The 71,039-nt window shown below is 47.4% G+C and overlaps 4 protein-coding genes and 2 pseudogenes across 4 annotated transcripts; 1 reads left to right on the plus strand and 5 right to left on the minus strand.

Moving 5' to 3' along the window:
• Positions 1-12,620: 12,620 nt before the first annotated feature.
• On the minus strand, positions 12,621-14,269 carry LOC100191670 (uncharacterized). Its single transcript, NM_001137099.2, has one exon. The coding sequence runs from the start codon at positions 14,171-14,173 to the stop codon at positions 13,067-13,069; it is 1,107 nt and encodes a 368-aa protein (NP_001130571.2). The 5' UTR covers positions 14,174-14,269; the 3' UTR covers positions 12,621-13,066.
• On the minus strand, positions 16,414-22,968 carry LOC103650870 (lysine-specific demethylase pseudogene; annotated as a pseudogene).
• LOC100382465 (uncharacterized) lies at positions 24,097-25,408 on the minus strand. The gene has a single exon (NM_001175205.1). The coding sequence runs from the start codon at positions 25,219-25,221 to the stop codon at positions 24,904-24,906; it is 318 nt and encodes a 105-aa protein (NP_001168676.1). The 5' UTR covers positions 25,222-25,408; the 3' UTR covers positions 24,097-24,903.
• Positions 25,409-27,871: 2,463 nt separating this feature from the next.
• On the minus strand, positions 27,872-28,870 carry LOC100281281 (BCL-2 binding anthanogene-1). Its single transcript, NM_001159457.2, has 2 exons — positions 28,540-28,870; positions 27,872-28,376 (listed from the first exon to the last, which is right to left on the minus strand). Exons 1-2 carry the CDS (start codon positions 28,802-28,804, stop codon positions 28,147-28,149), a joined length of 495 nt encoding a protein of 164 aa, NP_001152929.1. The 5' UTR covers positions 28,805-28,870; the 3' UTR covers positions 27,872-28,146.
• Positions 28,871-31,015: 2,145 nt separating this feature from the next.
• Positions 31,016-45,759, plus strand: LOC100501933 (tetratricopeptide repeat (TPR)-containing protein). The gene is made up of 12 exons (NM_001196571.1): positions 31,016-31,281; positions 32,315-32,388; positions 32,470-32,534; positions 32,719-32,811; positions 32,885-32,986; positions 33,124-33,288; positions 33,387-33,475; positions 33,547-33,668; positions 34,106-34,287; positions 35,967-36,251; positions 36,375-36,522; positions 44,987-45,759. Exons 1-12 carry the CDS (start codon positions 31,115-31,117, stop codon positions 45,325-45,327), a joined length of 1,833 nt encoding a protein of 610 aa, NP_001183500.1. The 5' UTR covers positions 31,016-31,114; the 3' UTR covers positions 45,328-45,759.
• Positions 45,760-46,423: 664 nt separating this feature from the next.
• LOC103652343 (tryptophan--tRNA ligase, chloroplastic/mitochondrial-like) lies at positions 46,424-47,441 on the minus strand (annotated as a pseudogene).
• Positions 47,442-71,039: the final 23,598 nt, after the last annotated feature.

Raw genomic sequence — 71,039 nt, forward strand, 5'->3', positions numbered from 1 at the left:
GATGGATCCCCTTCACGCATTCGATCGCACAAGAGTGGCGAGAAGAAGAAGAAAATGAAGAAAGTTGTCTACTACGAGACCGACTCTTCCTCGCCCTCTACATTCGGATCCGACGTCGCGTCCGTCACTTCTAAGCGCCAAGAGCGCAAGAAGTATAGTAAGATCCCCCTACGCTATCCTCGCATTACTAAACATACTCCATTACTTTCCGTCCCATTAGGCAAACCACCGACATTTGACGGTGAAGATTATTCTAGGTGGAGTGATATGATGAGGTATCACCTAACCTCACTCCACAAAAGTATATGGGATGTTGTTGAGTTTGGTGTACAGGTACCATCCGTAGGGGATGAAGATTATGATGAGGACGAGGTGGCCCAAATCGTGCACTTCAACTCCCAAGCCACCACTATACTCCTCACCTCTCTAAGTTGAGAGGAGTATAACAAGGTGCAAGGAGTGAAGAGTGCCAAGGAGATTTGGGACGTACTCAAGACCACGCACGAAGGAGACGAGGTGACCAAGATCACCAAGCGGGAGACGATTGAGGGGGAGCTTGGTCGCTTCCGGCTTCGCCAAGGAGAGGAGCCACAAGAGATGTACAACCGGCTCAAGACCTTGGTGAACCAAGTGTGCAACCTCGGGAGCAAAAAAATGGATGACCATGAAATGGTCAAGGTTATTCTTAGATCACTCGTTTTTATTAACCCTACACAAGTACAATTAATACATGGTGATCCTAGATACACACTAATGTCTCCCGAGGAAGTAATAGGAAAATTCGTGAGCTTTGAGTTGATGATCAAAGGCTCAAAGAAAATCATCGAGCAAGATGGTCCCTCCACGTCCGAAGCACAACCAGTCGCATTCAAGGCGACGGAGGAGAAGAAGGAAGAGTCTACATCAAGTAGACTCCCCATTGATGCCTCCAAGCTCGACAATGAGGAGATGGCGCTCATCATCAAGAGCTTCCGCCAAATCCTCAAGCAAAGGAGGGGGAAGGACTACAAATCCCGCTCCAAGAAAGTGTGCTACAAGTGTGGTAAGTCCGGTCATTTTATTGCAAACTGTCCATTATCAAGTGATAGTGACAGGGGCGACGACAAGAAGGGAAAGAGGAGAGAAAAGAAGAGGTACCACAAGAAGAGGGGCGGCGATGCCCATGTGTGCCGCGAATGGGACTCCGACGAGAGCTCCACCGACTCCTCCTCCGACGAGGACGCTGCCAACATCGCCGTCACCAAAGGACTCCTCTTCCCCAACGTCGGCCACAAGTGCCTAATGGCAAAGGATGGCAAAAGGAAGAAGGTAAAATCAAAATCCTCCACTAAATATGCATCCTCTAGTGATGAAGATCATTCTAGTGATGAGGAAGATAATTTGCGTACTCTTTTTGCCAATCTTAACATGGAACAAAAAGAAAAATTAAATGAACTAATTAGTGCTATTCATGAGAAGGATGAACTCTTGGACACCCAAGAGGACTTCCTAATTAAGGAAAACAAGAAACATGTTAAGGTAAAAAATGCTTATGCTCTAGAAATAAAAAAATGTGAAAAACTATCTAGTGAGCTAAGCACTTGCCATGATGTTATTGTCAACATTAGAAATGAGAATGCTAGACTAATTGCTAAGGTTGATTCAAATGTTTGTGATGATTCAATTCCCAATCTTAGAGATGATAATGCTAGTCTGCTTGCTAAGATTGAAAAATTGAATGATTCACTTGCTAGCCTTAGAAACGAGAATGAAAAATTAATTGCTAAGGCTAAGGACTTAGATGTTTGCAATGTTACCATTTCAAATCTTAGAAGTGAAAATGAAATTTTACATGCTAAGGTTGTTGAACTAAAATCTTGCAAACCCTCTACATCTATCGTTGAGCATGTTTCCATTTGCACTAGATGTAGAGACATTAATGTTGATGCTATTCATGATCACCTAGCTTTAATTAAGAAACAAAATGATCACATAACTCAACTTAATGCCAAAATTAATGAGCATGACTTAGAAAATGAAAATTTTAAATTTGCTAGAAGCATGCTCTATAGTGGGAGACGCCCTGTAATCAAGGATGGCATTGGCTTCCAAAAGGGAGACAATGTCAAACTTAATGCCCCTCCTAAAAAATTGTCTAACTTTGTTAAGGGCAAGGCTCCCATGCCTCAGGATAACGAGGGTTACATTTTGTACCCTGCCGGTTATCCCGAGCATAAAATTAGGAGAATTCACTCTAGGAAGTCTCACTCTGGCCCTAATCATGCTTTTATGTATAAGGGTGAGACATCTAGCTCTAGGCAATCAACCCGTGCAAAATTGCCTAAGAAGAAAACTCATATTGCATCAAATGATTCTAACATTTCATTTAAGACTTTTGATGCATCTTATGTTTTAACTAACAAATCCGGCATGGTAGTTGCCAAGTATGTTGGGGGCAAACACAAGGGATCAAAGACTTGTGTTTGGGTACCCAAAGTTCTTGTATCTAATGTCAAAGGACCCAAAACCGTTTGGGTACCTAAAATCAAGAACTAAATTTGTTTTGAAGGTTTATGCATCCGGAGGCTCAAGTTGGATTATCGATAGTGGGTGCACAAACCACATGACATGGGAGAAGAAGATGTTCTCCTCCTATGAGAAAAACTAAGATCCTCAACGAGCTATCACATTCGGGGATGGAAATCAAGGTTTGGTCAAAGGATTGGGTAAAATTGCTATATCTCCTGACCATTCCATTTCCAATGTTTTTCTTGTAGATTCTTTAGATTATAACTTGCTTTCAGTTTCGCAATTATGTAAAATGGGTTACAACTATCTTTTTACGGATATAGGTGTTACTGTCTTTAGAAAAAGTGATGATTCAGTAGCATTTAAGGGAGTGTTAGAGGGTCAGCTATACTTAGTAGATTTTGATAGAGCTGAACTCGACACTTGCTTAATTGCTAAGACTAACATGGGCTGGCTCTGGCATCGCCGACTAGCACATGTTGGAATGAAGAATCTTCACAAGCTTCTAAAGAGAGAACACATTTTGGGACTAACAAATGTTCATTTTGAGAAAGACAGGATTTGTAGCGCATGTCAGGCAGGGAAGCAAGTAGGTGCTCATCATCCACACAAGAACATTATGACGACTGACAGGCCACTCGAGCTCCTACACATGGACCTATTCGGCCCGATAGCTTACATAAGCATCGGCGGGAGTAAGTGAAAGGGAAATAGGGTCAAACCTTTCCCTAATTGATTTTGGTGGTTGAATTGCCTAACACAAATAATTGGACTAACTAGTTTGTTCAAGATTATACATTCTACAGGTGCCAAAGGTTCAACACAAACCAATCAAAAGAACAAGTTAGGTCTCAAAAGAAAGGAGCAAAAAGCAAACCGAAGGTTGCCCTGGTCTGACGCACCGGACAGTCTGGTGTGCCACCGGACAGTGTCCGGTGCACCAGGGTGAATCAGCTCGAACTCTTCACCTTCGGGTTTCCCAGGCGCACCTCCGCTATAATTCACCGGACTGTCCGATGTGCCACCGGACAGTGTCCGGTGCACCACCGGACCGTCCTGTGCACCAGCGGAGCAACGACGATCTACGCGCAACAGTCGACTCTGATGGATGAACAGTACCGTGGCAGAAGTCAGAGCAGTGGTCAGAGGGGCACCGGACTGTCCGGTGTGTCACCGGACTGTCCGGTGCCACATGAGGACAGAGCCTCCAACGGTCGACCAGCTCCAAGACCTAACGGCAGGATGACGTGGCGGCGCACCGGACACTGTCCGGTGGCGCACCGGACTGTCCGGTGCGCCCATCGCCAGCAGCCTTCTCCAACGGCTACATTTGGTTGGTGGCTATAAATACCACCCCAACCGGCCACTTCAAGGTGTGGGAGCCCAAGCAACATTCCAAGTCATCTAGTTGACATACTCAAGCCCTCCCAACCACATATATTCATTGATCCATCCTATACACAAGATTTAGACCACTACAACCAACACAAGTGCCACAAAAGAGAAAGCAAGCAAGAGAGAGCTACTCATTTGAGTTTAGCACTAGTGCCTTGTGAGATTCCTTGAGAGATAGTGTGTGCTACATCTTTGTGTTCATTTGCGCGTGGAGTTTTGACTCCCATTGAACTTCCTCCAAAGTTTTGGAGGCTTGTAAAAGCTAAGCAAGAGACACCAAAGAGTGTGGTGATCCTTGTGGGGTCTTAAGTGATCCTTGAGAAGAAGAAGAGCTCGCCGATCTTGAGTGATCGGTGGAGAGAGGGAAAGGGTTGAAAAAGACCCGTCCTTAGTGGACTCCTCAACGGGGACTAGGCCTTCGAGGGCCGAACCTCGATAAAACAAATCACCCGTGTCTCGTGTGCTTATTGCTTGTGATTTGTTTGTTCTTTCCCTTTCTAAGTTTTTCTTGCACTACTCTTTACTAATTCTATTTGGTGTTGCTTTAAGTTAAATTCTCATTTAGTGAAGCAACACATTGCAAGAAAGAACTTGTGTTATTGCTCTTCTTATCTAAGTCCTATTGCTTTATTCTCATAGACTTATTAGTAGTATTGATCTATCAATTCCGCATTATTTGAAAGCAATACTCTTTACAAGCAAGGACTTAGTTTTGTATACTCCTAATTCTATATCTTGTTCTAACCACTAATCAAGGGATCTAGTTGGGGATAAAGTTTTAATTTTCAGGTTTCGCCTATCCACCCCCCCTCTAGGCGACTTTCAGTAGGTACTGTCTAGTCATTGTGGATGACTATTCTCGCTTCACTTGGGTGTTCTTTTTGCAGGAAAAATCTCATACACAAGAGACCTTAAAGGGATTCTTGAGACGGGCTCAAAATGAGTTCGGGTTAAGGATCAAAAAGATAAGAAGCGATAACAGGACGAAGTTCAAGAACTCACAAATCGAAGGCTTCCTTGAGGAGGAGGGCATCAAGCATGAGTTCTCTTCTCCCTACACCCCACAACAAAATGGTGTAGTGGAGAGGAAGAATAGAACTCTATTGGACATGGCAAGGACCATGCTTGATGAGTACAAGACTTTGGATCGGTTTTGGGCGGAGGCGGTCAACACCGCGTGCTACGCCATCAACCGATTGTATCTACACGAATCCTCAAGAAGACATCGTATGAACTCCTAACCGGTAAAAAGCCCAATATTTCATATTTTAGAGTCTTTGGTAGCAAATGTTTTATTCTTGTTAAAAGAGGTAGAAAATCTAAATTTGATCCTAAGGCTGTAGAAGGTTTTTTACTAGGATATGATTCAAACACAAGGGCATATAGAGTCTTTAACAAGTCCTCTGGACTAGTTGAAGTTTATTGTGACATTGTGTTTGATGAGACTAACGGCTCTCAAGTAGAGCAAGTTGATCTTGATGAGCTAGATGATGAAGAGGCTTCGTGCGTCGCGCTAAGGAACATGTCCATTGGGGATGTGTGTCCTAAGGAATCCAAAGAGCCTCCAAATGCACAAGATCAACCATCTTCCTCCATGCAAGCATCTCCACCAACTCAAAATGAGGACGAGGCTCAAAATGATGAAGGAGAATATCAAGAAATTGAGCCACCTCAAGAGGAGAGCAATGATCAAGGGGGAGATGCCCATGATCAAGATGAGGAAGATGAACAAGTTCCAAGACCGCCACACCCAAGAGTCCACCAAGCAATCCAACGAGATCACCCCGTGAACACCATCCTCGGCGATATTCAAAAGGGGGTAACTACTCGATCTCGTGTTGCTCATTTTTGTGAACATTACTCTTTTGTTTCCTCTATTAAGCCACATAAGGTAGAGGAAGCACTACAAGATTCTGATTGGGTGGTGGCTATGCAAGAGGAGCTCAACAACTTCACTAGGAATGAGGTATGGCATTTAGTTCCACGTCCTAACCAAAATGTTGTAGGAACCAAGTGGGTCTTCCGCAACAAACAAGATGAGCATGGTGTGGTGACAAGGAACAAATCCCGACTTGTGGCCAAGGGATATTCACAAGTCGAAGGTTTGGATTTTGGTGAAACCTATGCACCCATAGCTAGGCTAGAATCAATTCGCACTTTACTTGCCTATGCTACTTACCATGGCTTTAAGCTTTACCAAATGGACATGAAAAGTGCCTTCCTCAATGGACCAATCAAGGAGGAGGTCTATGTTGAGCAACCTCCCGGCTTTGAAGATAGTGAGTACCCTAATCACGTTTATAAACTCTCTAAGGCGCTTTATGGGCTCAAGCAAGCCCCAAGAGCATGGTATGGATGCCTAAGAGATTTTCTTATCACTAATGGCTTCAAAGTCGGAAAGGCCGATCCTACTTTATTTACTAAAACTCTTGCAAATGATTTGTTTGTATGCCAAATTTATGTTGATGATATTATATTTGGGTCTACTAACGAATCTACATGTGAGGAATTTAGTAGGATCATGACACAAAAATTCGAGATGTCTTTGATGGGGGAGTTGAAGTACTTCTTGGGATTTCAAGTGAAGCAACTCCAAGAGGGCACCTTCATTAGCCAAACTAAGTATATTCAAGACATTCTAAACAAATTTGGGATGAAGGATGCCAAGCCCATCAAGACACCCATGGGAACCAATGGGCATCTCGACCTCGACACGGGAGGTAAATCCATCGATCAAAAGGTATACAGGTCGATGATAGGCTCTTTACTCTATTTATGTGCATCTCGACCGGATATTATGCTTTCCGTATGCATGTGTGCAAGATTCTAAGCCGACCCTAAGGAAGCTCACCTTACGGTCGTAAAACGAATCTTGAGATATTTAGTTTATACTCCTAAGTTTGGGCTTTGGTATCCTAGGGGATCCACATTCGATTTAATTGGTTATTCGGATGCCGATTGGGCAGGGTGTAAAATTAATAGAAAGAACACATCGGGGACTTGCCAGTTCTTGGGAAGGTCTCTGGTGTCTTGGGCTTCAAAGAAGCAAAATTACGTAGCTCTTTCTACCGCCGAAGCCGAGTATATTGCCGCAGGCCATTGTTGCGCGCAATTGCTTTGGATGAGGCAAACCCTTAGGGACTATGGTTACAAATTAACCAAAGTTCCTCTTTTATGTGATAATGAGAGTGCAATCCACATGGCGGATAATCCCGTTGAACATAGCCGCACTAAACACATAGCCATTCGGTATCATTTCTTAAGGGATCACCAACAAAAGGGGGATATCGAGATTGCATATATTAACACCAAAGAACAATTAGCCGATATCTTTACCAAGCCACTCGATGAACAAACATTTAACAAACTTAGGCATGAGCTAGATATTCTTGATTCTCGGAATTTCTTTTGATGTTTTGCACACATAGCTCGTTAGTATACCTTTGATCATATCTTTTTTATATGCTATGACTAATGTGTTTTCAAGTGTATTTCAAACCAAGTCATAGATTGAAAGGGAATTGGAGTCTTCGCCGAAGACAAAGGCTTCCACTCCACTCCATCAAATTACTCATCCTTCGTCGTCGCTCCGAGCAACTCTCCAACATTGGTATACTCTTCACTCATATGTTATTTACCATAGGGAGAGAAAGGGCTTATATTTCACTCAAATATCTGTTTTTGGCGATTCATGCCAAAGGGGGAGAAAGTATTATCCCAAAGCAAAAGGACCGCACCACCACCAATTTTCAAAAAATTGAGTTAAGAAAAGATTTTTCAATTGGTGATTCTGCAATCGGTATATTATTTTTAATAGAATTTCAAAATTGGTACAACCTCTTCAAAAACTAATATATAAAACCCTCTTTAACACTAAGAGGAGGATTTGATTAAGGGGGAGTTTTGTTTAGTCAAAGGAAAAGCATTTGAAACAGGGGGAGATAATTTCAAATCTTGAAAATGCCTCTCAGAATCTTATTCATTTACCTTTGACTATTTGCAAAAGGACTTTGAAAAGAATTTACAAAATAATTTGCAAAAACAAAACATGTGGTGCAAGCGTGGTCCAAAATGTTAAAAATAAAGAAATCAATCCATGCGCATCTTATGAGGATTTATTGGTTCAATTCTAAGTAACCTTTGCACTTACATTATGCAAACTAGTTCAATTATGCACTTCTATATTTGCTTTGGTTTGTGTTGGCATCAATCACCAAAAAGGGGGAGATTGAAAGGGAATTAGGCTTACACCTCTTTCCTAATTGATTTTGGTGGTTGAATTGCCCAACACAAATAATTGGACTAACTAGTTTGCTCTAGATTATGAGTTCTACAGGTGCCAAAGGTTCACAACAAATCAATAAAAAGACCGATAAAGGATTCAAATAAAGAGAGCAAAAGTCAGCCGAAGTGTGCCCTGGTCTGGCGCACCGGACAGTGTCCGGTGCACCAGGGACTCCAACTCCGAACTGCTCACCTTCGGGAATTCTGGAGGGCGCTCCGCTATAATTCACCGGACTATCAGGTGTAGCACCGGACAGTGTCCGGTGGCGCACCGGACTGTCCGGTGTGCCAGCGGAGCAACGGCTACTTCGCGCCAACGGTCATCTGCAGAACGCATTGAATGCGCTACAGTGTGCGCCAGAGTCAGAGCAGAGACAGGTGGCGCACCGGACAGTGAACAGTGCCTGTCCGGTGCACCACCGGACTGTCCGGTGCCCAGAAGACAGAAGCTCCAACGGTCAGAATCCAACGGCCAGGTGACGTGGCAGGCGCACCGGACAGTGTCCGGTGGCGCACCGGACTGTCTGGTGCGCCATGCGACAACAGCCTTCACCAAACGACTAGTTTGGTGGTTGGGGCTATAAATACCCCCAACCATCCACCATTCATTGCATCCAAGTTTTCCAACTTCCTACACCTTACAAGAGCTATAGCATTCAATACAAGACACATCAAAGAGATCAAATCCTCTCCCAAGTCCTTAGTTCATTCCAAATCAAATAGTGACTAGAGAGAGAGTGACTTGTGTCCATTTGAGCTCTTGCGCTTGGATTGCTTCTTTTTTCTCATTCTTTCTTGAGATCAACTCAATTGTAACCGAGGCAAGAGACACCAATTGTGTGGTGGTCCTTGCGGGGACTTTGTGTCACGTTTGATTGAGAAGAGAAGCTCACTCGGTCTAAGTGACCGTTTGAGAGAGGGAAAGGGTTGAAAGAGACCCGGTCTTTGTGACCACCTCAACGGGGAGTAGGTTTGCAAGAACCAAACCTCGGTAAAACAAATCCTTGTGTCTCACTCTTTATTTGCTTGCGATTTGTTTTTCACCCTCTCTCTCGGACTCGTTCATATTTCTAACGCTAACCCGGCTTGCAGTTGTGCTTAAGTTTATAAATTTCAGATTCGCCCTATTCACCCCCCTCTAGGCGACTTTCAATGCCTCCGGCTGAGAGCTAGGACTCGTTGGTTCGCTAAGCTCACTGGCCACCGGGGACGGTTCACAATGTTTCAACGTGCGAGATCATGCCCTCCAAGCAGGCCGATCGTAGTGACAACAATGAGCGGAACAAGAGCATCGTGAAGGGGCGGAGGCAATGTCACGCGTTGAAAAGGGTGGTGGCGGGCGGCGTTAGGAAGGGGGTATCGGGGCGGACTAACTTGGGTGGCATCGAGAAGAATGAGACCGGGTGGATAAATGTTGTAAGAGTTATTAGATCAACAACGCTTTGTACTGATTTCAAGTGTAATTTTTATACATGTACAAGCAATGACTAATACAGCATGTGGGCGTTGCGGGAACGAGCGTGTTGAGCAGGCGGCATGATCCTCTTAGTTAGATCATGGACAATGCGAGCCCGGACGACGCGACATAGTCATTGGGTTGTTGTAGTTGTTAATAGATGAAGACTGGTCTGAGGAGTAGAACGGGAGTCGAGAGGACTGAACCGAACTTATGAGTAGGCCTAGGACATGACTATTTTAGCCCACTCAAATATTGAAAGGGAAATGGGCTTAACCATTTTCTCTAAATGATTTTGGTGCTTGATGACCATCGCAACCTTATGGACTAATTAGTTTGCCTAGTCTTTGATTCACATGTGCATAAGTCCATTCTATTTATTTCTAAGTCAAAAATAGCTCAAAACAACCAAAAGTGGTAAAATTTGGAAAAGATGAACTATACCTAGTCCCATACTTTGGATAAGTTGTATACACCGCTAGGAACCTATTTGATACATCTAAGGAGGTTGGTTAGCTCATAATCGCAAAATCACAGTTTTGGAGCTAGTTTGAGCAAAAACAAGATTATGAATTAGAGAGAATAAAAGGTCAAAGAACTATGACTTAGACTAGCTGGATTATCATAATATATGTTTGTCTAAGTCATGCGAATATCCTCAAAGTCGATCAAAAAGTTTTGGACAAAGGAAGGAAAACTGGACTGCTGTTAAAGGCACCAGACCGGTCCGGTGGCACACCGAACCGTCCGAGCAGAGGACTCAGACTCGCCTGTTTCCACCTAGAGCACCGGTGACCATTCGAACCGGTTACACAGATAACTTATAAATCGACACAGTTGGAGCTAGGGCACCGAACCGATCCGATGTGGCACCGGACCGTTTGACAACCCCCAATGGCCGATTGATGGATTAGAACAGTCACCTCCAAATGACACTATTCAGGGTCCAATGGGCACTAGGTTGGCCTTGTTCACGGTCCAGTGCACCACGCACAAACAACTTTTTGTCCATTTACTACAATGACTTTTTCGTTGTTGGGAGACTATAAATATCTCTCAACTAGCACATTGAAGGCACTAGACTATGTCCAACCTACTACACATTAAGTGCATCATCTCCAAGCATCCAAAGCCAATCCTACACCGCATTTGATCGATTTATGTTTGAAAGACATAGCGGCATGATCAATTGAGAGTTGCGAGTTCTTATGTTCTTGATTCGAGGTTTTCATTCTCACTCCCTTCCTCATTCTCTTGATTTTAAAGCGAGACTAGCGACTTCGTTCTTCGTGTGGAGATCCTTGCGGGACTTGGCGATCATGAGATATTGAGAAACTCATTCGGTCTTCCTGGCCATGTGAGAGAGGGAAAAGGTTGAAAGAAACACATGCTTTGTGGACTCCTCAATGGGGACGTAAACTCTTCAGAGTTGAACCTCGGGAAACAAATCACCCTTGTCTTTATGTTGACCGCAATCTTTGCGATTTGGTTCTCCCTCTCCCCTCTCTCTAGTTCTCTTGCTTGCGATCGTTTTGAGTTGGCTTCCAATAATCACAATTGATTGAGCAACTCTAAGCAAGAAGAGTCACTCTTTCGCACTCTGATTTCATTTATACTCATTCTAATGCCGCAAGAAGAGTCACTCTAAGCAAGAAAATTTCAGGTTCCACCTATTCACCCCTTCTAGGCGACTTTCAAATAGTAAATAAACATATGAATAAAAGGTTATACAAATTTAAGGGGCGTCCTGGTCCACTTTGTCCCCTTCTCGATCCACCCTGCTCAAACGTATTGTCAAATTCTTCCTAACAGCCTAATCTAAATTCCGCCATAGGAAATGCTTTGCATACAACTATGGTGTCCGACTTTTGTACGACTATCAATAATTTTTATATGACTGGGCCTATATGACTGAAATATAAGTGATTGGATTGGCTGCTTTAGAGGAGTCGGACACTAGCCGGACATGTATGGTCGTACGTATAGCATTACTCTTCCGCTAATTAGACATTTTCACTTGTAATACTATTGATTTAACTGTCGGAATTGAAAGGAGATCCTCTGCGAAAACCACTGCTCACATGTAAGGGTGAAAACAAAAACGGTAATTTCCAGATATCGAGAATCATTTTTGAAATTTATCGAAATTTCAGTGCTAGACGAAGACGTACGGAAACGGTTACCGAAAATACAGAAATAGAATCGGTAAAAACATCAGAAACGGAAACAGTTTTGATCTCTTCCGACCGTTTCCGGAAATTACCATCGATAATAAATTCGGTATTTTCCAAAAATATTAAATCTGAACTAGTATTTATAAATTCATCTTAGCTTAGAAAATATAAAAGTAATTTTATTATTTTCCTAAAATCAAGATCTATCTAATGTTATATAATTTAGAATTGTAAACTTTTATAAATCTTATTTATGTTTTCATACCTATTATTACTCTTGATTCATATATTCATAATTTCTATGAGAACTTAAGAAGGACAAAGAGGACACTAATTATGTTGACTATACTAAGTAGGAATACAATTAGAATGTAAGTGTCATGTCATTATACACATCTTGATTCTGATTTATTTAAATACATAATAATGATTTTAACATTGTACTGCAATGTCTTATATTTATTGTGACCTCGTATCATATATGTTATTACTAATTTTATGTGAATGTATGACTTACGGAATTTTTAAAGTCAATTGAGGGTATAAGTTACGGTTTTACCGATCGTATTTTAGATTTTGACTATAACTGGTGTAATTTTCGTACCGAACTTTCGTTTATGTTGTTTTCTTACCAATGTTGTTTTCGTTTCCGAAGTTACCATTTTTATATTGTTTCCGAGGAAAATATGAAAATGAAAATAATTTTAGTGTTTATCTATCGTTACCAACCGTTTTCGCCCTACTCACACATAGCGTGATCGCTAGTGATGGCAGAACACATGCAGTCATGCACATCCAAACATGCAAATGCAATGCAACAACTGCTAGCTTACGCATAGCTCCATTCAATATACCATATCCCGGTGCATATGCGACACCGTATTACGTTACATTACAAGCACAACTTTGATATCACACTCCTAGGGGCTGTTTGGTTTGTAGCTAAATGTGCATCACTTTGTCTAAGGTTAGTCGTTCGAATTGAATAACTAACCTTAGGCACAAAAGTTAGGCAAAGTGTGGCAAGTTAGGCATCAAATCAAACAGGCCCTAGTCTTTGTTGCGCACACGCGCTGCTATATTTTATTCTAGCATGTGTATATCGTCTCTGATCGAGACTGGCACAATCAAACCTACAAACACAATCGAAAATAGTACAAGCAAACAGCAGCAGCAGGATGTCATCCTGTCAACGTACTCCTACTTACGTGCCAGTAGTACGAGTTCGACGCCGAGATGGATCAGCCTGTCACTGGGAAGAGGCGTCCCTGGTGATGAGCGCGCGGCGGGGCTTGCGCGACGGGTTGGGCGAGGTCTTGATGGGAAAGGACGCCTCCATGGCGATGCCGCAGAGGCCGCCGTTGCCGGTGCCGCGCTGCATCCGGATGTAGCCGCCCTCTCCCCAGGAAGGGCCCCACGAGTTCTTGACGATCCAGTAGGGCGTGCCGTCGTCGCTGACGCCGTAGCCGACCGCCGCCACGCCGTGGTCCAGGTCCGTGCCGCAGTCGCCCGTGAACACGCCCTCCGAGTAGAACTGCAGCGCCTGGCCCCCCGCGTCGATGGCCACGGACACCGGTTGGTGCGCCACCGCCTTGGCCAGCGCGTCCTCGCTGCCGGCCGGCACAGCCTGGTGGCCGTCGATCGCCACGACCCGCCCGCGCCGGGCCCGCGCGCCGTCGCAGGTGCCGTTGGAGGCGTGGTACGGGTACGCGGACTCGGTGGTGATGCCGCCGTGGGACTTGATGAACTCGAAGGCGTTCTCCATGAGCCCGCCCTGGCACCCGTTCTCGTCCGTGTCGCAGTCGATCAGCTCCTGCTCCGACAGCGACACCAGGCTCCCCGTCCGTATGGCGTTGATGCCCTCCACGGCCACCACTGTGGAGAAGGCCCAGCAGCTGCCGCAGCGGCCCTGGTTCTTGACGGCCGTCACCGCGCCCTTCTGCCGCCAGTCCACGGACCGCGGCAGGTCGGTGGCGTCGTCGTACATGAACCCCGGCACGGCCGGCGCCGCGGTGGGCTCCCGGCGGAGGTCGTTGATGCGGGAGTCGGCGAACCCGGAACGGAATTCCTCACGGCCCATGTCGCCGAAGCGGTTCAGGCGGAGGCGGTAGGGTCGGTCGCCGCGCTTGTTGTGCGCGTGGATGAAGCGCGCGTTCTCCTTGAAGGTCCCGAACCGGCGGCCCTTCTCGCCGTGGTGTCGGTGCACCCGGTGGTGCGTCTGCCACCGCTCGTACAGGTCCCACAGCGCCTCGTCCGATGCCAGGTCCCGCTCGTCGAACTCGATGGCGCGGCACAGCTCCACCGCCGACACGACCACCAGGGCCACAAGGAGAAGCGTCTTAGCGACCTGCGCCATCCTGCAAGTGCTTGCAACCTACCAGCACCGTCGTGTGCAGTGGCCGGCTGTGCTAGCGACCGGGGAGCTCGATCGCTCGGCTGCCGGAGTGTGAGCTGATGGGTTTGCGTCTTTGGGACGACGAGGAGCTAGCCGTATTTATAGCGCGGAGCGGGCGAGAGGCTCCTTGCCGCCTTTGCCTTTGCGGCGGCAACGATTTGGTTTGAATTTATGGCGGTAACAGAAAGCGGAAGGGAGATGGTGTCAGATTCAGCTCGGGAGTTGAGGTTGAGGCCGGCCGATAGCGGCTGCGTCGGCTGGGCTCTCTTGGGCTGCCCACCAGGACCGGAGCGTCGAAGATTCATCCGCGTCTCCTTCCAATTCCATGGATCGTTTGCGTCCGGTGCCTTCGTGGTGGGAGTGGGAGTGGCCGGTCCGGCCGTATTGGTATGTGTGCAGCAGTTTTATGAATGCTACTACTGCTCGGTAACCTGGGTGTGGTGGCCGTCGAGGATATCACTGACGACAGGCGGCGTTAATGGCGATGGTCGCTGAGGCCGAGGAGGTATGAGTCGGCAAGTTCGTCGAGAGATTTTTTTTGTACTCTTCATACAGAAACAGATATTTCAATAAAAAAAACTTCGACGGCTTCTTTGTTTAGTTATTTAAATATAGTCGTATATTATTCTAAAATATAGTCATGTTTAAATATAGAAAACGAGAACGACTCTAAAGCATGCACAGGATAGAGGACAAATGTGAGAGTGAAAAGATATAACTACTTTTATGTAAGAGCAACTCCAAAAGAATGTTAAAATTTTTACCCCAAAAACTGATTATTAAGAGTAGGCTAAAATGTTTTAAGAGTGAATTATGATGGGTACTCCAACAGTTCCTTTAAATATGATATGTGGCGCATTCTATACAGTCGTCGAGAGGCTGTGGGTTATCTGATACGTTGAAGAATGGATTGGGGAGGGATGAAACACACCAAAATATGAGAAGAGGTTGTGGATGCGGGACGCTAATTTTTTGGGGAAAGGATGAAGGAGCTGTTGGAGTAAGAAAAACCGCTATTCTAAACTAATATCAGTTTTGGGATTAGTTTACACGTTCTTTTGGAGTTGCTCTAACTCTACTTAAAGATGCTCTAAGAATATAGGGTTGCAAGTCAGTTTAGATAAGGATTCTGGACGTTGTGACTGCGGTACAGGAACAAGATCGCGTTCCCATGCTCTACAGATTCTTGGACATTTTCACGCCATCTTAGGAGAACTGAATACGAGTTACGCGTAGACTGTAGAGCGTAGATTAGCCAGGCCCACAGCAATACTCAGGACCCAACTCTCAGGAGTCTCGGTTGCTGCTGGCCAGAAGAAGAAAAACAGTAACCGCAAGTGGTGACGCTTGTTCTGAAATCTGAACTGCTGAGTGATGCAAAAACTCCAGCGCAGTGGTGCTGCCATGGAATGGAAGAAACCTTCAAGGCCAAGTCGTTCAGCTTGAACAGAAAAAAAAAACGAACTCGTCAGAAGTGCGTGTGCTGCTTCATCGCCTCCGCACCAGCTTTCATGGTTGGTCAGCAGATGTTCTCCTGTCCTGTGTCCTGTCTGCAGCAACCAGCATGACGCTGACGCACCAGGCGCGCAATATTAGTTGCAACCTCAACCTCGAGCCTTAGTAGCAGCAAAGCTGGGAAGCGGCAGCTAACAGCAGAAAGAGACCTACGACAGCAAATGAACCCTTGCTATGTTCACGTGGCAACAGACAATCTTAAAATTACTAGCCTACAAAAACTCTGGGATCAAACACAGCAAAGCAGAAGCACCAAAGGCAAAAGAGCTAGACAGAAAGGTGCTTGTACTCTAACTAAGACATCATCGAGCAAAAGATCAACGAACGACAGACAACTTATATATCCGCCTGTTCGCCAGGTACGGGCAAGGCAAACTATAAGGGAATTAGTTAATTTCTTAATGATAACCAAATTGCTGTCAGGGAACCAACCTAATCGTGGGCTCTATAGAATCCGTTTACTAATGGAATTGTGAGCACAGACCACCATGGGTTTTGGGTGCTAAACTGTTAAGGCCTTGTTCGTTTGTATCGGATTGCACCCGGAATCGTTCCACCTAATCAAAGTTTATATAAATTAGAGAAGCAATCCGGTTAGGAATTGTTCCGACCCACCGATCCGGCAGAAACGAACAAGGCCTAACGGAATGTACAAACTTTCTCCTATTCCTTCCAAGAACCAAGACTAGTGTAAGTTACTGCTGCTTTGCCTTACTTCTTTGCTTTCGCCTTTGGACGCATGTCCTGCGCTTGTGGCGGCTGAAATCAGAGACGAACCTGAACGTCTGTCCGCACCCAGGTTCAAGGCAAACGTAGGGCCTGTCGCCCGTGTGGACCCTCATGTGCTCTATCCTAGCCCATGGCCACTTGAACGCCATGCTGCAGCCCTTCCACGGGCATTTCGTGGACGGTCGTCGGCGTGAACCTTGCGATGCTGCAGCAGATACTTGTGCGAGAAGAACTTCCTGCAGCAGCCCTTCTCCGGGCAGATATCATTCTTATGCAGAGACAGTGCCTGTTTCGTGCCGAAACTCATGGAACAGCCCTCGATGTCGCTCGCATATTCTTCCTTGCGTTCTGGAGAACTTGGGGGAGCCCTTCCCCTGTATCTGGATTCCTCCGTCTGCTGCTTTTCTTCCGTTTTAGCCCCCTTCTTACGTAGAGACAGACGTTGTTTAGTGATAGAACATCCCTCAGCATCATATGCTTGCTCTTCTTCATCCTTCTGAGAAGCTGGACTAGGAGCCCTTCGCTTTTCTGCTCTAGTTTCCTTTGTTTTCTTCTTAGTGTCTGCTTTAGTCTTTTGCCTTGGTGATTTTGCTCTTGAACGGCCAGCAGGATTATCTTTGTCGCCTTCAGCCTTTGGCTTTGGAGGGTTAGCTGAGCCATTATCCTCTTCTTCCATCTTTGATTTCCTATTGGCAATCCTAGAGCTACTGCGGACTACCATCCCAGCTGGTGCGGGGAAGGAAGCTTCTGAAGGACCTTTTAGTGCTTCTGAAACCTTTTCAGTATGTTTGAGCTTCTTGGTTTTTGCTTTTTCCACGTGTTCTTTCTCCTTCTTGATTGTTTTTTCTAGAACTGATCTGCTCTTTATCTTCCGTGTGGAGGCCTCAGCAGTACCCTCTAGTGATTTGGAATTGTCCTCTTCAGTAAATTTTGGATTCTTGGCATTAGCTTTCTCCAATGATTCTTTCTCCCTCTTGCTCGTTTTTCCTTCAATTGCTCTGCTGCTACTCTTTCTTGTGGAGGCTGCCTCTCTACTTGAATCTTCAACAGGTTCAGCATTGGATTTCTGATCAGAAGGAAAAGTTTTATCGGTTTCTTCTGGTTCATGAATTTTGATTCTGTCAGCCAAATATGGATGAACCTGGTTTGACATCCATACTTTCCCACACCACCTGCCAGCCAAGAGTATTTTCTTCGTCCTGCCTTGCCTTCTGGAATAAGTCCTCAGCTTTACTGGTGAGTCACTGGGAGAGCCGTAGCCAAATGCCTCATAGATAACTCTATTGTATGGCACTTGCTTGTTGTATAAAGGAGACTTAGCAAGATTAGCACTATAGTAAAGATTAATGCCCAGTTTCACAGCCCAATCACTATTTGTTGGTATTGCTTCCTCATCCTGCACAACTTCCTGTATCGTCTCCCTATCCGCAATAGTGGCCTCTTTGAAAAAATATCCTTCCAATCATACTCAAATTCCATTTCTTCAGCCAACGATTTTGCTTCTAATTCCATTCGGGGATATTCTGTGCAAATGATAATAAATATGTCATTTAAGGTTTTGAGAACCTAGGAAGCAGCGGCAGTAATTTGGTATTATTATGATCTGGAGCAATGAACATCTGAACCTACTTATTCTCGCTTCACCAAAGCTAATGGAAGTATTATGTGCTCTCAAATCAGAAAGGATGCTAATGTAGGACAATATGTCCAATGGCCCATGCATTAATGTATTCAAAGTATAATAGTTTGGTCAATGATGAATTCATGCACTCTTGCAGATCATGAAGCAAATGCTCATAATGGTTGATAAAAAGGAACATATTGTGTTGCATTAAAAAGCTGTAACAATTGAACAAGCCTAGTGACTGACCTGGATGGCATAAAAGAAAAATATCGGCACCACCAATAGCTTGAAGTTGCTTCTCAACCTCAATAGCATGTTCAAGACAAAATACATGCATTCTTGATGAATCCTTATCAGGTTTCACAACTGATGTAGCTAAGTTGTTCACCATCGTTGTAGAGCCTCTTTTACTGTTCATACAGATTGTAGCACTGTTATGGCTAACATGATAGTTTGTGCTACAAGGGGTCTCCATTGAAGTCTTGTTTGAGCTTGATGGTTCACACTGAACTTTCTTATGCGTTTCTGAATATATATATTTTGGTTGAAAACCCTCAGAAAGCACCATCTTAAGTAGATCCTTATTTCTAGTGTGAACACCTTTTGGTCCATTCAAGGTGTTTGAGTTACCAATACACTTTGAGCCCTGGGAAAGTGGTCCTTGTTGGCATTCTTTGCTACTTAAGGACACTTTCGTTCCATCACAATCACCATTACTTGAAGTAATGGGTTGTGATTCAATTGCGTGATTTATTAACTCATTGGAGGCATTAGGGACCTGAATTTTTTGGTTCATAACATCTTCATTAGAATCTGATGGATCTCCATAAGCTGATGCCAAAAGATCAAGAGCAGAATGTGCATTGAGAGGCACAGCATCAGAAATTATGCTGTTGACATTCATTTCAGAACCAGATCCTGCACGTTGATTAAAATTACATACATATCAGAAAAAAAAAGGTACATGATTTATGTCATGAACCAAAAGATGCTAAGATTGAATTGCAAATTGAAATATGAAATAAACTATAAGGTTCAACTAGAACTAACAAGGAACACCTTCCACAGGCTCCTGCATCTCTTGCTGTATTCGAATGTCTATGATGCCAAATGCATGTAGACATACTAATATCACAGGGAGAAGAACTAAAGCAGCATGTGTCCATTGTCAATTGAAAGAGTATGACTTACGTAAAATTATGCCAGTTGTCCTCCCACATTGACCTTGTAATACATCTGTCATATGACGTTCTCCACAACTAGCAAGTCAATCGTTGATCAAACTAGAATCAGCAGTCATCAACCATTTTGCTGAACCCTCCCTTGGTTTGATCACTGCCACACATGAAAAACTCAAAATCCCACAAGTGACACAGGATAATAAACCCTGGTCTAAAAGCCCAGAAACACTGTTCATATCCTCCTTGTCACTTTCTGCATTTTGTGCGTATGATGAGGCAGACATGTTTGCACAGTCATGTATGCACGTTGCAGGTGGGACTGTCTTTCCTGAGCAGATTGAGAATGAAATTTTGTTGGATGACAACAATTCCCCGTTCTTGTGAGCCACATCCATTGGTAAGTGTCTTGAGCCTTTCAGAGCTTCTGTCTTACTGCATTGGTCATGCGCTATCCTGGAATCAGTTGTTGACTGAAACTTTGAGAGCAAAGTTGATAGTGGAGAGCCATCATTGTAATTGACTCGAAGGATAATGCAAGGAGACCCATCACTTAGAAAATAACAAAGCACTTTATTGTCTTCAATAACATTTTGCACAAATATCTTTTTGACAAATTGGTCCCCTTCACTTTTCTTCTTCTCCTTCAATCTACAGCTTCGTGGTTCCATAGCTCCATTTGATGGATCCCTAGAAATGTACAAGTTTAAACCAAATCAAATAAAAAGGGTCCAGATACACATGTAATGAGAGACTTCTTGCAGCATAGAAGGACCTAGAAGTGAATGCAGCTCAGAAAAACTTATGCAAATTATTGCCTCATTGCAGAAACTCAAATGGAGATATCAGACATAGACACCACTGAGAATAGAGCCTTATATAAGAACTAATCAGATGGAAGTTCATTATACCACGCCTATTACTGTTGTTGATAAAATGATGGAAGAACACATGAAAAGACAAGCACTGCAGCCAAATTGGGCAGCAAAACCAGTTTTTCTTTCCTTTTTGTTTCCCCGAACGGGATGCAGCAGGCCAGAAACTATCTCATAAGGAAAAAAATTGCACAATGAAGCATGCAAAATGTGATGAATACCTCAAGAACAATGACAGTGCAAGTTCATAGAGCAACTGATAGTGTGAAACCATGGGAGGGCGATTGATGGAAGCTCTCCGGACTGCTGCCTCTTTTGCAACTCTCAACCATTCAGGAGTAGCTATATTTGATGCTTCCCCACAATTGAAACCTGCCACATATCCAAAAAGTCCTCACAAGCTGACCGGAAGGACTAACACACAATACACAGCAAAGCAGTGACCAAATGACAACTTAAGGGTGTATTTGGTTTGACTTTTAGTTTTGGCTTTTTGTCCCTAAAAGCTAAAAGCCAAAACAAAGGGCTGGGAAGCAGCTTTTTCTAAAAGCTAACTTTCTCACAGTGTAAAACTGAAAGCACCTCTTGACCCGCTTTTAGCGGCTTTCGGATGCAACTGTGAAAATATATATGGAAGAACTTTTAGCTGCTTTTAATGGTTCTTCCAAACGATTTTAGAACTTTTAACAGCTCACAACCCACAACAGCTTTTTCACAGCCCACATCGGGTTTTTTCACAGCCACAGCCCAACCAAACAGACACAAGCTTACTTTTACGATAACATGTGATACAGTGATAGAGAAGGAAATCCTAATGTGCCATATGCACATGCACTGTTGCATTTTGACAAACATGTACCTTACATTTGCATACGAAACACCGGTCTGGCAGTCTATATGGTATGTATTTACGAAGACTCAATGCAGAGTAGCATGACCAAACCTACTAGGTAAATGGTGAAACTGAAGAACTTTACCAGAAAGGAAATAGTTCGATTTCTGAAGAATAAATAGTTTCCTTTTATTAGAAAATGTTAAACCCAAGCCTAAATGTCCTACACTTGTCCGTTTTAAAACTCAATCTATTCTGTTATACCTTGTATCTGTTACGCTTCTTTCCTTCCGTTACGCCTTGTATCCGTTCCGCAACATATCTACCAAATTTAAATGTTTAAGCAAAAAAGAAGAATTTCCCACCATACCATTCCTAATAAATCATATCTAGTTCCACAAATCTAGAGATAGAATTTGTGTGTGGGTGGGTGGGGGGGGGGAGGGGGGGCATTAATACATTATTCGGCCATTGTTCAGAAAAAACTAGAATGCAGCGATTTAATGAGGCAGGCATTGTTCTACATTGCTCTCATCTCAGCAACATAAAAGGGAAGATTTCCATGGAGGCTATCTTTTGAGACCACTCACCATGACTGAACCCGCTGTGATACGCTCCAGGGAAAGTAACCACAAACTCCCCTGCGTTCTGAACTAATCTGTTTGGAGATATAAGAACCAACCGCTCATCAACCACCGAAGGTACCAAAGGAAGTCATTCGGTAAAGGAAGGAAGGAGTAGAACTGCCTGCAGCAGGGAACCCCTGAATCCACGAGCACTTCAGGGGACATCACCGTCGTCTTATCACCCAGCAATGCAAAGGTTTCTGCACCCCAGATCGCAATCCCGAAATACAAAATCAAATGACAGTTACAGCAGCAGAGAACAGGGGTGGTAGGAAAATTATGCAATGCGGCTGCCTCACCTAAGGAGTTCACCTCCCCGCCATACCCATGGACGCGCACCACGTCCTCGAAAGCGAGCGCAGCGTCGCGCGGCACCCCGTACCACGTCTTGGGAGCGCCGTAATGCATGTAGTTGAGGCTATGCAGGTCGTGGTACTCGACGTGCCAGGCGAACCAACTGAACATCATGCCGACGTAGAGCATCGGCGACGTGACCCCGGGCACCTCCTCCCGCACGAAGCGCAGCAGAGAGGCGGCCCCCTGGCCACGCCGCGCATGTTCCACGCCGACTCGCCCACGTCCGCCGCGGGCAGCTGCGTCGAGCGGGCGGCGCAGGGGGCGAACCCGGAGCCAGGCATGTCGCTGGCGTACTCCACGACGACGGGGCGGTCGGCCGATGAGCGCCAGAAGAGCGCCTCGACGTCGAGCGGCGAGAGCTGCCTGGAGGCGGGGACGTTGAGGCGCGCGAGCAGCGCCTTCCGGGACGCCCCGGCCTTGGCCTCAAACTTGGGGAGCGTGTAGCGGTGGGAGGAGAGCCACACGTGCTTAAGAGCGGGGCGCGGGCGCCGCGGGCAGAGGCCCAGCTGCTGGTGCCGAGTGGGGAATGTCGGGGTGGGGTCGTCCGGGTGGAGCGCGGCGAAGGAGCGGGAGAGGTTACCGAGCGTGGTCCGCTTGGGCGGCGGCGGGAGCGGTGGCACGATCTTGCAGATACCGAAGGGCGCCGCGACGGGCTCGACCTTGAGGAGGTAGGCGATGGGGTCAGCGAACTCGGCCGCGGTGGGGCGGAACTCGGGCGCCAGTGGGAGGGACTTGAGCCACGGGGGCACCGGCTCCCCTTGCGAGGACGGCATGGCGTCGGGCAGTCCGTGGCCGCGCAGCGATCGATCTCGCGGGCGGCGCTAATCGCGCATTGGTCGGAGCGGAGCAGAGCAGACACAGCGCGGAGCAGAGGAGGGCTTTGCATTAGGAGGCTTTGGTCTCTTGGGAATTGGGAGGTGAACGGGGGTGGAGTGGAGACTGGAGAAGGCGAGGGAGAGCGGCCCGCTTTGCAATTGAAGTTTGCAGTTGCAGCAACCGCTGGCGCTCCTGGAACGGAAACGGCAGCGGGAGAGCCGCAGCGGGACCGTTCCGCGTTTTTCCGCTTAGGCTACTCACAATGGGGATTTCATGTCTCTGTTTCCAAAAATGCCACATCAGATTTATGGATGAATGAAATACCCTTTCTCAATAGAGAGTTTCATCTCACTATTTCATATGTCAACATACTTCTTAAATGTTGTATATAAATAACCAATAGGATTTACTCAATTATATGAAGATGAAACAAAACACTCTCAGTGGAGGTTTCACACAGTTTCCAAGATCTTGGAAACGAGTTAACATGGTTTCATCCCCATGAAACTCCATGAAACTCTCCCTTCTTAAATGATGTGACATGTCATCAAAATAGCTGATGTGGCAGGCTAATTAATACATGAAACACCCCATGAAACCTCCATTGCGAATAGCCTTACAGACAGCGGTTTGACATTTTTGGACAGTTTTTTTCCTACGAGAAGGCGTATATGTGGTTGTTTTGTGTGTGTGTTTACGTGGCTTACGCTTGTGTATGTCAATGGTAGCTACTCTCTATCTCTTATCTATCTCTATTCTCTACTATATTTAAACATTAATTTCAATGGCCGTATCATATTTTTCACAAAACTCTCCTAATTTTTGTTGATCGACCCACTGTCCTCACAAATCACAAGTGCGTCGTCCGCCCTCCTAAATACGGGGCATGCTTACCTTGCCAATAACTGAAACAACCTAGACCGTGTTTGTTTCAGATTATAATCTCTCCAGATTATATAATCCAGCGTAAATAATACAGTAGGTAAACAAACACCTAAATTATATGTTCAGATTATATAATCTAAACCCCAGATTATGATAATATCATAATCTCTTCAAGAGTAGCTTATTTAAGATTATTTTGGCAAAAAGGCCACTACCCATGGTTATGTTAATAGAAATTACAATATATACCATCCTTTTTTCTCACCTCAAATAAACAAATAAAGGTATTGTTGTCTTTGTGAATAATCTACATTTGTATAATCTAAACTACCAAACAACTACATATAAATTATAATATATCTAGATTATAATCTAAATTGTATAATTTAAATTATAATTCAGATTATATAATCTATAAGCTGAAACAAACATGCTCTTAATCTCGTTAGCCTTTCCAACCACCCAAGCATGCCGGTGCTTCCCAACGACAACTCTTTGCATCACCAACTTCCACAACCACAACAGTGTAAACCGTAGACCCATGCCCTCTGCTGCTTTGTAAAGCTGAGACCGTCTTCCTGCTGCCGCTCTCACACGCCAAATACAACGACTACAGTACACACGATATAGGCTCAACTTTTCACTCTAGCAGGCGCCCTACGCGGAGGTTCTCCCTAGCAAGCTTCTCTCTCCCCCTCCAAACACTGTTCACGTGAACCCACTTCTAATTATTAGTAGATGAAAAATTGATAGGAGGTAAAAAGTAGGTATAGAAAATAATATTTTATGGTTGTAGTAGGGTATAGAGGAAAGATTTAGAGGGAACCGCTGTACAGAGTGGAGATATAGGGAGAGAGAACGCTGACGTGGTACGTGAGTGGGATATAGAGGGAGAAATTTAGGGGTAATCACTGAAGATAGTCTGAGTGCAGCAATTCATGGAACACCTCATCGCCAACCGCTAGGTCTGCACTGGTGACAGTGCCACACTGCCAACCTGACCCCCCAACGCTGCTGCTGCTGCTGGAGCTGCTCCAGCCGACTCAACGGTGACTGATACCGAGACATTACTGGCAGTAGAGGTGGCAGGGAAGAGCTGGAGCTGGGCCGAAATCGATCGCTCAAGGCGACGAGAGAGGGAGGCATCAAAGCCACCGGGAACCTACCAGAGGAAGACCGCGTGGAGGCCGCATGGGAAGGAGGGCGGAGTGGAGCCGAGGCGGTGGGCGAGTGCCGTAATTGCGTCCGAAGGGATCAGCGAATGATGGATCTCGGTAGATTTAAGCAGGAAGGGCAGTCCTTAAAAGAGACATACATAGATGCGAGCGAGTTATACGGAGATGAGTAACAAGCACTAGCCATGGCTCCAAGTGGAGGTCGTGGGGTAGTACCGAGGAGAAAGGAGAGGAGGACGGAGGCGGTGAGGATGAGGCGCTTCACGCCGGGCTTCGTCGTGCGCAACGGCGGCTTGCTGCTACCGGTAGAGGCAGGAGTAGAGGTACACTGGTCTCCGGAGATATGAGGATGTGGAGGAGGAACCGTTGGGGCCTCGTCGCCGGCGATCTCCGCCATCGCTCGAGTGACCGGAGGTCCGCCCGAGGACGGAGTGGGACGGCCCCGCGAAGCGAGCAGCAGCGATGTCGCATTGTGGGCCGGGACTGTTGCAAGGCTGAATACAGATATCAATGATTTCTTTTAAGGCCCAATAAAAGAGCCCGTAGATCTGATGGAGTCGGAAAGGCCCAAAGGCAACCAGGAGCCGGCCCATACAGCGTAGGGATTACGTTCGGCAGCCTATCGTGCATGTACATGTAGCGAGCAGCTGACGCTGCAGCAGCAACACCAACATGTTCTATCTGTATCTGTGGTCACACACAACACAACGACACAAACTTGGCCTTCTCGCTGCCGACTTGACGTGGGCATGTTTGGTTCCTTACCTCAATTGCCACACTTTGCCTAACTTTTTTGTCTAAGGTTAGTTATTCAATTTGGATGACTAACCTTAGGCAAAGTGTGGCACATTTAGCCACAAACCAAACATGTCTATAGTAACATAGGAAAGGTCATGCCATCGGCGGCGGACACCAGAAACAGATACGCGCGCGCAATCCCGTTGGCTCCTCCGTGAGAACTCAGGCACTGGCACAGAGCGGAAATGTGGCTGCCGACCTGCCGCGCGCGAGCGGGCGCAGTGGCTTGCCCCCGCCGGCCCGCCCGTTCGGATAAGCCGCGCGGCGTGGCGACTGACCGACTGGGATGAGAGAGATGGCAACTCCCGGGCGCGCGAGAATTCCACCTGATTCCGCTCGGTTTCGGCACATGCGCCGTGGATCGGCACGACTGAACGAGCCATGCCGGCGGCGCCCCGAGGTGCATCGAGAGTTTGAGTGGGTCTGACGGCATTCAATCCGGCACACCCTTTACGGCACGAGTTCAGGGGAGACTGGTCCCCCCCCCCCCCCCCCCCCCCCCCCCCCCCCCCCCCCCCGGAGCCGGCCGGGTGGATAAACACGAGTTAGATTTCGTGTCCCTGTCTGTGGCCCGGGGCCTGGGCCTGCTCTGCTTCATCAGAGCCTCAGGGCGCGTAAACCACACGGTATCTTGAATGGGTGATCGGTTACTCGGTGGTAAGTCGAATAGATACGATCCACAGACGTTGACTTGTTACCGCCAAGGCCGAGCCATCCATGGTCGTCTCAGGGGTCTGACTACTGACACGCCGGTTGCGTGCTCGTGGGAACTGTAAAGCGGCACCGGGAAAAGGAGTCGGGGCACGGTAGAAACAGCAGCCTTTGCTTCGCGACTGACGAGTGAGAACTACGACTGAACCTTTTTTTTGTTTGTACTCAGCGTCGCCAGAGATTCATAGTGCACAGACCGCTGGCTCCGGCTCGATCACTTTTTAAAAAGTTCAGGTACGCGGTTGACAACTTGCAAAAGAATAAAAAAGCAAAGCTTTTTGCTCAGACTTTGCAGTTCAGCGCAGGCTGGCGGTCGCTACACGTCTGGTAACCGTAGGACCTCGATGCTTTTCTTGGCATAGGTCACCTGCGACTTGAAGGGCACATGTACTGTTTGCTTGTTAACCCTCCCAGTCACAGACAGGTTGTTGTCGGACATTGATCTGCGCCCTACGGGTCATCATAGTAGAGTAATCACGGATTCACGGCCTTAAAGCTGTCTCCCACATCCCATTCACATCCTCTATCCTATCCTTTATTTTAAATTTCCCTCTACGAACAGTGTCACACGGTTCCCATTTTACTCAGAGCATCTCCAACAACGTGACCTATAAAAATGTCCTATAATTTGAAAATAAGTATATTTTATAAAATTTAGGGCACCAACAAAACACTTCGCTCCAACAGTAAAGCCCCAAATCTAGATTATAGGGCAGCCCACTACGGTGTAGTATATTTGAGTCACTTGAGAGGGTGCCCTATAGTTTTTTGATAAAAATTTATGAAATAGGGCACTGTTGGAGTAGTTTTTCCTGTATAGAGCCACATATTTCAATTTAAGGCACTAGTTTGAGGCATTGTTGGAGATGCTCTCAATGCACGGTCGAACCAGTGCAACTGCCTCGTAAACCAAACTTAGCAACAGATCAGCACTTGAAAGCGACGACTTGTTTCTCCGTGCTATCAGCTGTCGTCCTATCACATAAATTTGCTTTTGCAAATTGCAATGTCGATCCTCCAAGTGCAGAAAAGAAAAAGAAAAATCCCTTTAGCACAGATCGCGTCCTTTTCTTTTCCCCGATAATAATAGTACCAACCGGTCCTCTGATTCTGCGAGGATTTTGTTAAGTAGTGGTTTGCTGGTGGGTAGGGGCAGCTTTGTCTAGAGCAGGTTTCTGTCCACTCCAGCCTCTGCGGTTTCAGCGCAAGCTGGCAGTTTTCTACGTGTTCGGTAGCCGTAAACCTGCTGCCGCTCGGGCTTGTCAATCGCGACATAAAACAGCATGTGTACGCAAGTAGTACGTCGGAACTGAAATCCGAGCAACCGCACTATCGTTTCTTGATCCATCAGTACTCCATGCCAAGCTGATGGAGAGAAAGAAAAAACGGCGGGGATACTGGTACGTACGTACGTACTAGAAAAGGGGGCTGCATTCCGTGGAAAAAAGACAAGGGATTTACAGCAGCATCTATTGAATTCCGAACTGTTTTGCTGATCTCAGGAAGAAAAAAAAAGAGAGAATATATACAGAGCAAGGAACCAAAGAACTACTGGCTCACGCACACTGGCACTGGGATGACATTACGTACCCGTTCACAGTAATTTACGCCATGTATCCATCATCTTTATATCCTATCGTTTGCGACTGTCTTGATTCGATTGGCCGAATTCAAGCCCTGAGATGGAACTCAGCAGGCTCTGAACAAACGCGGTTAGACTGGACTGAAACCCTTCGCTCACGCAGGCAAATTGGAGAACGACGACGACGAGACGGGAGAAAAATGGCAAGAAATATTCCCCGGGGGTTTCTCTCTACACTTGGATGAAGGAGTGACAGGGCACGCCCATGAGCTGCGCCAAGGTGGTTGACCTGAGCTTCCTCTCCTTGACGGCCGGGTCCTCCAGGAGCAGCACCTTGTCCTTGTCCTGGACCCCCACCATGTGCAGGTGCTCGCAGTCGTCCCTCTCCTTGCCCCTGTACAGCAGCCTCTGCTCCCTGGGCCACAGCCCGGTCGCCAGCGACAGCATCACCTTCAGGTCGCCTGCATTGGGTTGTTGGATCATCATCATCAGACGCAGCTTAGCGAACAGAGGGATATGGTCGCAGAGGGAGCAGCAGCAGGGACAATGGAGAGCATGCAGATTGCAGGCAGCACGCAACGCAACGCAATGCAGTACAGTACAGAAGGACGACGGCGGACGTACCGAAGGTTGCGGTGGCGTCGATGGAGACGTCGTGCCACTGCCACCCGGTGGTGGAGACTCTCACCAGGATGTACTCCACGGCCGCCGCCGCGTCGTCCTCCGTCGAGCGCCGCTTCTGCACCAGCATCCCGCCGGGCCGCACCTCCCACTCGATCCTCTCGTGCTCGGCGACCATGGCGCAGATGTCCGCGCCGCCGCCGCCGATGATGGTGGTGCTCCTGGACCGGCTCCTGAACAGCCTCCTGGGGCTCGGAATCTTCACCATCTCCGCTGCTCTCTGCTCCTAGTCAGTATCTGCCTCGGTCGATCACTGGCTGGTCGCTGCCGGTGTGCCGGGACTGGCAGCAGGGCCTGGGATTTTAAAGAGGGGGGAGAAGAAGCGGGCGACGAGGACAAAACGGGAGGGAGGTAGTCGCGAGTCGCGACGCGACAGGGGCGAGACGTCCACCGTGCGGAAATGATTGGCGATTAACCTGTGTTTGTTTAACACCCGCGAGAACAAGACCCTGTTCCCCCTCCTCATTGGTTTAAACTTTAAAAGCGGATTAGAGGGGCGACGTGTCTGTTACGGAGCCGGACGGCACCCGTTGCTGACGCGGCGAGAGCGCTGAAAAGCGCCTAGAGGCTGGTGGTTTTCTCTTTGAGACTTTTTGCGCGCGGGCACAGTGGCACACAGAGACACGGTAGCGCGGCGGTTGGGAGCGGCAGCACATGGGGAGGTGGCAAAACACGGGTTTGCCTGCATGAATGGCGGGGCCGGCGGAACCAATCGCTCGCCCGCCCGCCCCCTGGCAGTTGGCTGCTTACGGCTCACTGTTCGGTTGGGCACTGCTGCTGCAGCCATCATCCATCTTTCGTCTAGCAGCAGCAGCAGCAGTTGGAGCACTGTTCGTTCCAAATTGCCCTGTTAATTTACTGTTTGGTAGGCCTGAAATAATGGCATGTTGTCTGCTTTTATTTACCCACTTACTACGTTCCATCTGTTCCAAACGTGGGCTTATCGCATGATCCATCTCCATCTCCATGGACCATGGCCGGGGCGCCAGTGCTGTGGACGACCGAAATGATCGTGCGTTCGTAGGTACTGCGTAGAACAGCGGCATGTGGGCATGCTGTAATCAAGGGGAGACCGTCCACGTCAGGCGCCCCTGGCCCTAGCCGCGCGCCATCGTGTGTCTCGTAGACGAAACGTGGAATGCATCTGGCTAATAGTACGAGGGCTAGATACTATTTGGATCTGGGCCCACCTTCACAGTCGCCGGCGACGATGATTAATTGCCGCGCCGCGCAGGTCGGGCAGCACATGCGCTGGGCCTCCGGTGCCGTATTTTTAAGCGAGCCGTTCGGCGCTCCTGGCACAGGCGAACAGTAAGCAATGCCTAATGCTGACTCATAAGCAGATTCCGGCAGCTGAGCAGCCGCCACGTCGGTCGACGACGGGCGGAGGCGCCGCCGGGGGGGGGGGGGGGGTTTCATAAGTCCCGGCTCCCGATCGATCAGATGATTCAGATCAGATTCTCACGGCTCGGTCGGGTGCGGGGTGCAGACAAAGCAGGGAGGCAGCTGGCGGTGCAGCGAGGTCGATTGGCCCTGCTTTGTCCCTCCCTTGTCCGTGCGTGCGCGCGTGCGCGCGCGAGCCCCGCTTGGACGGCTTGGGGTTTCGACGGTTCGGTTCGGTGCCGACGCCCGACGGGGCTTCACGGAAGGCGACGCTTGCTTTTGGACTCTCCGGGTAGGTTGGGGTAGTTGGGCGGTGCCACAGTTGGCGACGACTACTTTGCAGCGTCCCTCCGATCCATCGACCTGCAGCGCAGGCTCGTCTGCGCGTAAGGTCTCGCTGTCCAAGGGCTCACGTTAACGCCAAGGACAACCTGAAGAGCGCGTATTCCATTCGGCTTGCTGTTCGTTTCCTGGCCTCCATGGACGCTACGCTAGTTGCTAGGCTAATGTAAGCTGTCATGCCTCAGCCGGTGATTGAAAGAACAGAGTACTGGGATAAGAAATATCAAATGTTCTCCCGCGTAGCGTTGATGAATACTGAGCAGATACCATTACACGCATGCACCAGCTGGGAGTGCATATTCGTTGCCTAATACCACTGTCTACTTCTAGTTAGCAGCAATTACAGAGAACCAAAGCACGACTGGGCCTACTGCTCAGTCACAAGTTGCATTGTAACAAAAGCACCGCATGCCACTGACAAACTGCACAGGCCCAAGTTACAAACACGGATACGCTTCGCATCGCTTTCAAAGAAAAAAAAAAGTGAGCTCCAATCTCGTGAAGCAGATATCCATCGTTCAGGCCTTAATTTTTTTTTCAACCTAAAACCCGCATACGTATAAAAACTCATGGGCCTAATCCAAAACGGCCCAGCTGAAACGAGGACCGTAATAGGCAGCCGCTGGTGTGCGTGATGTGATCCGGGCCTGAAAGCAGTCGCAGAGCTGTCGTGTTCCTTTGCTCTCCCCGTCCATGCTTTTGCAAAATTGCTCCAGTCAAGGGCTAGTCCAGTGCCCCCTGAACCCGCATCCGGAGCTCAGAAACCCCCGCCACCGGAGCCCGGACGGAGACGATGCCGGAGACCCATCCGCCGCCGCCGAGGCCGGTGATGCTCGCCGACCTCAACTTTGAACCAGCGGAGAGCGACGGCGAGGACCGCCCACCGACCCCCGCACCCAACCCCGCCGCCGCCGCCGCCGCCGCTGCGGCTCCGGCGGTCGCCGCTGACTCGTCCACGAAGTAAGTTTACCAAGAATACTCTTCGATCTGAGCGTGAGGGGTTTCCCGCCACTTGTACACTTGGCCAGTCGGGTGCGGCACTGTGGTTGTTAGAAATCAGGGCGTTAGTACCCATGGGCTCATGCCCGTGGGAGCCGGAACCCTAGGGCTTGATGGAGTTATTCTTTTTTTCATAGGGGGGAAGTTCATGTAGCAACTCAATTTTTTGTGAGGATTGTTACGAATTCAACAAATATGCTGTCTACATGGTTCTGAAAATTCCGTGCATATAGTCCATATAATAATTGCTGCTCCTTGCTTATAGTAGTCTAATAAATCATAACCGTCATTTATTTGAACAGGAGGTAACATGTAGTGCTCTATTTTGATTAAGAAAAGGTTACCGGAACAATACTCAAATCGTTACAAGTTTACAAGCTAACTGTTGTGTCATAGGTTATCTCTGGTCACAAATTTTATTGAGTCCTTAGATGATGAAATTGTTTATTTTTTTTGGAAAATGAAGATTTATTTTCATCCCAAGATCAGTATATCGAGATGATACATGGCCTCGGAACAACCTCCCAGCCTCTGCCCTAAGTGATATGCACACAGTTTAGATTAAAAATATTCTGAGCATACTCTGGTGAGAACAAGGTTATTAATATAGCTGACTGTTGGCTATAAGGATCCTTACAACCTACCTCTTAGCCCATCCGTGTAGTAGTTAGCTACTCCCTATTAATATATGACCCACTTGTCTTACTCACAAAGCTTCTTGGTTCTTGTATCTAAGCCGGACAGTCGGCTGTAATTTTATAGCCTGCTTCTCTCTCTTCCCTCCTCTACCTCACCATTTAGCCCCTTTGCAGCCTTTTATTATACTTGCTCTGACATTCAATTCAAAGACTAGATCACCACCCATATGCTCGGGTAAAAATATCCTTGTCCACTCGCTTCAATTGTCACGATGCCGCCACAACCGTATCCTGGAACTCTGGCCATTGAAAGACGATGAAATTGGTGGGTGGTTTGATAAAAAATGTACTTGCAGGAGTGGCAATGAAGAGGGTGGTTTGACAAAAACTGTGATCACTACAAAGGATACCGACACTGTTGAATGTGAAGGTAGCATGATAATCGATGTGCAATGCAATGGCAGGAAACTTTTCTGTCGTGAATTGACTACTTACAATTCTTCATGAACAGATGTTGATCAACATTGTCAAGGGGCTTCTGCTCCACGTGAGGAAAAAGTTAGCAACCTGAAAGCTGTGAGTTCTTGGTTTTGATGCCATTTGAAATAATTAATCTTTCATGCAATAGATAAGTGGCAGTGTGACACTGTATTATAATACATTTAATGCCGTATGAACCCTGATGTTGTTTTACCTTCTTAATTTGTGGTACTGGTACGGTTAACAAAAATGATTGAGGGCCTAACCTTACTTCTTGCAGGCTTTGGTTCATGTGGCCCGAAAAATGCCTAAGAATGCTCATGCACATTTTATGTTGGGTTTGATGTATCAAAGACTTGGTCAGGCACAGAAGGTAAATCTTCTCTTGAAAAGTTGATGTTGCTTAGCGTTTGCGTAAAACTCAAGTAGCTGCATTTAAATTTCAGGCAATAGCATCATATGAAAAGTCAACTGAAATACTGCTACAAGATGAAGAAGAAGTGCGGAGACCTGATTTACTCTCATCAGTGAGGATACACCACGCACAGGTTCATCAGCTTGATCATCAAAAAGTTACCTTGTTTCTAGTTTTATTTTCTTTCAGGTGGTCATCGGCTGCTCTTTTTGGGTGCCTATCAAATAAAGAGCTTCTACTCCCTCTTAACTCAGTTTGTTCCCCATGCAGTGCATTTTGCAAGCAAGCATGGGGGATAGTTTTGATGAAGAGCTTGAAACTGGTGAGTTAGATGACATTCTTTCGAAGTTGAAGAGTTCAGTTGAGTTAGATCACAGGCAAGCAGCTGTTTGGAATATCCTAGGTTTAGTTCTTCTTCGGGGTGGTCAGATACAGGTATTGTATGCTGAAATTGTTTCATTTTTCTCTACTGATCTTCATCATGCAGCTGTATCTGCAAAGAATTAATTGCTGATTTTTTGCACCCTATCCAGAGTGCTATCTCAGTTCTATCTTCTCTCACGGCTGTTGCTCCAGACTACTTGGACTCCCTTGCAAATCTTGGCGTTGCATACATTCAAAGGTTCGAAATACTATTTTCAGTTGTCATTGTCTTCCTTCAGACTTTAATATTTATCAACTATCAACTTTCAGTGGGAAGCTAGAGCTGTCTGCAAAGTGCTTTCAAGAACTTCTTCTAAAAGATCAAAACCACCCCGCTGCTCTGGTGAACTATGCAGTTCTTCTTCTGTGTAGATATGGATCTTTGTCTGCAGGTACATGAATGCTTGCCTGCCATAATCTTCTAGTACTTGCCATTTTCCTGTCATATCATAAAGGCATGTTTTTCCCTATGCTATTTTGCTCTAGCCAAAGTAGTGACACTAGACAATTAGATAATACACACCTTATTGTTGGATGCGTTACATCAATCGATTTGTTTGTTTATGTCCACTAATAATAAGTCCAGAAAGTATTCTTTTCCCTCCAAAAATGTGACCAACCTAGGAGAACGAGAAACTAAGCGTTTTTTTCGTTGAGAAGAATATAGGCACCCAAATTCAAGTTGAGAGAAGACTTGAACCTGGGTGGCTGGGTGCATGAGCACACCTCCCACCTAATCAGTTGAGCACCCAAATTCAAGTAATTGTATGAGCACCTAAATTCAAGTAATTGCTTTTGGCTTCTGCCTCATGCCTTGTTACAAATTCAGGGGCAGGGGGCAATGTCAGCACAGGTCCTTACGTGCATCAGAAAGAAGCCTTAGTTGTTGCAAAAGAGTGCTTGCTTGCAGCAGTGAAGGCTGATCCTAGAGCTGCATCAGTTTGGGTTAATCTTGCAAATGCATATTACATGGATGGTGAGCATAAGAACTCAAAGAGGTGCTTGGAGCAGGTAAGAAATTCTGTTATTTCAGTTTCCCTTTTATTGACATGTATTACTCAAATTAGCTGTTACAAACATTGGCAATGTTGATTTGCTTTGTCATCTGCTGGATAAATATCTCTGACGAGAACACAATAATTTGTTTTATGCTGACTTGTAAGAGATTGGTGCAGATTCGCTATTTGGTGTGTGTTTTTTATTCGCAGGGAGAAGCTCCCTTTAATTCGTAGTTGTAAGCTTGTAGCATCTTGTACCCTAAGGCTGGCCTTTTGAGATTTGGTATTAACAAAAAGCGTTTGTTTCAAAAGTCGACCAGTGACCAGTTGGCATTTGTGGTCAGCTTAGAGCTCCACTGGGGACTGGGGCTTAGATCAAAGCTTTTAGACACAAGGAACTAACTTTCCAGAACTGTCTGGATGGTTTAAAACAAATATTCCAATGATATAGTCACCAAAGTTCTGTTAGTACCTACTATGTTTTCTGGTCGCTCGACCAGCTAGTCGAACTGGGGGACCGACCAGCGACTAATCTCGATTAGTCGTCGACTAGGTCCGACTAATCGAGCTCTGGTCGACCTGGTCGTTTACTGGTCGTCCTGTTCATCCAGGAGACCAGGACCTATGTATATACTATATAATATATACTATTATACTATATAGTAAATAATTATATAACTATATAGTATATATGAACTTTATATACTATATTATGAAGGATAGGGTAAACATGACATGAATTCAGCAATACTGAAAAGTGAAAACAGCAGAGAAACACTTCTAGTTATTAATACTACAAGTCCCAGATACCAGTACCACACAACACACATTAATACTACAAGTCCAAAAAAAAATCTAGGTCCTAAACCTAGTCGCCCAGAACCGGCTAATCGAGCGACTAATCGGCCCTAATCGTCGACTAGTCGGACGACCAGGGCGACCAGGTACTCTAGTCGAGTCGGCTGCCTAATCGAGCTCTGCTAACCGACTAGCCCGACTAATCGCGACTAATCGCGATTAGTCGGACGACTTGAAAACACAGGTACCTAACCTGGTAGACCTCTCTTCCGCAAGTCCACAAATTGGGTCTTTTGGAAATTAATCACAGTTATGTTTAACAGCTAGCTATGTCACAAACTCCATACAGCAAAAGTCATTGTTTAGTATAGTGATATAGTTTACTCAAGACATTTTTGGCAACTTGGCCATAGGAACTGTGGCCTATCAGGGGAGCTGGTTTTTATTTGCTACCATAGGAAGATTTGATGGTCTAGGTTTCTTGCAGTAAAAACTATTTTCTACATTTGGTACTTATTTCCTGCTTGACTGTTTATTTTAAACCAGTATGGGTGTCTTACACCACGACTATATGGTTCTAAATTAAAGCGAAAAGTATGACCAGTCAACTTGAAAATCGCTTGTCTAGCACTCAGTTCTATTCCAGACTCACCAGTCACTACTGTCCACTACTAGCTGTATATAATACTCCCTCCGTTTGTTTTTATTTGTCACCGGTTAGTACAAAATTGAACTAAGTGGCGCAAATAAATAAAAATGGAGGCAGTACCTTGGAGGCAGTACCTTTCATTACTTCTGCTCTGTTAAATACGCCATAAAACTCTGTACTCACTGTAAAATAGAAAAGTATGTGACAAACTTCTCGTATATTCTTTTGCATGGTATGCTTTGCAGGCAGCAAAATTGGAACCCAATCATATGCCTGCTCGGTATGCTATTGCAGTTCACCGTATCAGAGATGCTGTAAGGTCACAATGTTCTGATGATCAACTTCTTTGGGCTGCAAATGAAATGGCAACAGTTCTAAAAGAAGGAGACCCTTCCGCAGTTGACGCCCCAATTGCATGGGCTGGATTGGCAATGGCTCACAGGGCACAACATGAAATTGCAGCCATCTATGATACTGAAAACATCAATCTTAATGATGCAGAAGAGCGAGCTCAATATACACTAAAACAGGTGATGCTTTGCAAACTGTTAGCAGAAACTAAATTTATTCTCTTCAATCTGATTGGCAAGTGCAAAACCTGGACATGGGAAAGTAACAAAATAAACATTCTTATGTTTGAAATTCTGTTACAGGCAATCCAAGAGGACCCAGATGATGCTGTTCAATGGCATCAACTTGGCCTGTACAATATTTGCATGACCCGGTTCAGCAGGTCTGTAAATTTTCTTAAAGCAGCCTTAGCCCGTTCCCCAGATTGCAGTTATGCTTGGTCAAATCTTGGTAAGTTTTGGTCTCACTTGAGTCTTTTTTTGTTGATTCGAAATTTAGTAGAACCGAACAACATTAAACTTATCTGAGGTTTTTATTGCACACGATTAATTCTTGCTAATCACAAGTTCTCAACTATTCTAGGAATAAGGTTCTTTTTTTGCTAGGAGACGTTGTTGTGGATCAGGATCTGGTGGGTTGATATGATTTAATACGAGTGGTAGGTTTGGGGTCTAGGGCCAGGACCCGACACTTGGGGAGGTCGGCCGCAGGGCTTTGCCCACGGCTGGCAAGAGAGAAGGGATTTCCTTCTAATATCTTGCTTACCTTCAATTATACAATCCTTCTCCTTATATAGAGAGGGTTACTTACCTCTAAGCGCTAGATCTAATCTTATCTCTAATTCTAATCTTATCTCTAATTCTAATCTTATCCCAAACTAGCCTTATCTTTATCTAACCTATCTGAGGGGCCTTGACACTACACCCCTCCTTGACAAGCAGGTCGTCCTCGAGCTGCAACCTAACAATGACTCTGCTAGACACAAACCTAACACCTAAAAATAAGCCTTTTACATCTTGGCTTATTTTATTATTCTGAATCTGAAATAGGCTGCGACTCTTTTTTTACCCCTTGAGCATCTCCAAGAGACTCTTCATTTTTGGCTCTCTATTTGAATCTCTATTTACTTTTTCATAAAGACTATACTCTATATGTAGCATCTCAATCCAACAATCTATCTAATTTAGCTAGTCAGAGTTGCTAGCCAAGTTTGGTTAGTGAGGGAGAGCCAGATAGCTTGACGAGTCAGATGGCTAATCTGTTGGCAAGTTATTTTGCTTTTGAGTAGCTAAAATTTAGCTTGACAACCATTTGACTAGTCTCTTGGAGATGCTCTAAGATAAGGCGAACACCCTCCGCGCATTGGACCTGCACGTGTGCAGCCACATGGATCCCATGGACGCCATCTGGTCGAAAGGGGAGCACGTGGATGGCCATCTGGAATGGGTCGCAACAATGACCAGTGGAGGCGCCATCGTGGCGGGCGGTAGCGGAATGTGGTGGTGCTAGGCAGCAGGTGGATGCGGTCAAGGTTATTAAAACGACGAAACGTTGAAACGCTCATGGGTGAGTTTTAACTTTTAAACGGTTTAAACAAAGTTTAAACGTAGTTTTAAACAACATAGGGAAATTTCAATATATCATAATTTCAAGCAATTATATCAAGTCAAATACCAAACAACCAACATAAGTTCACATAATAATATTGTGCAAAATGACATGTCCACAACCACATCACCACAATAACACAAGTTCAACTAAAGCAACTAAAGTAGAATGCCATGTCCACAACCACAAGCACACAAGAGTTACTCAGTCAAACACTCAATAAACATCATCCAAATCATCTAAACCAACATCATCCTTGTCTTGCTCATCACCACGGCCACCACTATTGTTTGTTTCTTCTTCATCATCCATGTCAAGGTCGTCAAGCACAAAATTGTCATCGTCTTCATTCTCATCACCCTCATCAACATCATCTTCATCATCCTCAAGAATTGGCACTTGAGTACCATGAGCTCTCCTAGGAAAGTAGCGGCCATGCAGTTGTGTAGATGCACCGATGGCATGATCAACATGCTCCCATGTGAAAAGAGGGTCATCCCCAACAACAGATGAATTAGCTAATGGATCAACCCACTCATTGTCCCAATCAAAATCTTCAAGAACCAAAGGATCAAAGTTCTTCCCTTCTTCACGCAATTTTTGGAACCTAGCGGCCATCTTTCTATTGTATGAAACATACACTAAATCATTCAGTCTTTTGTGCTCTAGCCTGTTCCTTTTCTTGGTATGCATCTACAAGTTGCAAACAACAATACATAAAGGAGTAACAACTATAAATGGCATAGTGTAATATGATCATGTTAGTTAACTTACAAATTCAAACTTGCTCCAATTCCTCTCACAACCGGATGATGAAGCACAAAGACTAACAATTCGTCTTGCAAACTTATATAGCTCAATGGTTCGACCACCATATGCAAGCCACCAATCAACTGAAATGACAAAATAGGTTGGATTTATGAATGCTGAAAGTAACAATTAAAGTGGTGGTACTTTTAGAATACTCACGTGGGTTTCTTGTTTGAGCATTTTTAATAGCCATTGGGTTTGCAAATGCTTCTCTTTGGTTCTCATAAAGGACTGCCTGAGCATCAATTTTGTCTCTAAGGTCCTCATCTAGCACCATTTTAACAAGTACATCATTGAAGCAACCCCTTAGCTCTCCAACATAGCCTTCATCATCACTTTGCTTCATGCTATAGAATTTCCCAGGGTTCAAGTAGAGTGCTGCTCCATACAACGGAGTGTCCATTTGTTTCACCCAACGGTTGTCAACAATTTTCATGATGCGGTTTAGACAAGCTTTCTTGCTTTGAATAGAGAATGATGAAGTAATCTTTTGCTTTGCTATCTTCATAGCTGCTGCCACCTCAGGCATGGCTGGCTTCTCATCACCGTCAACCAATCTGAGCACAACAAGTAGTGGTAAAGAAGCTCTAAGGCAGTCCTCAACTGAATGCCAAAACTCTGTTGAGAAAACAATGCTATATACTTTTTTCCCTGCTTCTGTTTTAGATACTTTGGAGCGAGTGAAAACATCACCAGAAAATAATGCTCTCAATGGATCCTTGTGCTTATGTATACTCCTCAAGGTGAGGAATGCAGTAGCAAATCTAGTAGCAGCAGGCCTCACAAGATCCATACCTTTTGTATGCACCCTCATCTCACTAAGAATCCTCCCATGTCTATATATGAATGTTGTGACATGACGAGCACGTGCAATAGGCTTCTTAAAATCCTTTAGTTTTCCTATGTCCTCCAGCATAAGGTCTAAGCAGTGAGCAGCACAAGGGGTCCAAAACAAGGTAGGAGTGTTCTGAACCAAAATGCGCCCTGCAGCCTTGTAGTTGGCACCATTGTCAGTTACAACCTGTATGACCTTATCCCTGCCAACCTGTACGTCGGAGCAAACTTGTAATGGGCTTTTTTGTTGCCCCAACGGTTGATGCCTTGCTTGATAATTCCTTTCTTTTGCCGGTTGTTCTAGTGCTGCTGCCTCCTCTTGATGATGACCCAATTACTTCCACAACATCATCATCTTCATTGTCATGTGATTCAACTTCATCAAAGTATTGTCCCTTTGGTCTATCCCTTTTTCCTTCATCCAAAGCCGCCTTTAACTCTCTAGCAATTGCAGTTGTGGTATTGGGACACTTGAGGATATCTTTGTATCCGCCCACAAGATGTTTCTTCACCCTCAGAATTCCTCCTTTAATTTTCCTCGGGCAAAGGGCGCATTGGATCAACTCTCGCTTGCCAGGCTCTACATAGTAGGCATACTTCCAGCCTGGATCATCAGATTTGGGTTTCCTTTTTGGATCTTTCAGTGGATCATATCCATCACTTCGTATTTGAGAGCCAGCTGCAGATGCTTCCGTGCTAAAATCAGCCATGTCTCCTCCAATCTATTCTGCAATAATGGAATGCACATGTTCAGAACTTCAGATGACAGCAGGCAGCACCTCACCTCAATCCTTCTTCCTTCAACAATTAAGATGGCACTCACCAGTCACCAGTGAAGCAGGGCTGGAGAGGCAGGGCTGTCTCTGACTCTCTGTAGTGGTCGGCAGACAGCGGGAGCGGCCTGGAGTGCGGCCTGGAGCTGCTGGCGGCTGAGCGGCGGCCTGGCGCGGCGGAGCAGCGGCCTGGCGCGGCTGGCGCGGCCGAGCAGCGGCTGGCGCGGCCTGGCGCGGCTGAGCGGCGGACTGGGCGCCTGGGAGCGACGGCGGACTGAGCGACGGCGGACTGGGTGCCTGGCGCGGCTGAGCGGCGGACTGGGCGCCTGGGAGCCGCGGCCTGGAGCGACGGCGGACTGAGCGACGGCGGACTGAGCGACGGCGGACTGGGTGCCTGGCGCGGCTGAGCGGCGGACTGGGCGCCTGGGAGCCGCGGCCTGGAGCGACGGCGGAGGACGGGAGGAGCGGCGGCGGCCTGGAGGAGGTTGCACTGGGAGGAGCGGCGGCCTGGCGCCTGGGGCAGAGAGGTGGACGCGCGGTCTGGTGAATTGGGCCCTAAACGTGCGACCAGGTTTGGTGAATTGGGCTGGGCCGCCGTAGAACGCCCGAAACGTGGCGTTTCACGCTAAACAGCGTTTAAACGCCAAAACGTGGCGTTTAAACGTAGTTAAACGACGTTTTACGAAGAAAACTAAAACGTTTTATAGTTTCAGGTTTCTCCAGCGTTTTATAGTTTAAACGTCGTTTAAACGACGTTTAAACGTCGTTTTAATAAGCATGGATGCGGTTCTCGTAGGGCCGCACCGGTGGCAGTCCTCGCGACCATTATCACACTGTAGAGCACGTGCCGGGCGACAGAATTGGGTGGAGACCCAGGCGAAGAAGTGGGTGATGGTGGTGAACGTGTCAGACTTTAACCGAAGAGGAAAAGTCCAAAAAAGGGAAAATCATCCAAAATCACCAAGTAGTATTTATATCCAGAAAGACTGAGTACAAGGGAGGTCTAGAGATCACAATGAACCAAATCAAAAGCCTGCTTAGCCTGAGAAGAAGTATTAAGGGAGACGAGTATGTCGGCCTAGCTGACAAGCATGGCATAGACCCTCAAAATGTCCCCTACTACGAGGATTGTCTAAACTGCTGGTGAGTTTGGTCATGACATCGGGTCCTCGATGGCCGAGACGACGATGCCAAGTGGTGGAGGAAGAGGTGGAGAGCAACACGGGTGCAGGAGACGCGCCAGTGGAGAAAGGCTGGAGCGTGTAGAGGGGCCCCGAGCTGTCGCAGCGGGCGAGAGGGGTCCTAGTGGCCAGATCCTTCACATAAAAACCAAAGGGGTCAAAATCAATAGAACAAGAGTTGTCGGCGGTAAACCGACAAACAAAAAGAAGACTGAGTGATATGAGGGGCTACGAGAATGTTGTTGAGATAGAACGGTCCACAGGGAGAACCGAGGCTCCTACTGAGGTGACCGACAGAGTGGAACTGTTTCCAACGACGATCGAGGAGGGATGAGAGGAATGGAGGGGATGGGAGCGAGAGAGAGTGCATGCAGTAGAGGTGGTGTGGTAGGACACATTGGATTCGACCACCCAGTCAGAGGGGTGGGGTCGTCGCCATGTTGCTGAAAGTGGCGGCGAGGGAGGCAGAGTCACATCTTCCAGCTAGCGGGGACCAAGGTGTCGAGTTGGGTGCCCCCGAGGGTGGGAGCTGGGGGAGCCAGAGTCGTTGGAGGCACGTCGTAGGGAGGCGCTGTCAGGAGGGCCGGTGACGGAGGGCGGGAGGCACTTGGGGCCTGGTCCGACCACATGGAGATGGTCCTGGTCCAGGGGTTGTAGAACGACAACCACGCTTGGCAACCACCCTGGCCGGAGGAACCACCTCGGGTGGAGTTGCCACCCCCGCGGCCGCCCTTGCGTGAACGACGACCTCCGTCGGCGGTGGAAGTCGGACGAGGGGCGACGGGAGCCCCGGTCGACGGAGGGCGAGGGGCTTGGCCCCCTGAAGGCGCTTGACTGTCGGGAGTAGCGCTGTAGAGTGCCGGGGCCGGAGCGGGTGCCTCAGTCTCCATGTTGAGCTCCTCGAGGAGAAGCTTGTTCCGCACGACATGGAAGGTGGGAAAGGGCACGATCCTCTTGATGAGAGCCTTCAGGTGGCCGTAGCGGGGCTGAGGCCACGTGGAAGGTTCAACACCAAGGTACGGTCGGCGACAAGATCACCGAGGTTGCGGAGAGAGTCTGCCATGCCCTTCATCTGCCGACAGTACTCTCCCACGGAGAGATCCACCTGAGAGAACTGGTGGAACTAGGCGTCGAGGTGGAGTGTCCGAGCCTCCCAGTTCCCGAGGAACTGGCCCTCGAGAGCGAGCCATGCCTGGCGTGCGGTGTTCGCTTGGTCATGCACGATGTCTTGCAGCTCGACTGTGATGGTGTCGTTGAGCCACGAGAGGACCACACTATCTATTTGAACCCACGATGGAGACAGCGGGGCGACGGGGTCGTCGAGGACGTGGTTGGCAAGCACGAACCGTCGAAGGGTGAGGACCACCTGAGGGCGCCAACAAGGGTATTGGGAGGACTCGGGTCCAACACGATGGACACGAGGGACCGTATGTTGTGAACCCATCGTCCTGAGTGTGGAGGGCGGCGATAGTTTCTGCGTCGAGCCCGGAGGCGTGGGGAGACTCAGGAACCACCGGGGGAGATTCAGGGACTGCCAGGGGTGGCGGTGTGCCACGATTGAGGAGACGCTGAGCCGTGGCCAAGTGAGTGGTCAAGGCCTGGCCCATAGCGTGCCCCTGCTCCCAAGCGAGGGACGCGGCGCTGGCGCTCCTGCGAGGCGGCCACGACGACCAGGATGGTGGCGATGGCAGCGACCAACACGGAGTCGGCAGAGGGCGCTGGGAGAGCCCAGGTGACACCGACGACGAGCGGGCGTGTGGTCGGGAAGCCATGGGCGGCTGCCGGGAGAACCGGGCCAGTGAGATTGGGCCCGATTCCACGACGGTGGCGAGGGCACCCGTGCACGTCGGGTAACCCGGGAGGCCGAGACCGGAGGGAAGGAGGCCGGCTGCGCTGGTCGCGAGGGGGCCAAGCATGGAGGTGGTGCGGGTCGCGGTGGCTGCGCTGACCAAGTGGGGTCGAGGAGGACCGGTGGCGGCTGCGGCGGCGGTGGCGGGAGAGTCCATCGGGGAAGAGGCCGACGACTGGGGAGCCGGCAGGGCAAGGAGGAAGTCGGCGGCCGGGCTAGCAACGACGTAGGGATGGACGAACGGCTCTGGGAGTGCCACAGGGAGAAGACCCGGCGACGCTCGAGGGGAGAGGTCGGCTGCATAGGGAGAGGAGCCGACGATACAAGGGTCGACGATGCTGGGGGGAGTGGCCAGCTACACAGGGAGAGCGGCCGGTGGCATAGGGAGAGGGGCCGACGGCTGTGGGTGGGTGGGGGAGAGAAAAAGAAATACTAGCTCTATACCATGTGGGAAACCCTAACCCTAACTCAGGGTTGGGTGTTGTATTAATAGACCAAGAGTTGGGCCTGGCCCATTACACAGGGGTGATACTGTAATTACAAGGGGCTAACCCTAGAACCCTAAACGGGTATTCTAACATCATGTCTGGGTGGCCCCAATGAGGTGGTACGACGCTAGCTAGGTGCGATCCGAGGCCGGCGTACGTTGGCCGCGGAAGTACTACTTGCATTGGTTGATCCAATTGCGCGGGTCGACGGTGCCGTCGTTGGTCGGGAAGTCGACCTTGTAGAAGCGGGGAGCTGGTCCCTGTGGGGTCGGCATGGGCTCAGGCGACATGGCCGCCATGTACGGAGGCCGACCCCCTGCGGTGCGCCGTGGAAACTCCGACCCTCGACTGCTGAAGGGGGCGTCCTGGCCGTATGGAGGTGGGTGATGTTTCGAAGATGTAGATGCGGATCCTGATGGCGATGGTGATGTCGTCATTGTATAGTGTGTTGTTCCCATTCGGGCTAGCACATATGATGGGATTGGGGATGACGACTCTGGCATTGGTAGGAGGGGAAGTGGCACGTCTGGCGTGGTGGTGATGGAAGGTCGTAAAGTGGCGGAGGTGGAGGGGGCGGTGGTGGAAGGGTTGTGGTCGTTGGTGGCTGTGGGAATCTGGTTGCTGTCAAGAAGGTCTGCATGGTTGCCATAGATCGGGCCAGGTCCTGGACTGCGGCGGCTACGGTATCAAGTGTGAGGGGTGTGTGTAGAAGGGGATGGTGGTGGGTGGCACCAGAACGGTGGAGGCCGGTGGATGTGGCGGGTGGGTGGAAGATGGAGGATCGCTGGACATCTCCGGTAACAGGTTGTTATGGATTAGGTTTTGGTGGGTTGATAGGATTTAATACGAGTGGTAGGTTTGGGGTCTAGGGCCAGGACCCCGGGGCTTGGGGAGGCCGACATCAGGGCTTGGGGAGGCCGACAAGAGAGAAGGGTTTTCCTTCTAATCTCTTGCTTACCTTCAATTGATACAATCCTTCTCCTTACGTAGAGAGGGTTACTTGACCTCTAAGCACTATATCTAATCTTATCTCTAAGGGCTGATTTGGTGGCCCCTCCAAATCCCTTGTCACTAAATCAGCCATAATTCTAATCTTACCCCAAACTAGCCTTATCTTTATCTAACCTACCTGAGGGGTACGGACATTGCTGTTTTATGTTTAGCCAATGGGAAATGTTTAAAAATGATTTCTTTAATATATTTGTCTTGTTCAAGCCCCAATGATTTCTTAATTTACCAATTCATCTAATTAGCCATAGAAGTTTGCCATCCTTTGTTTAGTGGAATATTCTGTTTTGTGCAGTTTATCTAATGAAGTGATGAGCATGCACAGTATGATCACCGTCTGAGAATAATTTCTTGTTTCTGCAGGTATTGCGTTGCAACTATCAGACGATCCATCCTCTGAAACTGTATATAAGCGGGCACTGGTACTATCATCAACTCAGCAGCTGCACGCAATCTTCTCTAATCTTGGAATTCTTTATCGGCAACATAGGAACTATGAATTTGCAAGGAAGATGTTATTAAGGTCGTTGGAACTGTGTCCTGGATTTGCACCAGCTAGCAACAACCTGGGTCTTGTATTTGTCGCTGAGGGCCGTTGGGAGGATGCTAAAAGCTGGTTTGAGAAAGCTCTGCAATCTGATCCCCTGCTTGATGCGGCCAAATCGAACTTGTTAAAAGTCCTCACATTGTCTACGAAACAGTAGAACAAGAGAAGACCTAACTCCTAAGGAAATTGCCACTGAAGCCTCAGAGTTCAGACACGGAAGCGCGGTCACCAAATCTCTGTTCTGAAGTGTCTCAACTGCCAGCTCAAAATTGATGCTTGGTGCCTCTAGTCTACTGCTCATTGCTCACAGAGTCACAGGTGTAGGAAGTTTCAGAAGTGCGGCTTCGAAGACTGCATTTGATTTTGACTGAGTTGCTGCCTATATGACAATCAAAGCTGCACAGGCTCCGAAGTGGCTGTGATGTGTTCTTAAAGAGTCGCATCAGCGCAGGAAGAGCCCAGATTTTGAAGTTCATGTGTAGCTAAATTTCGATATAAGCTTGAACGGCTTCCCTTAGCTGATGTATATAAATAAATATACTCCAACTTGAGGTGTACTCCAAGTTGAGCATGTGCAAGTTATAGGTTCAGTGTTCCAGAGCAACTTATGGTTCTGTGCGGTGAAACTAACAGCATCTAAACCTCAAATTTGGCAGCAATTTCACTTTGGAGTCAAAAGGGCGTCCTACGAGTGTATAAAAATGGAGACGTTAACTGATTAACAATTTATAGTTTTATTTTAAGAGATGACTTGGAAGTATAACAACACCCGTTAAGAGTTAGGTTAGATTAAAATACAGAGACGATTAAATTTAGAAGTTCCAATTATAGTTCATATTTAGTAGCCAATAATTGTTCGCTAGTATAATGCTCGTGCGTTGGGATGGCCTAAGGGATGCACAATCAAATGTACAGATTAAAGGTCACGGAACCTCAATTGGCTGCAAATGATCAATTAAAGCTTCTGAAAGAGTAGTCATAAATGTACCCCAGTTCATGTGTTGGCACCCCCTAACAACTTCCTGAAAAATAATATTAGTAAAAAATACCAATCTAAGGGTTAGTTTGAGAACGCCGTTGTCTCAAGAGATTCCGATTTTCGTGAGAGAAAATGAACTAATTTCTTTTGTGAAAATGAAAATCATTTGAAAAAAATAAGGTTTCCAAACTAGCCATAACTAACAAATATACCTATAACTTTGCTTCGTATGTAGGCTGAGTAGGTGTACTACAACATGCAAAAAATAGATACCTTAGTCTTCCGTGATATTCTGGTATATTGAGAGAAGATTTCTGCATTCCGGCCTCTCTGGGTTGTCGAACTCCATGCTGAAATATATGAGTTCAGTGAAATAAGTTTCCATACCAATGAAAGGAAAGGTAGAGAGAGCGGAGAAGAGAGGAAGAGATAAACTCCCAGGAATGAGTCGGTTTTACAGCGTTTGATCTTGTTTGCGATTACCTACCAAAAAGCAGACAACTATATAAGAAGAATATTTCCAATCACAAAAATATATAAATATATTGTCAAGTTTAAAAAATACATAGGCATATTTGAATGCACTAGAGCTAATAGTTAGTGGCTAAAATTAGTTGAGACATCTAAACACCCTAGCTAATAATATAACTGTTAGCTATTTTTATAAATTAGTTAATAGTTAGTTAGCTATTTATTAGCTAGCTAATTTCACTAACAATTTTTAGCCAACTAACTATTAGTTTAGTGTATTCAAACACCACCTTAGACCCATACATCTTTTGGGTCAAGAAGGTTAATACGAGACTAAACTGAAGGAGCAGACTTGGACATCTATGACCAAAACAAAAGAGAAGTTAGCATAGTACATGCATAGAGCACATTAATCAAGTAAGTAGAAAAATAATAATGAACGAGCTCAGAACAAAATTCAATAATTCAATGCGTATCTAAACCGGTATTTTGTTGATCATCTTGGAGAGACCATCAATTAGGGACATAACAAGAGCCCCTGCTGTAGGAATAAGGGCTTCAGGAACCTAAACAATCAAACCAGAAGGTACTCTAACCTAAGTTTAGCATAGATAACTTAAAAGGATGTGAAATTGTGTATGTGCATGAAATTTTGCACACCTTAAATAGCAAATCACCTCTCTTGCCAAGAAAAAAATATAAATGAATTGTCATGAAAAAGCAAACTACTAGTGGAACTGCAAAAAACAGGACAAAAGATTTGTCTCACCCTCCCAATTTCTTCCACCATAAGGATCATTTACACGCTCAGCTATTTCAAGGAAATTTACCAATAATTTTTAGTTGTTTATATTTATCAATAAAATTGTTGCTGCTAAGAGCAGATGAGCTGCAAGGAAACAGAACCTATGTGGCTGCAGCTAGCTCTGAAGGCAATAGAGGTGGTTGATCCCGAATTTTTTGTTTTTTAGCCCCTTTTGTGACACAAATTTACGTTTGGACCCCCAGAAATTTTATTTGCACGTTTAGACCCGATGCTCGGCGCCATAGGCTGTGGCGCCGAGATAACACAGCTCGGCGCCACAACCTATGGCGTCGAGCTATGTGACGTGGCAGTCCGCGTGGCACCTAGCTCGGCGCCACAGATCTTGGCGCCGAGCTAGGAAATAACCGCAAGCCACCTTTCTCTCTGCGTTTCTTCTCTGTTCTTTTCACTTCTACCCGCCGCCGCCGTTCCCGAGCGGAAATCGCCGCCGCCCGCTGTTCTTAGCTCCGGCCACCCCGCCCGCCCAGCTCCGGCGACGACGCTTGGCTTCCGGCGGGCCGCCGAGCTCGCCTGCCCCGCCCGCCGACCTCGCCAGGGCCGGCCGCCGCGCACACGGCACCGGCCGCTCGCCACCGCGCCCGCTCGCCACCGGCTGGCCACCGCGCCCGCTCCGGCCCCGGCAGCTCCCGCCCCGGCAGCTCTCGCCCCGGCCGCCGCGCGCCCCCGGCCCGCCCACTGCCGCCCGGTAATTTTTTTTTAATTTCTTAGTTAGTAAACTGTTAGCTATTGTTAGTGTTTAGTAATTAGTTAGCTATCCACTTATTTATTGTTTAGTAAATAGTTAGATATTTTGTTGTTAGTGTTTATTAAAATAGTTAGCTAGTTTCTTGCTTAGCATATTGTTAGTGTTTAGTAAATTCTTAGTGATTATATAGTTAGCATTTTGTTTAGCGCATTGATATTACATGTTTTCTGTGTTGGCAACCATCGTGTTGTCGTTTATTCGCAGGTTCTATAAACATCACTTTACAGGGGAGGTGCTGCCAAATTTTTTATTGACAATAGTTTTTTTGTACGTAGGTGTTCGTCTGACTTGACCTTCTCCACCGTTAGCTGGACTCGTACGCGATCTCAGGTATACATTGTTTTCGTACATTATTTATAGATTATGTAATTTCGTTTGATGTGTTCATTTAATATTTACTATATAGTTATTAGTTAATATATATTTATTACTTAGTAAGTTTGTAGGCTTAAGTATATAGCCATTATTGAGTTAGTAATCCATTTTTGCAATAGATGGACAACCTAGTAACACTATACCATGGAGGAAGGGTGGAGATAGATGCTTATGGGAATGTTACTTTTGATGGTATGAAGATCGTGACCATGTTGTTCGATGAAAGACCATCTTTTGATAAGCTTTTGGCTTGAGCTTGTGAGGAGATTAGTTGCGACATAACTGTAACATCCCAAAATCCTAACCTAGGGTTGAAACCCTAATCTACCCCTTTCCCTCCATTTCATCCTTTAATTCCAAGAACCCCCCCTTAGATTTTCTTTCATCATTTGCATACACCTTGTTTGATCACAAGCACCTCACTTAGATTTTATTTTTTTCAGCACCTAAGATTATCTATTAATTGTTCAAAAGAAAAGGATAAAAAAATGGATAAAGGAAATGGAAAATAAAAAGGAAAAGAGAAAAACCCTCCTCCCTTCCCTGCTGGGCCGTTTCCCGGCCCAAACCCGCAGCCCCACCTCCCCGCACGCCCGCGCTCCCTCTCCCCTCGGCCCAATTTCGGCCTGCTCCCGCGCGCGCCAGCCCGCCCTATGCTCTCCCTCCCTCTCACTGGCAAAGCGTCCCCACCCGTCAGCTGCCCCTTCTCTCGGGCGCTCACTCCCACTGGCAGTGTGGCCCCGCTTGTCAGCTGTTTCGTCGTCCTCCCGCCGTCCCTTCACCGCAGTCACCTCCGGACATCGCCTCCGTCCTCTCCTCCGTCTTCTCGCCGCACAGGGAAGTTTGGCACCGCTCCGTCCTCCCCTCCCCTTGACCAGCGTCCTCGCCGGTACCGCCCCGCCGTGGTGTCCCCTCGGCGGCGCTGTGCGGCATTTATGGGCGGACTGTGAAGCTCACCGGAGCCGAGAAGCTCCACCGCCCCCCTTCCCTCGCGCGCCTATAAAAGGCTCGCCCCGAGCTCCTTCTTCCCCGCACCAGCCTCGGCCATCCCTCTCCTCCCTCGTCCGGGCGCAATTCGCGGAGCGCCACCGTCTTCTCCCTCTCCGGTGAGTTTCCCCCTCTTCTCTCTCCCTCTCCGTTGGTCCCGCGAGCGATTAAGGTAGCTCACTAGTTTCCTCGCATTGCCGCAAGTTCAGCACACCACTCTTTCGCCCCAATCCCTCGCCCAGAGGCCACCGGCGGCGATCCCCGCCGCGGAGCTCCGCCACCTCCCCGCAGACAGCCCCCTCCCAACCCCCTCTAACCAAATTGAGCCTACCATTGGAATCGCCAGCCCCTGCCCGTGCTAGGACACCTCCCCGTGGGTCAAAAACCGGGCCACCGGCGGCCGGCTTTTCCCCCCGGCCACTCGGCCGGTTCGCCACGCCGTCTGGCCGCAACGCCGTTTTCTCCCTCCGCTCTCGCTGGCGAGTGGGCCCGCAGCGACGCCGTCACCCTCGTGCACCGCGCCGTCTCCCCCTCGCTCATGGGCCGCCGCTGGGTCGTAAGCGCTCCCCCGCGCGCGCTCGCGCCTGGGGTGGGCCAAAAACCTTGTCCCCAGCCCAGGAAAGGAGAAATCTCTTTTCTTTTTTTCTTTTCCACCCTTTTTCCCATTTAAATAGTGTTCTCAATATTTTATGCACCAAAAATTATCAAAAAGGATTTCCAAGGTCACATACAATAATGATGTTAGAAAATGACACACTATAATTTGTAAACCACTATTGATGTATTGTTTTATTGCCTGTTTCCTAGAAGAAGCGGGGACCGCAGATCCGAAACCCGTAGCCCCGGAAGAAGGGTCGGAGCCCGAACTTCCGGAAGTAGATCTTCTGTGCCAGGAGAGCTTCAACGAAGGCAAGTCCATCCTTCCCTTGATGCATAAATTACCTATTCTCTCTACCACTGCCTAGGCCGGGAATTATGGGGGAATATTGCATGGTGAGTAAGAGATGGCCAACATTAACATATACATTCTAGATACGAAATATGGATTGGGAAGGAGGGCAATGGGTTTCTCCAAATAAAACCTCTTTTTGAAAGATTATGCGATGAAGGGTACTCACCCTCATCACCTTGGGAGTGGGATGATCAGGGACTCCCTGGTTTAGGGGAGGGCCTAAGGTGTTGACTCAGCTGGTTTAGGCGTGAGCAGAAGGATTGTCCCCTCATATAAGGACCGGTTTGTCATCTTCACTACCTGTACTCTTTAATAGTACAACCACTCGAGACTGTGTGGGCAGTCACTCAATCCGAACTCGTGCGGTCCAACCCCAGGGTTAAGAAGGCTGGGGAGCACCGGGAGGATAAGGAGGGGGAAAGTTTTGTCCGGTTTGGACATGGTGGTGGCCTGACTCCTTCCGGATAACCGTTAAGGTTAGGACATACGAGTAAGGAAAGAGATCCGGCATTCGGGTCTCGCGACGGTGAGATCGCAGAAACCGGGCTAGTGGGTAAAGTGTACCCCTCTGCGCAGAGTTGAAACCTATTCGAATAGTCCGTGTCCACTGGTATGGACGAGTCTGGTATGGTATGGCAATTAGAGCTTTTTCTATGAGTTTCATGAAAAGGGGAATGTGTGAATAAATAGGTGTTGAGAAAGAAACTAAGGCCACGGGAGCGGGAAGCTCAGTGGTGGTTGAGTTTTTGGTTACTTTTAAGACTATGGGAAAACCTTCAAGTAACTGCCTTTCTCTAAGAAAATGATGAGTGACCACAACTCCACCAAATTGAGCATGTATATTATAGGTCTCTTTCTCTCTACGGGAGCGGGGTGGACTTGCGGAATACCTAGTGTATTCACCCAGATTTATCTATGTTTTTCAGCAGCCGAAGACTTCTTTTCTGCTATGCTTGATTGAGAGGGTTGTGTCTGCACCCAGTTCTGCCTGTGGCTTGGGCTAGTATATTTTCCTACTGCGCTTCTTAATTTGGCTCTCTCGAGCTTGTACCTCGGTATTGTAATAACCTTTATATAAACTCTGTACTATTTGAAGTAAGAAATGTGTTTACTAGCCTCCTGGGACTAGTATTTGTATCACATTTGAGTCCCAAAGGATCGGGACGCTTCAGGTGGTATCAGAGCCATAGGACTGGCCGTAGGACGCAGCCCTGACCTTAAAACTTGCCCTAAAAAGAAAATACCTCTTACCCCAAGAAAAGTTTTCTCTTCTCCTCCCCGATTTTAACAAGACCCTTCTTTTCCTATTCCAGATGGAAGACTCTCTGGCCATTAGGACATCCTACTACTCAGAGGTGGAAGGGTTCCCGCATCTCTTGCGAAGTTGTGCGCTTCGCATGGGAATCCGCAAAAAGCCGGAATACGTCTGGACGGAGCATATCGAAGGCGGAATAGAGAAATGCTCTATGACAGTCTACCTGGGAGAAAGCCGAAACTATCCAAACCATCCTTCCTTCCAAGTCACTTTTATCGGATACCGTTTCCCAGATACTTGCCAAAATGTTGCCCGAAAAGCCCTCCGACAACTGTGTCAGAACTACAACAAAGTGATCTTTGAAACCCCCCTTCGCTACTTTCCACCCAGCAACAAGAATACCCCCACCTGGAGGAAAAGACTTCAGGCCCTATCAGGAGGAGATCCTATTGAGAATGATCCCACCATTGTCTACATGGCCGGATACCTTCACACCCTTGATAACCAATATGATGACCTCGCCCTCCACTGCACCTCCCTAACCTCCCGGGTGGAAAGCCTGGAGCAAAAAGTCAGGGAACTTTTAGAAGAAAAGGTGTCCCTTCAAGAGAGCCTCTCAATAGCCGAAGGCGAAGAGACTAATACCCGTGAAGCTTACCGCACCCTAAAAATGGACTATGACAAGAAACTGAAGAAGCTCGCCCCCGCAAGAAAAATCCGCAAGAAGACCAAAAGCCAAGGATGTCAGACTGAGCAGAAGGAAGAAAACCCTCCAAGGAACCCGTCCGACACCGAGGAGATGTCCCTAGCCAGCCTTGATGACCTTCTCAAGGAATTTGGGGACACTTTAGAGAAGGAGTTCGGGAGTACCCTAGATAGCACTCGTGTGTGATGAACTTGTGATAGCAGGGTGCTGTGTTATGTAATGGCTTGATGTAATGAATAAAATAACTAGTTAAAAATGGCATGTGCATAATAGTGACTCTTTTCCCATGGCAGATGGCTTCGGATAAAACCACGCCTACCGCCTCCGGGATTGGAGCAAGACTTCCTCTAGGAGCTGAAGGAGAGGCTGGCGGAGAAGGGGGTGAGACCCACCTCCCCGCACCTCCGGAACTACCACTAGACCTAGCCCAAGTTCTAGCCAATCAAACCCGACTCATTGAAGTCCTCACTCGAAGTCTGGAAAACCAGCGCCCAGGCGGTGGAAGGCCACAGGACAAGATGGGAGAATTTTTGAGACTCAAGCCTCCCACGTTCGCGGGGTCCAGCAATCCCCTCGATGCAGATGACTGGCTTCGCACGATCAAGAGGAAGTTGGAAGCCATCGCTTGTCCCGAAAATCAGCGTGTTCAACTGGCAGCTCATCAGCTTTCAGGAATGGCTTTAGCATGGTGGGACACTTTCAGTGAAGCCGTCAGAGATGCTACCTGGGCAGAATTCGAAGCAGCTTTCCGTGAGCACCACGTACCCCAGGGGATAGTTCAACTCAAGGAGGATGAATTCCGGGAGTTAACTCAAGGCGGAAGGACAGTCAGTGAGTATGTGCACAAGTCCACAGAGCTGGCCCGCTACGCGCCTGAGGATGTCAGCACCGAGGCCAGAAAAATGGCCCGTTTTCTGAGAGGATTAAGACCCGAGCTTAAGACCATCCTCGCCAGCCAAGACTTCCACAACTTCTCTCACCTCTCCAACAAAGCTATCCAAGTGGAAGGGGCAAAAGAGGAAGAAAAAGGGCACATCAAGAGGAAATTCCAAGTTCTCCGAGCTCAACAGCAAGAACGTCACCAGAGAGCTCGACCCTTTGGGCTTCCACCCAGGGGACCAAGCTTCAATAAACCATCTGGACCCACTCCATCACGCTACAGTCAGTAGAGTCAGAGCTCCCTTCAGGCACCCTCTGTTGCAAGCAATCAGCCGCCAGCAAACGCCTGTTGGCACTGCGGAGACCCCAGTCACTTCAAGAACAACTGCCCTCAGTTGAAGGCACCCGGACCAACCTACTCCAACTCGGTGACTGGCCCCAAGATTCCATCGGCACCTACCTCCAAGGCACTTCCTTCAAACAGCCAGCAGAGCAGGACTCAGTATCAGGGCAGAGCCCGAGTCAACCACGTCGACGCTCAAGAAGCCCAGCAAGCCCCGGGAGTAGTGCTCGGTGAGTTCCTTGTTGAATTTACTCCCGCTACTGTGCTTTTTGATTCGGGAGCATCCCATTCTTTTATAGCCGCTAAGTTTGTGGAAAAGCATGGCATCCCCTCTGCACCCCTAGCCACCCCCTTGGTCACCCGAACCCCGGGATCAGACCTCCTGTGCAAACTCAGGTGCTCCCAAGTTAGAATTCTCTTAAGTGGGGTAGTGTTCATGGCAGACTTAACCATCTTGCCATCCCAAGGGATTGATGTAATCCTAGGAATGGACTGGCTAGCTAAGCACAAGGGTATCATCAGCTGCGCAAGCAAGACTGTTCTCCTCACAGATCACCAAGGAAAGGCAGTTTCCTGTCAAGCCCAACCGCCCGCAAACGATCCAATGATGTTTAATCTAACATCATAAAGCATGTCTGTAATCGAAGAGTTTGAGGATGTATTTCCGGAAGAGTTGCCCGGGATGCCACCAGAAAGGGGAGTAGAGTTCTATATAGATCTCATTCCCGGCACTACGCCCATCGCAAAGAGACCATACCGCATGGCCCCCACTGAGTTGGCAGAGTTGAAACTTCAGATTTCAGAACTACAGCAAAAAGGGTACATCCGTCCCAGTTCGTCTCCCTAGGGAGCACCCGTTCTTTTTGTTACTAAAAAGGATGGAAGTATGAGAATGTGTATTGATTATCGATCCTTGAACGAAGTTACAATCAAGAATAAGTACCCTCTTCCTTGGATCGATGACCTCTTCGACCAACTGCAAGGGGCCAAATACTTCTCCAAGATAGACCTCAGGTCAGGGTATCACCAACTGAGAATCAAGGAAGCAGACATTCAGAAGACTGCTTTCGTCACCAGATACGGGCAATATGAATTCACAGTGATGCCGTTTGGGCTAACAAACGCACCCGCCTTTTTTATGAACCTCATGAATAAGGTATTTATGGAAGAATTGGACAAATTTGTCGTAGTCTTCATTGACGACATCCTTATTTATTCCAAGAATCGTAAGGACCATGAGCATCACCTCCGAATCGTTCTCGGAAGACTCAGAGCACATCAACTCTATGCTAAGCTTAGCAAGTGTGAGTTCTGGTTAGAGAAGATAGCTTTCCTGGGGCATATCTTGACTGCAGAAGGGATAGAGGTGGACCCATCCAAGGTAGAAGCTGTTTCAAATTGGAAGCAACCATCCAACGTCAGTGAAGTACGAAGCTTTCTGGGAATGGCAGGGTATTACCACCGCTTTATCAAGGGATTCTCCAGCATAGCAAAACCTATGACCGAACTCCTCAAAAAAGACAATAAGTTTGTGTGGACTCCCTAATGTGAGGAAAGTTTCCAAATCATCAAGGAGAAGCTTACAACCGCACCAGTATTGACTCTGCCAGATATACACCAGGATTTTGTCATCTTCTGTGATGCTTCCAAGCAAGGCTTAGGGTGTGTCTTGATGCAAAATGATAAAGTCATTGCTTATGCATCCCGCTTACTCAAGCCACACGAGCAGAACTACCCTACCCACGATCTGGAATTGGCAGCCATAGTACACGCCCTAAAAATATGGAGGCATTATCTGATCGGGAACAAATGCCACATCTTCACTGATCACAAGAGTCTGAAGTACATCTTCACGCAGCCGGACCTCAACCTCCGTCAAAGAAGATGGCTTGAATTGATCAAGGATTATGATCTCGAAATCCACTACCACCCCGGGAAGGCCAACGTGGTAGCAGACGCCCTCAGCCGAAAACCTTTCGGGATTAAAGGAACCAACTTTCTGGAAGATTGGAAGAAGGAGTCAACTCAGCTGAATGCATGTCTGGGAGACAACGGTAGCCTGGAAGTCAAGCCAAATCTAGAAGATCTCATATGCAAGGCTCAACGCCTGGACGCAGAGACAGCCAGACTTAAGGAAAGAGCTCGCAAGGAGCAACTTCTGGACCTTAGGGCAGATGAGCAAGGAGCCCTCTGGTTCAAGAACCGCCTGTGTGTGCCAGTGGGAGAGGCACGAGAAACCCTGTTCAATGAAGCCCACAACTCAGCTTACTCCATCCACCCAGGAACCACCAAGATGTACCTAGACCTTAAAGCCAGATACTGGTGGAAAGGGATGAAGAAGGAAATAGCACAGTATGTGGCTCGATGTGACACCTGTCAGCGAACAAAGGCCGAACATCAGAAGCCTGCAGGCCTACTTCAACCCCTCCCAATACCCGAATGGAAGTGGGAAGAAATAGGCATGGATTTCATAACCGGACTGCCCAGATCACGGAAAGGAAATGATTCCATATGGGTAATAATCGATCGTCTTACCAAGGTGGCCCACTTCATTCCAGTAAAGACCACTTTTGGAGGAGCCGCCCTTGCCCGAATATACCTTAAAGAGATAGTCAGACTCCATGGCATTCCCCGGAAGATAGTATCAGATAGAGGAACGCAGTTCACTTCAAAATTTTGGAAGGGCCTCCAGCAAGCAATGGGCACCAAGCTGGATTTCAGCACCACTTATCATCCCCAGTCAGATGGTCAAACAGAAAGAGTCAACAAGGTCCTCGAAGATTTACTCAGAGCCTGCGTGTTAACTTTCGACAGGGATTGGGAGTCTAGTTTGCCGTACGCCGAATTCTCGTACAACAACAGCCATCGGGCCAGCATCAAAATGTCACCATTCGAAGCACTGTATGGGAGAAAATGCCAGACTCCCCTAATGTGGTCCAATGTGGGGGAAAGGACGCTAGAAGGACCCGACTTTGTTAAAGAAGCCGAAGAGAAAGTCGCTTTAATCCGCAGGAGGCTACTTGAAGCTCAGAGTCGACAGAAGAGTTACGCAGACAATAGACGAAGGGAACTCAGATTTGAGGAAGGAGATTTCGTTTATCTCAAGGTCTCCCCGATGCGTGGTGTCAAAATGTTCCAGATGAAAGGAAAACTGGCACCACGTTTCATCGGTCCCTACCCCGTCATTTCCCGAATAGGGCCCGCAGCATACCGTCTTGAGCTACCAGAATCCATGTCAGATATTCACAATGTGTTCCATGTGTCTCAACTCCGCAAATGCCTAAAGGTACCAGAAACCCGCATCGAGGCATATGCAATTCAGATTCAGAAGGATCTCCAGTACCGGGAAAAGCCAGTGAAGATTCTTGACTCAGCAGTCAGAAAGACCCGCAACTCAGAAGTGAAACTCTATAAGGTTCAGTGGAGCAGAGATGGAGAAGAGGAAGCCACCTGGGAAAGTGAGGACTCTCTGAGGAAGGAATACCCTTACCTTTTCTCGAGCCCCGTCTAAATCTCGAGGGCGAGATTCCTTTAAGTGGAGTAGGTTTGTAACATCCCAAAATCCTAACCTAGGGTTGAAACCCTAATCTACCCCTTTCCCTCCATTTCATCCTTTAATTCCAAGAACCCCCCCTTAGATTTTCTTTCATCATTTGCATACACCTTGTTTGATCACAAGCACCTCACTTAGATTTTATTTTTTTCAGCACCTAAGATTATCTATTAATTGTTCAAAAGAAAAGGATAAAAAAATGGATAAAGGAAATGGAAAATAAAAAGGAAAAGAGAAAAACCCTCCTCCCTTCCCTGCTGGGCCGTTTCCCGGCCCAAACCCGCAGCCCCACCTCCCCGCACGCCCGCGCTCCCTCTCCCCTCGGCCCAATTTCGGCCTGCTCCCCCGCGCGCGCCAGCCCGCCCTACGCTCTCCCTCCCTCTCACCGGCGAAGCGTCCCCACCCGTCAGCCGCCCCCTCTCTCGCGCGCTCACTCCCACTGGCAGTGTGGCCCCGCTTGTCAGCTGTTTCGTCGTCCTCCCACCGTCCCTTCACCGCAGTCACCTCCGGCCATCGCCTCCGTCCTCTCCTCCGTCTTCTCGCCGCACAGGGAAGTTTGGCACCGCTCCGTCCTCCCCTCCCCTTGACCAGCGTCCTCGCCGGTACCGCCCCGCCGTGGTGTCCCCTCGGCGGCGCTGTGCGGCATTTATGGGCGGACTGTGTAGCTCACCGGAGCCGAGAAGCTCCACCGCCCCCCTTCCCCCGCGCGCCTATAAAAGGCTCGCCCCGAGCTCCTTCTTCCCCGCACCAGCCTCGGCCATCCCTCTCCTCCCTCGTCCGGGCGCAATTCGCGGAGCGCCACCGTCTTCTCCCTCTCCGGTGAGTCCCCCCCTCTTCTATCTCCCTCTCCGTTGGCCCCGCGAGCGATTAAGGTAGCTCACTAGTTTCCTCGCATTGCCGCAAGCTCATCTCACCACTCTTTTGCCCCAATCCCTCGCCCAGAGGCCACCGGCGGCGATCCCCGCCGCAGAGCTCTGCCACCTCCCCGCGGACAACCCCCTCCCAACCCCCTCTAACCAAATTGAGCCTACCATTGGAATCGCCAGCCCCTGCCCGTGCTAGGACACCTCCCCGTGGATCGAAAACCGGGCCACCGGCGGCAAACCGCCGTCGAGCCCACCGGCGGTCGGCTTTTCCCCCGGGCCGCTCGGCCGGTTCGCCACGCCGTCTGGCCGCAACACCGTTTTCTCCCTCCGCTCTCGCTGGCGAGTGGGCCCGCAGCGACGCCGTCACCCTCGCGCACTGCGCCGTCTCCCCCTCGCTCATGGGCCGCCGTTGGGCCGTAAGCGCTCCCGCGCGCGCGCTCGCGCCCGGGGTGGGCCAAAAACCTTGTCCCCAGCCCACGAAAGGAGAAATCTCTTTTTTTCTTTTGCACCCTTTTTCCCATTTAAATAGTGTTCTCAATATTTTATGCACCAAAAATTATCAAAAAGGATTTCCAAGATCACATACAATAATGATGTTAGAAAATGACACACTATAATTTGTAAACCACTATTGATGTATTGTTTTATTGCCTGTTTCCTAGAAGAAGCGGGGACCGCAGATCCGGAACCCGTAGCCTCGGAAGAAGGGCCGGAGCCCGAACTTCCAGAAGTAGATCTTCTGTGCCAGGAGAGTTTCAACGAAGGCAAGTCCATCCTTCCCTTGATGCATAAATTACCTATTCTCTCTACCACTGCCTAGGCCGGGAATTATGGGGGAATATTGCATGGTGAGTAAGAGATGGCCAGCATTAACATATACATTCTGGATACGAAATATGGATTGGGAAGGAGGGCAATGGGTTTCTCCAAATAAAACATCTTTTTGAAAGATTATGCGATGAAGGGTACTCACCCTCATCACCTTGGGAGTGGGATGATCAGGGACTCCCTGGTTTAGGGGAGGGCCTAAGGTGTTGGCTCAGCTGGTTTAGGCGTGAGCAGAAGGATTGTCCCCTCATATAAGGATCGGTTTGTCATCTTCACTACCTGTACTCTTTAATAGTACAACCACTCGAGACTGTGTGGGCAGTCACTCAATCCGAACTTGTGCGGTCCAACCCCAGGGTTAAGAAGGCTGGGGAGCACCAGGAGGATAAGGAGGGGGAAAGTTTTGTCCGGTTTGGACATGGTGGTGGCCTGACTCCTTCCGGATAACCGTTAAGGTTAGGACGTACGAGTAAGGAAAGAGATCCAGCATTCAGGTCTCGCGACGGTGAGATCGCAGAAACCGGGCTAGTGGGTAAAGTGTACCCCTCTGCGCAGAGTTGAAACCTATTCGAATAGTCCGTGTCCACTGGTATGGATGAGTCTGGTATGGTATGGCAATTAGAGCTTTTTCTATGAGTTTCATGAAAAGGGGAATGTGTGAATAAATAGGTGTTGAGAAAGAAACTAAGGCCACGGGAGCGGGAAGCTCAGTGGTGGTTGAGTTTTTGGTTACTTTTAAGACTATGGGAAAACCTTCAAGTAACTGCCTTTCTCTAAGAAAATGATGAGTGACCACAACTCCACCAAATTGAGCATGTATATTATAGGTCTCTTTCTCTCTACGGGAGCGGGGTGGGCTTGCGGAATACCTAGTGTATTCACCCAGATTTATCTATGTTTTTCAGCAGCCGAAGACTTCTTTTCTGCTATGCTTGATTGAGAGGTCTGTGTCTGCACCCAGTTCTGCCTGTGGCTTGGGCTAGTATATTTTCCTACCGCGCTTCTTAATTTGGCTCTCTCGAGCTTGTACCTCGGTATTGTAATAACCTTTATATAAACTCTATACTATTTGAAGTAAGAAATGTGTTTACTAGCCTCCTGGGACTAGTATTTGTATCACATTTGAGTCCCAAAGGATCGGGACGCTTCATAAACGACCCTAGAATATCAATTCAGGGTTTGTTGTCCCATATTACATATGGAACAGTTGTCCGACGGTTGATCTCCATTACCTCAGAAGATGATTGGGTGATATATTTAAGAATTGTGAAGACGATGGTTCCACCATGTTTGGATGTGGTTGTTCAAAAGTTACCTGTTAGTCATTGTGATGGTCCAGTCGGGTTGTCTCCACAAATGCCAAATGCATCTCGTATTGAAGCTCATTTGGTAGAGCTTCATGAAGAAGTGGTTGTTGTGCCCGATGCTCAATCGGGTCCGCATGAGTATGGGATTTCTCGTCCTCTTCCTGGCGTTTGTGGGGCTTCTAATCCGGTGGTACCCCCCCAAGTGATCCCATTGACCCAGGATCCAGTTCACGATCATCCTAGTAAGTGTCTTTGACACGTTGTTCGTATCCATCATTATTTCGTTTGATTAGACTTTTTAATGTGGTTTTTCTTGCTTCGACCCGATGCAGGATCTCCACATATCGATAATGCTGCTTATCTTGATGTGCCTATGTGAAAGGGAAATGTGCCCTTGGGCCATTTCTAAGTATTTTGGTGATTTAGTGTCCAACACAAGTGCCTAAGTGTAAAATGGTGGACAAAGTACAAATCAAGGATAAAGGTATGTTTCTCAGACTTAGTACATTGTTTTAGAGACTAATGTATTGTGTCTAAGTGCTGGAAACAGGAAAAATCGAATTGGAATTGTCTTGGCTCGAGCAGCCAAGACTCTGCTCAGTCTGGGAGCACCGGACAGTGTCCGGTGCGCCAGGCTGGCTCGAGCGAACTGGCCGCTCTCGGGAATTCATCGGCGACGTACGGCTATAATTCACCGGACTGTCCGGTGTGCACCGGACTGTCCGGTGAGCCAACTGTCGGCCGGGCCAACGGTCGGCCGCGCGATCTGCGCGGGACACGTGGCTGAGCCAACGACTAGAAGGGGGCACCGGACTGTCCGGTGTGCACCGGACATGTCTGGTGCGCCAATGGCTCTCTGGCTGCCAACGGTCGGCTTCGCCGTAGAAGGAAAGAAATCGGGCACCGGACACTGTCCGGTGTGCACCGGATTGTCCGGTGCGCCAGACGACAGAAGGCAAGAATTGACTTCCCAGATTTCTCTCAACGGCTCCTAGCTGCCTTGGGGCTATAAAAGGGACCCCTAGGCGCATGGAGGAATATACCAAGCATTCCCTGAGCACTTTTGATCACTCACACTCCATTCCTGCGCACTTGTTCGACATTCTAGTGATTTGAGCTTCGTTCTAGTGTGCTAGTCTCTTGTGCTCAAGTCTGGGTCTTGTGTGTGCGTATTTGCTGTGATCTTTGTGTCTTGTGTGAGTTGCTAATCCCTCCCTTGCTTCGTGCTTCTTTGTGAACTTCAAGTGTAAGGGCGAGAGGCTCCAAGTTGTGGAGATTCCTCACAAACGGGATTAAGGAAAGCAAAGCAAAACACCGTGGTACTCAAGTGGGTCTTTGGACCGCTTGAGAGGGGTTGATTGCAATCCTCGTCCGTTGGGACGCCACAACGTGAAGTAGGCAAGCGTTGGTCTTGGCCGAACCACGGGATAACCACCGTGCCATCTCTGTGATTGATATCTTTGTGGTTATTGCATTTTGTTGAGACTCCTCTCTAGCCATTTGGTGACTATTGTGCTAACACTTAACCAAGTTTTGTGGCTTAAGTTTTAAGTTTCCCAGGATCACCTATTCACCCCCCCTCTAGGTGCTTTCAATTGGTATCAGAGCCGTTCTCTTCAAGAAGGGACTAATCGCCCGAAGAGATGGATCCTAAGGGAAAGGGGATGGTGGTCAACAACAACGAGAAAGAGTCTATCTTCAACGAGCCAAAGGATGACAAGCCTACCGACTCGGGCTCGGGCCACAAGCGCAAAGACGGGAAGAAGAAGAAGACAAGGCGCATCAAGGAGATCGTCTACTACGACAGCGACGAATCTTCCGCTTCCCAAAAGGACGACGACTACGAGAAAAAGAAAACGGTCAATTCGAACTTTTCTTTTGATTACTCTCGTATTCCTCAAAGTACAAATGCTCATTTATTATCTATTCCACTTGGTAAACCTCCTCACTTTGATGGAGAGGACTACGGATTTTGGAGTCACAAAATGCGTAGTCACTTGTTCTCTCTCCATCCTAGTATATGGGAGATTGTAGAGAGTGGAATGCACTTTGATAGTACGGATAGTCCCATGTTCATTAATGAGCAAATTCATAAAAATGCACAAGCTACTACTGTTCTTCTAACTTCATTGTGCAGGGATGAATACCACAAAGTGAGCGGCTTAGATAACGCCAAGCAAATTTGGGACACCCTCAAGATCTCTCATGAGGGAAATGACGTCACAATGCTCACCAAGATGGAGTTGGTGGAGGGCGAACTCGGGAGATTCGCTATGATAAGAGGAGAAGAGCCAACTCAAACGTACAACCGGCTCAAGACCCTTGTCAACAAGATAAGAAGCTATGGAAGCACACGATGGACAAACCACAACGTTGTCCGCCTAATGCTTAGGTCATTTACTCTCCTTGATCCTCATCTTGTAAACAATATTCGTGAGAATCCTAGGTACACCAAGATGACGCCCGAGGAGATACTTGGAAAGTTCGTGAGCGGGCGAATGATGATCAAGGAAGCAAGATACGTGGACGACGCATTGAATGGTCCAATCAATGAGCCTCAACCTCTTGCTCTCAAGGCAACAAGAAGCAAGGAGACGCTACCTAGCAAGGTGGCACAAATTGAGGCGGCCGGACTTAATGATGAAGAGATGGCTCTCATCATCAAGAGATTCAAGACGGCGCTAAAAGGTCGCAAGGGGCAGCCAAGAAAGACCAAGACAAAGGGGAAGTGCTCATGCTTAAAATGTGGTAAGCTTGGTCATTTTATTGCTAACTGTCCCGACAATGATAGTGATCAGGATCAAGGGAACAAGAGGGAGAAGAAGAAGAACTATAAGAAGGCAAAGGGCGAGGCACATCTAGGCAAGGAGTGGGATTCGGATTGCTCCTCTTCCGACTCCGACAATGAAGGACTCGCCGCCACCGCCTTCAACAAGTCATCCCTCTTCCCCAACGAGCGTCACACATGCCTTATGGCAAGGGAGAAGAAGGTATGTACTCGAAACTCTACTTATGCTCCTTCAAGTGAGGACGAATCTAGTGATGAGGATGAAATAGATTATTCATGTTTATTTAAGGGCCTAGATAGAACCAAGGTAGATAAAATTAATGAATTGATTGATGCCTTGAATGATAAGAATAGGCTTTTAGAAAAGCAAGAGGATTTGTTGTATGAAGAACATGACAAATTTGTAGAAGCACAAAAATCTCATGCTCTAGAAGTTAAAAGAAATGAAATGCTTTCTTGTGAATTATCTTCTTGCCATGAGACACTTTCTAACTTAAGGAGCATTAATGATGATTTAAATGCTAAGTTAGAAATAGCTAGTAAATCAACATCTTGTGTAGAAATTGTTGCAACTTGTAATAGGTGTAAAGACTTTGACATTGATGCTTGTAGTGAACACCTAGTTTCAATTTCCAAACTTAATGATGAATTGGCTAGTCTTAATGCTCAACTTAAGACTACCAAGAGCGAATTTGATAAGCTAAAATTTGCGAGGGATGCCTACACGATTGGTAGACACCCCTCAATTAAGGATGGACTTGGCTTCAAGAGGGAAGCCAAGAACTTAACGAGCCATAAGGTTCCCATCCCCGCCAAGGAGAAAGGGAAGGCTCCTATGGCAAGTAGTACTAAAAAGAACCATGCTTTAATGTATCATAATAGGAGACATGCTAGAAATGACTATAGAAGTTATGATTCACATGCTATGTTTGCTTCTAGTTCTTCTTATATGCATGATAGAAATATGTCTAGGAAATATGTTCATCGTGCGCCTAGAAAGAATTTTGTTCATGTTTCTAGGATAGTTATGGATGGTCCTTCTACAATATATCATGCTTTAAATGCTTCCTTTGCTATTTGTAGAAAGGATAGGAAGATAGTTGCTAGGAAATTAGGGGCAAAATGCAAGGGTGATAAAACTTGCATTTGGGTCCCTAAGACAATTGTGACTAACCTTGTAGGACCCAACAAGAGTTGGGTACCTAAGTCCCAAGCCTAAATTTGCCTTGCAGGTTTATGCATCCGGGGGTTCAAGCTGGATCATCGACAGCGGATGCACAAACCATATGACGGGGGAGAAGAAGATGTTCACCTCCTACGTCAAAAACAAGGATTCCCAAGATTCAATCATATTTGGTGATGGGAACCAAGGCAAGGTGAAAGGCTTAGGCAAGATTGCAATTTCAAATGAGCACTCTATCTCTAATGTGTTTTTAGTTGAGTCCCTTGGATATAATTTGCTATATGTTAGTCAATTATGTAATATGGGATATAATTGTCTATTTACAAATATAGATGTGTCTGTCTTTAGAAGAAGTGATGGTTCATTAGCTTTTAAGGGTGTATTAGACGGCAAACTTTATTTAGTTGATTTTGCAAAAGAGGAGGCCGGTCTAGATGCATGCTTGATAGCTAAGACTAGCATGGGCTGGCTGTGGCATCGCCGCTTAGCACATGTAGGGATGAAGAACCTTCACAAGCTTCTAAAGGGAGAACACGTGATAAGTTTGACTAATGTGCAATTCGAAAAAGATAGACCTTGTGCAGCTTGTCAAGCAGGTAAACAAGTGGGAGGAGTGCATCACAACAAGAATGTGATGACCACATCAAGACCCCTGGAGCTGCTACATATGGACCTCTTCGGACCCGTCGCCTATCTAAGCATAGGAGGAAGTAAGTATGGTCTAGTTATTGTTGATGACTTTTCTCGCTTCACTTGGGTATTCTTTTTGCAGGATAAGTCTGAATCCCAAGGGACCCTCAAGCGCTTCCTAAGGAGAGCTCAAAATGAGTTTGAGCTCAAGGTGAAGAAGATAAGGAGCGACAACGGGTCCGAGTTCAAGAACCTTCAAGTGGAGGAGTTCCTTGAGGAGGAAGGGATCAAGCACGAGTTCTCCGCTCCCTACACACCACAACAAAATGGTGTGGTAGAGAGGAAGAACATGACGCTCATCGATATGGCGAGGACGATGCTTGGAGAGTTCAAGACCCCCGAGTGCTTTTGGTCGGAAGCCGTGAACACGGCTTGCCACGCCATCAACAGGGTCTACCTTCATCGCCTCCTCAAGAAGACGTCGTATGAGCTGCTAATCGGTAACAAACCCAATGTATCTTACTTTCGTGTATTTGGGAGCAAATGCTACATTCTAGTGAAGAAGGGTAGAAATTCTAAGTTTGCTCCCAAAGCCGTAGAAGGGTTTTTGTTAGGTTATGACTCAAATACAAAGGCGTATAGAGTCTTCAACAAATCATCGGGTTTGGTTGAAGTCTCTAGCGACGTTGTATTTGATGAGACTAATGGCTCTCCAAGAGAGCAAGTTGTTGATCTTGATGATGTAGATGAAGAAGACGTTCCAACGACCGCAATACGCACAATGGCGATTGGAGAGGTGCGGCCACAGGAACAAAATGAGCGAGATCAACCTTCTTCCTCAACTATGGTGCATCCCCCAACTCAAGACGATGAACAGGTTCATCAACAGGAGGCGTGTGATCAAGGGGGTGCACAAGATGATCATGTGATGGAAGAAGAAGCGCAACCGGTGCCTCCAACCCAAGTTCGAGCGATGATTCAAAGGGATCATCCCGTCGACCAAATTCTGGGTGATATTAGCAAGGGAGTAACTACTCGATCTCGATTAGTTAATTTTTGTGAGCATTACTCCTTTGTCTCTTCTATTGAGCCTTTCAGGGTAGAAGAGGCCTTGCTAGATCCGGACTAGGTGTTGGCCATGCAGGAGGAGCTCAACAACTTCAAGAGGAATGAAGTTTGGACGCTGGTGCCTCGTCCTAAGCAAAATGTTGTGGGAACCAAGTGGGTGTTCCGCAACAAACAAGACGAGCACGGGGTGGTGACAAGGAACAAGGCTCGACTTGTGGCAAAAGGTTATGCCCAAGTCGCAGGTTTGGACTTTGAGGAGACTTTTGCTCCTGTGGCTAGGCTAGAGTCGATTCGTATTTTGCTAGCATATGCCGCTCACCATTCTTTCCGGTTGTTTCAAATGGATGTGAAGAGCGCTTTCCTCAACGGGCCAATCAAGGAGGAGGTGTACGTGGAGCAACCCCCTGGCTTCGAGGATGAACGGTACCCCGACCACGTGTGTAAGCTCTCTAAGGCGCTCTATGGACTTAAGCAAGCCCCAAGAGCGTGGTATGAATGCCTTAGAGATTTCTTAATTGCTAATGCTTTCAAGGTTGGGAAAGCCGATCCAACTCTTTTCACTAAGACATGTGATGGTGATTTGTTTGTGTGCCAAATTTATGTCGATGACATAATATTTGGTTCTACTAACCAAAAGTCTTGTGAAGAGTTTAGCAGGGTGATGACACAGAAATTCGAGATGTCTATGATGGGCGAGTTGAACTACTTCCTTGGGTTCCAAGTGAAGCAACTCAAGGACGGCACCTTCATCTCCCAAACGAAGTACACGCAAGACTTGCTAAAGCGGTTTGGGATGAAGGATGCCAAGCCCGCAAAGACTCCAATGGGGACCGACGGACACACCGATCTAAACAAGGGAGGTAAGTCCGTTGATCAAAAGGCATACCGATCAATGATAGGGTCTTTACTTTATTTATGTGCTAGTAGACCGGATATTATGCTTAGCGTATGCATGTGTGCTAGATTTCAATCCGATCCTAAGGAGTGTCACTTAGTGGCAGTGAAGCGAATTCTTAGATATTTAGTTGCCACGCCTCGCTTCGGGATCTGGTATCCAAAGGGGTCTACCTTTGACTTAATTGGATATTCAGATTCCGACTATGCTGGATGTAAGGTCGATAGGAAGAGTACATCGAGGACATGCCAATTCTTAGAAAGGTCCCTGGTGTCATGGAACTCTAAGAAACAAACTTCCGTTGCCCTATCCACCGCTGAGGCTGAGTATGTTGCCGCAGGACAGTGTTGCGCGCAACTACTTTGGATGAGGCAAACCCTCAGGGACTTTGGCTACAATCTGAGCAAAGTCCCACTCCTATGTGATAATGAGAGTGCTATCCGCATGGCGGAAAATCCTGTTGAACACAGCCGCACAAAGCACATTGACATCCGACATCATTTTTTGAGAGACCACCAGCAAAAGGGGGATATCGAAGTGTTCCATGTTAGCTCCGAGAACCAGCTAGCCGATATCCTTACCAAGCCTCTAGATGAGCAGACCTTTTGCCGATAGCATACATGTGTTTATGCCATTGATCATGTTCCTTATGCATTTCGTTGCTTACTTATGGTGCTCAAGTTGTACAAACACTCCCCGGACCTCACAAGTCCTTTTTGCAAGTGATGCACATATTTAGGGGGAGTTGTGCTACAACTTGACCCTTTGAAACTAACCATGTGCTTACGTTTGCTTGTTTTAGTCTCAAAGGAGGTTTGAAAGGCAAAAGGTGGACTTGGACCATGAAAGACTTCCACTGCACTCCGATGAGAGGGTAACTTATTCCAAGTTCATCTCATGTACTCTTATTGTCTTTGTATTCTTATTGAAGATTTTGGTGAGGCAATGGGGTTCTAGGGCCAAGATTAATCCCGTTTTGGTGCTTGATGCCAAAGGAGGAGAAAATAACGGCCAAAGCGATAAATGGATAAATGGATCAGCTACCACTTGAGAGATTTTGAAAATAGTAGAATAGAGCTTTTGGTTTGTCAAAACTCTTTTATTGTCTCTCTTGTCAAAAGTTGGTTTCTTGTGGGGAGAAATGTTGATTATGGGAAAAAGGGGAGTTTTTGAAATCTTGAATCAATTTCGTTTGGAATGACTCTCTTTATGTCTTAACATGTGTGTTTGACTTAGAGATAGAAATTTGAGTTTGATTTGCAAAAACAAACCAAGTGGTGGCAAAGAGTGATCCATATATGTCAAATTTGAATCAAAACAATTTGAGTTCTTATTTGAAGTGATTTTGTATTTGTTCTACTTGCTTTATATTGTGTTGGCATAAATCACCAAAAAGGGGGAGATTGAAAGGGAAATGTGCCCTTGGGCCATTTCTAAGTATTTTGTTGATTTAGTGTCCAACACAAGTGCCTAAGTGTAAAATGGTGGACAAAGTACAAATCAAGGATAAAGGTATGTTTCTCAGACTTAGTACATTGTTTTAGAGACTAATGTATCGTGTCTAAGTGCTGGAAACAGGAAAAATCGAATTGGAATTGTCTTGGCTCGAGCAGCCAAGACTCTGCTCAGTCTGGGAGCACCGGACTGTCCGGTGGTGCATCGGACAGTGTCCGGTGCGCCAGGCTTGCTCGAGCGAACTGGCCGCTCTCGGTAATTCATCGGCGACGTACGGCTATAATTCACCGGTCTGTCCGGTGTGCACCAGACTGTCCGGTGAGCCAACTGTCGGCCGGGCCAACGGTCGGCCACGCGATCTGCGCGGGACACGTGGCTGAGCCAACGGCTAGAAGGGGGCACCGGATTGTCCGGTGTGCACCGGACATGTCCGGTGCGCCAATGGCTCTCTGGCTGCCAACGGTCGGCTTCGCCGTAGAAGGAAAGAAATCGGGCACCGGACACTGTCCGGTGTGCACCGGACTGTCCGGTGCGCCAGACGACAGAAGGCAAGAATTGCCTTCCCAGATTGCTCTCAATGGCTCCTAGCTGCCTTGGGGCTATAAAAGGGACCCCTAGGCGCATGGAGGAGTATACCAAGCATTCCCTGAGCACTTTTGATCACTCACACTCCATTCCTGCGCACTTGTTTGACATTCTAGTGATTTGAGCTCCGTTCTAGTGTGCTAGTCGCTTGTGCTCAAGTCTGGGTCTTGTGTGTGTGTATTTGTTGTGATCTTTGTGTCTTGTGTGAGTTGCTAATCCCTCCCTTGCTCCGTGCTTCTTTGTGAACTTCAAGTGTAAGGGCGATAGGCTCCAAGTTGTGGAGATTTCTCGCAAACGGGATTAAGGAAAGCAAAGCAAAACACCGTGGTACTCAAGTGGGTCTTTGGACCGCTTGAGAGGGGTTGATTGCAATCTTCGTCTGTTGGGACGCCACAACGTGGAGTAGGCAAGCGTTGGTCTTGGCCGAACCACGGGATAACCACCGTGCCATCTCTGTGATTGATATCTTTGTGGTTATTGCGTTTTGTTGAGACTCCTCTCTAGCCATTTGGTGACTATTGTGCTAACACTTAACCAAGTTTTGTGGCTTAAGTTTTAAGTTTCCCAGGATCACCTATTCACCCCCCCTCTAGGTGCTTTCACTATGTCATATAATATGGACAACATATGCAGGGCATCCAATATTGTTGATGTTCAGATTGAGGATGAGGAGGAGCCATATGAGGCTGCACGGGCTTTAGGTTCTGATGATGACCGTCCGGTTCAAGAAATGACCGAGCAAGAAATTGAACTCATAAGACGTTTGTGTCCGGAGCGTGACCCTGCAGTACATGAATTTAGCAGTTTAAGTCATTCCACCCGTGCATATGCTGAAGGACGTGACGATGAACTGCTAGAGGCTCCGGATAACGCTGACAGCATTGAGATTAAGGTAGGCTTACTTTTCAAGGACCTGCCTACACTGAGACGATGGCTACAGGAATATTCTGTGAACCGCAAGAGGCCGTTCAAGGTGAGACATTCGTATGCACAGCGTCGTTACACTGTTGTGTGCAAGGTGTCGGAATGTAATTGGAGGGTATGTGCCCGAAGGCAGAAGGACACCAGAAAGTTTAAGATCACCAAAATTGTAGGTCCACACACTTGTGCCCAGACAGAGCTGAGCTCTAAGCATCGTCAGTTGACATCTACCCTGATTACGGAAAGGATATTGGGGATATTGAAGGGTCAGCCAAACTTGAAGGTGAAGTCAATTATGACCATGACTTCGGAGCTGTTTGGTTACAGGATCAAATATGGGAAAGCATGGAGGGCAAAGCGGCGAGCATGGAAGATGATATACGGGGATTGGGAGGAGGGTTATGAGAAGTTACCAGCATTGTTCAATGCAATGAAAGCAAAAAAACCTAGACATGCATTACGAGTACATCCCCAAACCTAATGAATGGAGGAACGGCAGAGAGATATTTTTTCGTGCTTTCTGGTGTTTCTCGCAGTGCGTAGAGGCCTTCAGGCATTGTCGTCCCGTGCTCTCTATTGATGGTACTTTTCTGCTTGGGAAGTATAAGGGCACATTGTTGGTTGCCATATCATGCGACGCAGACAACGCACTGGTTCCTTTGGCATTTGCTTTGGTGGAGAGGGAGAACAGAGATAGTTGGTCTTGGTTCTTGCGGCTTGTACGCATCCATGTCGTAGGCCCTGGACGCGAGGTTGCTGTCATATCTGACAGACACCAAGGTATTCTTAATGCAGTGCAAGAGCAGATTCCTGTCTACGCACCCATGCACCACAGATGGTGCACTCGACATCTAGCAGAAAATCTTCTTCGAAAGGATCATAGCAAGGCTAACTTCCCCCTTTTTGAGGAGGTATGTCGACGGTTGGAGGTTTCGTTTTTCGAGGATAAGTTGAAGGAACTAAAAGATGCAACAAATGCTGAAGGTAAGAATTGGATTGCTGGATTGTTGAGAGAACCGCAGAAATGGACAAGGGCCTACGACGAAGGTGGCTGGCGGTTTGAGTTTCAGACTAGCAACATGGCCGAGTCATTTAACAGTGTGCTCAAGGGTATACGGGGCATGCCAGTCAATGCTATAGTAACATTCACTTTTTATAGGCTTGTGGCTTGGTTTAATGATAGACACGCGCAGGCCAAGGCAATGCAGACGCGAGGGCAGAGATGGGCACCTAAACCAACATCACACCTTAATAATGCAAAGGAACGTGCCC

The sequence above is a fragment of the Zea mays genome, chromosome 3, assembly GCF_902167145.1.
Source record: "Zea mays cultivar B73 chromosome 3, Zm-B73-REFERENCE-NAM-5.0, whole genome shotgun sequence".
NCBI lineage: Eukaryota > Viridiplantae > Streptophyta > Magnoliopsida > Poales > Poaceae > Zea > Zea mays.

What these genes read in the sequence shown, in the direction of transcription:
- LOC100191670 (NM_001137099.2), bottom strand. Translation starts at nt 14,173, where the DNA reads ATGGCGCAGGTCGCTAAGACGCTTCTCCTTGTGGCCCTGGTGGTCGTG.
- LOC100382465 (NM_001175205.1), bottom strand. Translation starts at nt 25,221, where the DNA reads ATGGCGGAGATCGCCGGCGACGAGGCCCCAACGGTTCCTCCTCCACAT.
- LOC100281281 (NM_001159457.2), bottom strand. Translation starts at nt 28,804, where the DNA reads ATGGTGAAGATTCCGAGCCCCAGGAGGCTGTTCAGGAGCCGGTCCAGG. An exon ending in CGACGCCACCGCAACCTTCG is followed by an intron (nt 28,377 to 28,539) that starts GTACGTCCGCCG and finishes AACCCAATGCAG; the next exon opens with GCGACCTGAAGGTGATGCTG.
- LOC100501933 (NM_001196571.1), top strand. Translation starts at nt 31,115, where the DNA reads ATGCCGGAGACCCATCCGCCGCCGCCGAGGCCGGTGATGCTCGCCGAC. An exon ending in TGAGGATACACCACGCACAG is followed by an intron (nt 32,987 to 33,123) that starts GTTCATCAGCTT and finishes TTCCCCATGCAG; the next exon opens with TGCATTTTGCAAGCAAGCAT. An exon ending in CAAAGAGGTGCTTGGAGCAG is followed by an intron (nt 34,288 to 35,966) that starts GTAAGAAATTCT and finishes TATGCTTTGCAG; the next exon opens with GCAGCAAAATTGGAACCCAA.